Raw genomic sequence first — 61,256 nt, 5'->3', positions numbered from 1 at the left:
ATTCTAACATTTGATTTTTTAGTTTCCAACTGTCTGATGAAATTTTCCATCTGTTTATGCATCTTGTTCACCTTTTCCCCTGAAGTCTTTGACGTATTTATCATAGCTATTTTAAATTCTTTCTCTGACAGTTCTAATATCTGGGTCACATCAGTCTGGTTATCTTGATTACTTTCAATCTTGATAGTTTTATGTTTTTTTTCCCCCTTCTTTTTGTGTCTAATAATTTTGAATTGAAAGCTGGACACCTTGTTTCAAACTGTAGACATGGTATTTATGCCTGGAAATGGTCATACCTCTGTTTTTGCTGGGCCTTTAATGTGCATATTGGATTAATGTAGTAAGGAATTGAGCTGTGTCTGGGTTTTTATCATTGCTATGGCTACCCTCAGTGCTTATCACATTTGAAATTTTTCTAGTGTTACTTTGTGTTTAGGGCAGGTATTGCATCACCGTAGGGGTTTTCTCCATGTTCTGTTCCACCCTCAGCTTTGGCTGTGAACCTGTACATCAGAGAGGCTTTCACCTCTTGCTCTGCCTCTTCCTCAGAAGTAGACTGTTGTTGCTTGATACTTGGCACTTGCTAGCCTGGAGCAGAGGGAGGGCATTCTCCTGTACTAGTTCAGACTCAGTGTTAGGCAAGTGCTGTGTTCCTAAGTTTCAGGAGTGGGAACTTCTTGATGATCCTGCTCCTCCCCAGTGGTAGAAGATCTCTAATAGTCTGGGCCCAGGATAATTTTGGCTCTTCCCCAGGGGTGAAGAAGTTTCTTTTTCCATTCTCTAGAAGCAGTTGATATCAACTGGTGCTCTTAGGATGATAGGGTTTGAGGCGTTTTCCCAAGTGGTTGAAGATTTTATTCAGTAAAGGAAATGGGAGAGAGGATCTAGGTGAGGTTTTGAGTCTTTTCCACAGTGCTGCCCCTTCCCTCCTTGGGCCTCCACCATGAGGGAGGCTTTGTCTGGTCTTGTACCTGCCCTCAGTCCTTCTTGTGTTTGACGAGATATGTGGAGAAGATCCTGCAAGTGAGTATAAATTCTGCTTGTGTGTATGAGTTATAGGAGTTCTATATTCTTGCTAATCCACTAGTCTTTTGGCAGTTGATGACATTTTTAGGTGAACTCTGCCCCTGGTAAACAAGTTGCATCTCATTTTTCTTTGGAGGATCCTATCTTTCCTTATATTGCAGGACAGTTAGTTGTCCTGTCACTTTAGCTCTTTGGTGGGTTCTGGAAAGGTTAAGATTTTGTAAATTATACAGCTTTTCTTTGTTTTTTTTTTTTTAAGTTAGGAGCAACTCTTCAGCTTTCTACATCTGGGAATGCTTTTACTCACAGACTTTTCAAGACCTGAGATTTGAGTTTTGCTGTTTCATTTGGGTGCAGTTAAATATTGACTCTCAAATGAACTAGCATGAAAAGCATGACTTATATCCTTGCAGAAACTTGGGGACTGTGGCAGCCGTGGAGCCGGTGTAGCATCACATGTGGGGATGGTGTCAGAGAGCGTCGCCGAGAGTGTCTCACTTCCTCCCCCTCCAGACCTCGCTGTCCTGGAATGGCCTTGGAGACCTCCCTGTGTTCCCTGGAGGAGTGTGCTGGTAGGTATCCTTGCTTCCTTCAGGAGTCTCTCCTCAGATCCTTCATCAGAAGGTGTATTGAACCCAGATCTGCCAGAGAGTTATGAGTCTGAGATCAAGAGTAGGCTCATGAATGCTCTGTGATTGCTGTTGGTTGTACTAGCCCTGTGTTCATTAGTGTATCTAAGACTGGGAATAGCTGGGAGAGTAGCTTGCCAGTGAGATGATGGGATTTACCACTGTACAAGATAGGGATATGATAAGGAAATATTAAGGATTCAGACATATTAAATCATTTCTAAAAATGCAAAAAATGGAGAAGGGACCATTTCTTCATAAGATTTTTTTTTTTTAATTTCTCCCTCTGTTTTTCCCCACCAAAACTGTGGAAAAACAGTTTTCCTTAAGTTTTCTCCCTATCAACCAAGAAAAGCCAGGGGACCACATAGACCCCTGTATTTGTCAAAATGGGGCAAGATTCCCTGTCTAATTCCCTGTGGCCTAAGTTATTCCTTACTGCCCCTACCCAGAGGGACATTTCTTCTTGCTCTCTTCTGGGGACTGGTGTTTCCTGCATCTTCTAAGCACCTTCAAGGCACACGCTAGTAGCTGGTCAGTGAGTATGTGGTGTAAATGGTCTATAGGTAAGTTGCTCACGTGGTTCAGTTAGGTTTGCCCCAGCCTATGTACTGAATCTTGTTCACTTACCACGAGTCACACACTGAATAGTCACTGCTTTTCCCACACACCATCTCGCCTCCTGACAGACAATCCACATTGACTTGGCCAGCCTCTGCTCTGTTCCTGACTCTTAAAGTTCTGTCAAGTCCCATCTTCTCGTACTCTCCAATGCCAGGTTAAAAGACCATCTTAGTTCCTTGTTTTTTTGAGATCTGGAGGAGTTACGTGCTTTTCTGTGTTTGGATCTCAAAGTACCTTTTAGCCCAAACCACAGGCACCTGGCAGTGTCTCAACCAGTGTCCCCACCTGTGGCCTTAGAAACTCCTTGCTGCTATATTATTTTCCCAGCCAGTATCATATCCCTTCATTCCATCATTTTTAGGATATTATTCTTTGTTCTGTTGTTTTTTTCTTATTGTAGCTTCCAGCCAGGCTCTTCTCCTAGGCCTCCATCTGCCTGCCTTCTTTCATAGGCCTTGCCCTGAATTCTTCATTTCTTCAGTGATATTTCAGTCTGTTTCCTAAAGCTCTATTCTTTGTCTCCTCTTCTCTTTGTAAGTCCTCTCCACTTTCCACAGACCTTCTGTGTCTGTAACTTCCTTCCAATATACCTCATCCTCTCAATTCTGGGATGGGATCATGTATGCAGACATTTCATATCTGAGTTCCATAACACTCAGATGAATTTAAACTCAGTGGCCACTGGTGACTGCTATTCTTTTATATGTGACAAAAATATCTATTTATTGGTATTACCATTATTGATTATCTGCTATGTGGCAACATTTAAAATACATAATCTCACTTTAGGCTGACAGTAATTCCACAAAGTAGGTGTCACTGGGCTGGGCTCAGACTTCTTGAGAGCTTACTGCCTGCCAGGAATTTTTCTAAGAGCCCTGCACACATAAAGTAGGCATATTCTTATTTCTACATTGCAGATGAGGACTGTGGGGGGATAGAGAGGATGAGTGGCCTGTCTAAGATCATGAAGCTAGAAAGTGGGGGCACTAGATGTGACTCCCTGCCAAGCTACCTATCCTGAATACCTTGCTTTTATATACAGGACAATTTGGCTTTCTAGAAGAAGCCTCAACAACCTGGAATTAACAATCATTTTTAAGAAATGTGATATTATGTCCTATTCTGGCATCTTAATTCTTTAATACTGAATAGCAACTGGAAATTGTACATTTTAAGTTAGCAAGAAGAGTAAGTCCAACAGACTCGCCTGCCTCCGCTGTAAGTGCTCACGTGGATAAAAACGATCCTTTCTTCCAAGTGTTCTCTTTCCTAGTCAACCTATTTTCCATTCTTTGGAAATGTAAAGATATATTCACTGGCTGCATAACATCAACAAATCTCATTTAGTTCATGTGAAAGAGGAAAAACTAGAGATAGAGATGGGTGAGGCCAGCAGCTTTTGGGCTTTTCTCCAGCTATGATTTTAAAGGAAGCCAGCCAGAGTAAAAAGATAACAGTTAAATGAAGAGGTTCATGGTGTGTCCTAGCAATGCTGCTACCCCTGTCATGAGGAGCCACTGTAGCTGAAGGAAGTGATCCATCAGGGAACAAGTCTGTCATCATTCAACGTTTTCACTTGTTTGGGAGTTCAGAGGTTGGTTTGGCTTTAAAAGAATGTTCTTATGCCAAGGTCTGATTGTAGTATGCCAAGGTCTGATTGTACATTATTTGGTCTATCTTGTTCAATAAGAGAGTAGTAGTACAATTAAATTGCTGTTTCACCTATGTTCCATCTATTGGAATATTGATCATTTTGCTATTGCCTTTTTAATAATGAAGGAATGAATCACTAGTGTTTATTGAGCACTAACTATGCAAGTTACTGTGACTGTGGTTCGGAATGTATAAATAAGATATGACTATCTAGAAGGGGCTTATAGTAGCTCAGAAGGCACATAAACAGGCTTAATACTAAGTACAATATTATAGGACCTACAATTAAAAATATATCCATAGCTTGCTATAGAAGCTTTCAGGAGTAATAATCCAAGCTCAAAACATTTTCAGTCTTGGAGGAGGTGATAATTGTTATTGTTGTTGTTGTTTTTTTTTTTTTTTTTGAGACAGAGTCTGGCTCTGTTGCCCCGGCTGGAGTGCAGTGACATGATCTCAACTCACTGCAACTTCTGCCTCCCAGGTTCAAGCAATTCTTCTGCCTCAGCCTCCCAAGTAACTGGGACTAAAGGTGCATGCCACCACACCCAGCTAATTTTTTGTATTTTTAGTAGAGATGGAGTTTTTATCATATTAGCCAGGCTGGTCTCAAACTCATGGCCTCGAGTGATCTGCCCACCTCAGCCTCCCAACGTGCTAGGATTACTAAGCCACTACACCTGGCCAAGGAGGTGGTATTCAAGCTGAAATTTGAGAGCTGAGGTGTCCCCCAGGTGAAGTAGGTGAAAATGGGGGTCTTAGCAAAGAGAGCAATGAATGAAGGCATAGAAGATGGCACAGTAAGAGAACTGGAGAACTGGAAGTAGTTTAATGTGGCTGAACGATAGTGTGCCAGGGAGGGGTGGGAGACATGAGGCCAGCCAAGTAAACGGGGGTCCATATCCTGAGGGGCCTTGAAGGTTGGGACCTGTGTTTTTGTGGTATCTCTATCTGGCTGTAGCATGGAGTATAAATCAGAAGGTCAGGCATGGCAGCAGATGTACCTGTTAGTGTTTTTGAGGAACCTATGTGCAAAATGAAGTGCCAGCAATTGTGATGGAGGGAGAGGAGGATTCAGACTCTGTATGTGGCAAGTGATGGAGAAGGAGGCATGAAGGATGAAACCCAGGATTTTAGAACTAGCAACTGTGTGAACTGTGATTCCATTCCTTTGAGATCATATATATCAGAGGAAGCACATGTTCTAGGCAGAGATGGTGAGTCTCGGGCATTTTGAGATGGAGGTGGTGGGATATCCAATGGAGATGGTAGAGGTAATGGATCCAGGAATGGAATCTAGCTCTCCTTGGAGCTAAAATCCATGCTCTTCTCTCTAATTTACATAAGTGAATATTCTCACTGAAACCAGGAAGACAAAGGGCAAGATACGGCTGAGAGTGTGAGAAGGGTCTTTTTAAAGTGAGAAGAGCTGGCTGGGCATGGTGGCTTGCGCCTGTAATCCCAGCACTTTGGGAGGCTAAGGCAGGTGGATCACAAGGTCAGGTAATCGAGACCATCCCTAGCCAACATGGTAAAACCCCTATCTCTACTAAAAATACAAAAATTAGCTGGACATGGTGGCGCACGCCTGTAGGCCCAGCTACTCAGGAGGGTGAGGCAGGAGAATCTCTTGAACTCGGGTGGTGGAAGTTGCAGTGAGCCAAGATTGTGCCACTGGACTCCAGCCTGGTGACAGAGCAAGACTCCATCTCAAAAAAAAAAATAAAATAAAGTTAGAAGAGCTTGAGTATGTTTCTATGCTGAGGAAAAGGAGCTACATAGAGGAGTAGCTAGAGATATTTGCTGCAGAGGGGCCCCTGGACAAGGGAGGCCTAGAGAGTATTTTCTTGTGGCCTCACCTTTTATAGGAGGACAGTTCTCCCACTGATCATGTGGAAAAAAGGTAAATAGAGGTGTGGCTGCTAATAAGTTTATGGGGCAGGAGAATTTGGCAGAAGAAGCCGGGCATTGACTTGCCTGATGGCTTCTGTTTTGTGTGTATGTGTGTGACCTACTAGTGTGCTAAGGAAGTGGACTGATAGGGGCTTAAGGAAGTGGTGAAATTGGGAGCAGGTGTTGTAGGGGACCCACCAAAGGATTTGTGGGCAGCTGAGGTTGGGTGCTGCGACTATGCAGGGGCACTGACCTGCATGGTTGTGTCATTTTCTTCACCAGTGCTCAGGAACTGGGTGCAGCAGCTTGGAATTCACGTGTCTGAGGTGCACATGTCTAGGGTTGGACTTCTGCCGCAGAGCAGGGGAAGGGGTATAGCTCAGTATTAGAGGTTGAGAGAGTTGAGGCCGTTGGAAGGAAAGTGGTTTCAGTAATGAATCATGGTTGTAAATTGGTTAGGGGCAGAAGTAAGGCTAGGAAGTGTCTGGCAGATGCGAGAAAATGGAGGGTTGGAGAATCACAAGTCTCAGTTTAGTAATAGTGAGTGAGTGAGAATAGTGAACAAAGATAGAGAGCAGGTTGAGCAGTTTAACACTTTAGAAGAGGAGGAGACAGTGGGAAGGTACTATATGTTGGATGGACCTGAAGTCACCTGGATGCTCCTAGCTCTGGGATAGTGAGGGAGGCTGGGACCCAGGTGCTAGAGTGACTGATGGCTAGCAGGAGGTTGGGAGATGATGGTGTTGAGGGAGGGGTGGAACGGTGGTTGGCCAGGATGGCATAGGCATCAAAGGAGTGGAAGTTTTCTAGTGAGGTGAAAGGTGCAGGTTGGAAATAGCAATAGGAATGAGCTTGAAGAGCACTCTCTGCTGCTGGCCCTGTCTAATTCTAAAGAAAGTATGTGTGACAGCTTCCACTGAGAGGATTGGAGGAAACCAGGCCCTGCAGGGTAGCCTGGCTTCAGAGGGAAAAGGAGGTGAAGGCAGTGTTCTGTGGATCAGTTAGGAATGTTGGGGAATTTGTAATCAGCTGTCCCCTAGGGGATAGTGGGAGGACGGGTGGAGAAGACAAAGCACAGAGCTGCTGGTGGTGATACAACCATGGGAAAAAAGCCATAGGACAGGTGACCAAAGGGGAAAGAGTTGGGAGCTCAGGGTCTCACGTTTCCAGGTGTTTCAGTGGCAGTACAGGTAGAGGCTCCAGGTGGTGCCTATATTTTGATGAAACATTTTGATGACCATGGGACAAACCAGTTTGAGCAAGCAGGGAAAAAGAAGAAAAATCCCCCTCACACAGAAGGTAGGAAGGGGAGTGGGTGGCTGAAAATAAGAAGAGCGAGAATGCAGAGGTTTTAACACTTAGGAAAGACAGTTTCTGGATATTAGAAGGGCGAAATGAGTTGTTATATTTTGCCACGTCTCATTTTCATCAATTAATTATATTTTGCCACGTCTCATTTTCATTAAGATGTGCAAATTTAGGTACCTAAATTTGGCCTACCTAAATCATTTTGCATTTCACATTTTATACTTGGTATTTTCTGATGTGCCTCTCAGAGGTACATTTAACTATAGGTACCACATTTACATTATCCTAAGTGAACACTTATTTTTACCTTGAAAATTTCTACGTGCTACTTCTGTGTGGAAACTTGGAGGCCAATTCTAGCAGGAGCTGGTGAGCACAGTCACCTTGATTATGGCTTAGCAGGTCACCTTGCTTCTGTAGGTCTCTGTGCAGTGTTTCCCCTTTGGTGATCCTGTTTAGCTTCAGCTGCCAGTAGAAATCCATATGTAAGACCGGAAATCCCAATCCTTGTATATGTTCCTTCATTCCATAACTGCTAGATAATTCAAGCAAGTGACTTAGAGACCTTCAAACTGTGCAGAGCAAACAATACTAGAAAATACGTATTTGGGCCAGCTGCAGTGGCTCACAGCTGTAATCCCAGCACATTGGGAAGCCAAGGTGGGCGGATCACAGGTCAGGAGTTTGAGACCAGCCTGACCAACACGGTGAAACTTCGTTTCTGCTAAAAATACAAAAAACAAAAAACAAAACAAAAAAAAAAGCCAGGCTTGGTGGCACACACCTATAATCTAAGCTACTCGGGAGGCTGAGGCAGGAGAATTGTTTGAACCTGGGAGGCGGAGGTTTCAGTGAGCCCAGATGGCTCCATTGCGCTCTAGCCTGGGCGACAGAGTGAGGTTCTCTCAAAAAAAAAAAAAAAAAAAAAAAAAAAATCTGTTCCTCTGTGTTTTTTTTGTTTGTTTGTTTTTGTTTTTGTTTTTTCAGCTTTCCAGCCATCTAGCCCATCTCCTCTTCAGCCTCAGGGTCCAGCAAAGTCCAACAACATCGTGACTGTCACTGGCATATCCCTGTGTCTGTTCATCATCATTGCCACCGTGCTCATCACGCTGTGGAGGAGGTTCGGCCGCCCCCCCAAGTGCAGCACCCCTGCTCGACACAACTCCCTCCACTCCCCCGGCTTCCGGAAGAACTCGGACGAGGAGAACATCTGCGAGCTGAGCGAGCAGCGCGGGAGCTTCTCGGATGGGGGAGACGGGCCCACGGGGATTCCAGGGGACACGGGCATCCCTCTGACCTACAGGCGGAGCGGGCCGGTGCCTCCCGAGGACGATGCCTCTGGCAGCGAGAGCTTCCAGTCTAATGCCCAGAAAATAATCCCCCCTCTGTTCAGCTACCGCCTCGCCCAGCAGCAGCTAAAGGAGATGAAAAAGAAAGGTCTGACGGAAACCACTAAAGTGTACCACGTGTCTCAAAGTCCCCTGACAGACACCGCCATTGACGCGGCCGCCAGCGCCCCCTTAGACTTGGAAAGCCCGGAAGAAGCTGCGGCAAACAAGTTCCGGATCAAATCCCCATTTCCGGAGCAGCCTGCGGTCGGCGCTGGGGAAAGGCCTCCCTCCAGGCCGGATCTCGGTGTGACGCCAGCCAGCTGTGCCATAAGCCCCAGCCAGACTCTGATCCGCAAGTCACAGGCGAGGCACGTGGGCAGCAGAGGGGGCCCGTCCGAGAGGGGCCATGCCAGGAACGCGCATTTCAGGAGGACAGCGAGTTTCCATGAAGCCAGGCAGGCCCGGCCGTTCCGAGAGAGGAGCATGTCCACTCTGACTCCACGGCAGGCGCCCGCCTACAGCGCTAGGACACGGACCTGGGAGCAGGCAGAGGACAGATCTAGGCCTTCGAGTCGAGGCGCCCACCTGTTTCCTGAGAGGCTGGAGCATTTCCAAGGGGTAGGTGGAACCGGTGGTCCATTAAGCCCTCTCCCTAAATCCTACACTTTGGGGCAGCCCTTAAAGAAACCAGACCTTGGGGATCGCCAGGCAGGATTAGTGGCAGGAACTGAGAGAACAGAGCCTCACAGAGCTCGTCGGGGACCGTCCCCCAGTCACAAGAGTGTCTCAAGGAAACAGTCTTCTCCCATATCCCCCAAAGATAGCTACCAGAGGGTCAGTCCTCTGAGCCCTTCTCAGTGTCGGAAAGACAAGTGTCAAAGCTTCCCCGCTCACCCCGAGTTTGCCTTCTATGACAATACGTCATTTGGCCTCACTGAGGCTGAGCAGAGGATGCTGGACCTCCCAGGATATTTTGGGTCAAATGAAGAGGATGAAACCACAAGCACACTTAGCGTGGAGAAGCTGGTAATCTAGACTGAGAGTCTGCTTGAGCTTTACACAGCTGGGGTCTGCTACTCATGTTCTGTAGACCGTGTAACTATTTGTGCCATAGGACAGAATGTGATGAGGAAGTAGCACACACAGAGGAGGACGTGTGTGTACGCATGTGTTCCAAGTCACAAGGATGAAATTATTTATCTTGAGCTTTTTCCTTTGTTATTCAATTTCTATTGGTTTATTTACTAATAACAATGATAATAAAATCTAAACAGGAGCAAATGGGGCTTGGTCTGTCATATGCGGATATGAAAGATAATATGTGACTTTGGAGTAGGACATGCTCTGAACATTGCATTGGCAGTTTCCAACCTGAAGCAGAAATCTGGAACCTCAACTAAAAAGGGATGCAGCAAAGTGAATTACAGTTTATTAAATTATAAATACATTAAGAAGTTGACTCCTGGCTGGGCGCAATGGCTCACACCTGTAATCCCAGCACTTTGGAACGCTAAGGCAGGTGGATTGCCTGAGCTTCGAGACCAGCCTGGGCAACACGGTGAAACCCCGTCTCTACTAAAATAATACAAAAAATTAGTCAAGCCTGGTGGTGTGCATCTGTAGTCCCAGCTACTCGGGAGGCTGAGGCATGAGAATTGCTTGAACCAAGGAGGCAGAGATTGCAGTGAGCTGAGATTGTGCCACTGCACTCCAGCCTGGGAGACAGAGCAAGACTCTGTCTAAAAAAAAAAAAAAAAAAAAAAATTTGACTCCTACAAAGGCAGTATCAAATAGGTTTCATATTTAGCTGATTAAGTTAATTATGCTTGTTAGACTGCTGAGCTGCTTAGAAATGGTGATACCACAGATATTCCAGAAACTTTCAGATTACAGTTAAGTCCTGGTGATGTCACAAAATTATATGAATTAATTCTGCTTTAAAGTGATAATGTAAGAAGCTGGTGGTTCAGGTATTAAGTCAAGTGAAGATCCATTTGTTCTGAGCAAATAAATAGTAAACATTTTGTAAAGGAAAGTATTGTCTCCTGAGGAAATGGGCAGTAGGTGCTGACCATGCCACTACCTGGGGCCAGAATGCTGACTGTGTGTTCCTGGACCAAACTGGTAGCAGAGACCTCAGCGGGGGAAGTGGTGCATGTATGTTCTTAAACATAACTTTGTTATGTTGTTCAGCAAATGCATTAATTAACTTTAGGTATATGTAAAGCAGGTAGACCAGTTTACAATTTTACAGATTAAGCTTTTTAAATTAGAATGAGTTAAAGGAAGAAACAGGAAATACGCCATTTTAGAAATTCAGAATCCCTTTTGTCTGTGTTTTCAGTCTTCTACACTTTACACACAAAACATCTGAGGTTCAGGGTTCAGGGAGAGTAACAGGATTGGTTAGGATATGCACTGATACATTATTCTAAATGTGCTCTTTCCACCCTGTCATCACAAACTTTACAAAGTCTTTTTTTTTAAAGACAGTCTCCCTCTGTCACTCAGGCTGGAGTGCAATGGTGCAATCTCGGCTCACTGCAACCTCTGCCTTCTGATTTCAAGCAATTCTCGTGCCTCAGCCTCCTGAGTAGCTGCAATTACAGGAACCCACCACCAGTCTGACTAATTTTTGTATTTTTAGTAGAGACGGGGTTTTACCACGTTGGCCAGTCTGGTCTTGAACTCCTGACCTTAAGTCATCTGCCTGCCTTGGCCTCCCAAAGTGCTGGAATTATAGGCGTGAGCCACCACGACCGATATGCAAGTCTTCTCTAATAGCAGAAACATCAGGAGAAAACTGGCCCTTTTTGTTTGTAATAAGAGGGTATTAGCCGGGCGTGGTGGCTCAAGCCTGTAATCCCAGCACTTTGGGAGGCCGAGGCAGGTGGATCACGAGGTCGAGAGATAGAGACCATCTGGTCAACATAGTGAAACCCCGTCTCTACTAAAAATACAAAAAACTAGCTGGGCGTGGTGGCACGTGCCTGTAATCCCAGCTACTTAGGAGGCTGAGGCAGGAGAATTGCCTGAGCCCAGGAGGCGGAGGTTGCGGTGAGCCGAGATCGCGCCATTGCACTCCAGCCTGGGTAACAAGAGCGAAACTCCATCTCAAAAAAAAAAAAAAAAAAAAAAGAGGGTATGAAGAGACACCTCTATTAGCTTTTCTCAATGGAAGGAAGCTTTCTGCTGCTTGATGAAATGTTGACTGGTCTTGCAACTTACTTTGTGTGGCAGTAAGGGCTAAACAAAAGAATCTAAAGGGTTTGTTCCTTTCTTAGAAATCTGTTGGCCCCATGCAGTGGCTAACACCTGTAATTCCAACACTTTGGGAGGCCGAGGCAGGTGGATCACAAGGTCAAGAGATCAAGCCTATCCTGACCAACAGGGTGAAACCCCGTCTCTACTAAAAATAAAAAAATTAGCTGGGCGTGGTGGTGCGTGCTTGTAGTCCCAGTTACTTGGGAGGCTGAGGCAGAAGAATCACTTGAACCGGGAGGCGGAGGTTGCAGTGAGCTGAGATTGCACCCTGCACTCCAGCCTGGTGTCAGAGCGAGACTCCGTCTCAAAAAAAAAAATCTCATTAGTTACCACATGGGCATTCTGCAATTTCATGTACTTCCTTTCAACCCTTGACTTTAATGACTTACCTGTATCCCTTGAGTAGGTGCACTTTCCTCCTTTTTCGTGGTGATCTAACTGCCACACCCTCCCTGCCTTTTAGATTATGTTTTCCTTCTTCCTTTTAGAGTTTATCAGGATATCAGGATGTCAGCCTGCTGGTGATGTTTCAGGGACCATTGGAGAGAGTGGAATTCGATGGGAAAAACACCACAAGTGCAAATACTATAATTTTAAATTTTTCTCTCATATGTGTTGCATTGCCACTTCATTTGTGTCTTTTTAATTGAAAATCAAAATATAACTCCTTTTGGCAGTATTTTAATATTAATTACCTTTAGGAATAGGAGGGGTAGATTATTCAGAGCTCTCGGACAGCTGGTATTTGCTGATGCCAGGAAGAGGAAACCAGACTTTTTAATCTTCATTCTCTTTGTCATACTAGAAAGCTTTGTTCTCTTTCCAGGTTCACAGGCCTGCATCCCAACCTTTGAGGACAAAGGGTACTGCTGGCTTGTTCTTGATATCATTGTGATGTACCCTACAGTGTCACATGGACCAAAACAGATATGGGAAGGGTAGAAAGTAGAGGAGAACACTTTGAACAGACAGAAAGATTTTCTGTTAAATTATGTTCTTCTCCATCATATTCACATCTAACACCAGCGTCTAACATGTTCACTATCTACCTAGCCCAGTTTTCTGGAGCTCTAAGAATAAAATCTCTATTATTTCAAAGTTAAGCTAATTTGGTCTCTGCCTCTGAGAAAAAGGAAGATGCCTCAAGCATTGCCTTTGGTGGGCATGTGGGAAACTTCATTAGAAATAATCTGATCTGCCGGGCGCGGTGGCTCAAGCCTGTAATCCCAGCACTTTGGGAGGCCGAGGCGGGTGGATCACGAGGTCAAGAGATCGAGACCATCCTGGTCAACACGGTGAAACCCCATCTCTACTAAAAATACAAAAAATTAGCTGGGCATGGTGGTGCATGCCTGTAATCCCAGCTACTCAGGAGGCTGAGGCAGGAGAATTGCCTGAACCCAGGAGGCGGAGGTTGCGGTGAGCCGAGATCGCGCCATTGCACTCCAGCCTGGGCAACAAGAGCGAAACTCCGTCTCAAAAAAAAAAAAAAATAATAATAATCTGATCTTCACCACTGTGTCCCTAGGTCCTAGCCCTAGTGGCTGCCGTAGAGTAGGACTACAATAAAACTTGTTAAATAAATCACCAGCTATTGAAAAGCTTTCCAGAAACAGAGGAACACAAACTTCTACAAGAAACGAAAGGCATGCTGGCATTAGATTGATCATCAGCGACAATGGAATAAAAACAGTGGAATAACAGCTTCAAAGTTCGGGAAGGGAAATGATTTTCAACTTGAGACACCTCTACCCAGTCAAATTACATGTGAGAGCAAAATAAAGACATTGTTACACATGCAAAGACTCAGAAAGCTTACCTTTCAGACACCTTTTCTTGAGGAGTTATTAGAGCATATACTCCAGTAAAACAGCAGAGTTCCGTGAAGAAGCCATGGGATTTAGGTTACAGCAGATGTGACCCAAAATATCAGTTTTATGGGTGACTAAGCCACAGTTCATGTCTGAGCAAGGATGGGGGATCCAAGAAACAAAGATATTTCATGGAACACACAATTGGAAGAACTTGAAGATATACTTCAGGCAAAGAAAATAAAAATAAGCAACCTAGAAATTTTATTTTCTGAAAGACTCTACAAGAAAATCATAATACAAACGTGAATTAAGTTAAACTGAGTCATCAATGGGCTTTCAAAAGAAAAATATTCCATGCAATAGAATGGGTAAGGTGGCACAGATTTCTTCTTTCAACAAAATACTGGTCAAAGCCACAACAAAGTAAACCATGATTTTGAGAAACTGAGTGGCACAGGGTTGAAACACTGTGATTACACTGAGAAAAATAAATCACAGCATACTTCTTGGCTTTGCTGTGGACCAACATTTTCATAATGCTAATACTGCTTATAGGTTATTGTCTATTAGAACCAACTTATAGAAGGCTTAGGCAGGGCACGGTGGCTCATGCTGTAATCCCAGCCAAGGAAGGAGGATCACAAGGTCAAGAGATGGAGACCATCCTGGCCAACATGGTGAAATCCTGTCTCTACTAAAAATACAAAAATTAGCTGAGCATGGTGGCATGCACCTGTAGTCCCAGCCAATTGGGAGGCTGAGGCAGGAGAATTGCTTGAACCTGGGAGGCAGATGATGCAGTGAACCGAGTTCACGCTATTGCACTCCAACCTGGTGACAAAGCGAGACTCCATCTCAAAAAAAAGAAAGACAATTATAGTTATGGAAGGCAATATAAATGTTATCTGTCTTGGAAATATGAGAGAGTACAGCTTTGCAAAGTTTGGAGGTAGAGGAGTTTGAGGCTGCAGTGAGCTATGATTGCACCAGATATACTCCAGCCTGGGCAACAGAAGGAGGCCTCATTTCTTTTTTTTTTTTTTTTGAGATGGAGTTTCACTCTTGTTACCCAGGCTGGAGTGCAATGGCGCGGTCTCGGCTCACCGCAACCTCCACCTCCTGGGTTCAGGCAATTCTCCTGCCTCAGCCTCCTGAGTAGCTGGGATTACAGGCACGCACCACCATGCCCAGCTAATGTTTTGTATTTTTAGTAGAGACGGGGTTTCACCATGTTGACTAGGATGGTCTCGATCTCTTGACCTTGTGATCCACCCGCCTCGGCCTCCCAAAGTGCTGGGATTACAGGCTTGAGCCACCGCGCCCGGCCTAGGAGGCCTCATTTCTAAAAAAAGTTTGGAGGTAGAAGCAGAGGTGGGGAATTCAAGAGAAGTAGCAGTTCAAATCCCCTCCTGTCATGAAATGGAGAGCCAAGAGGTGTTATCTGTACTTAATAGAACCAAAAACAAAAGTTTAAGGACATTAAAGTTACTGACCTAAACAATAGGACTAAAAATTGTGATGTAACTACCACATGCACCCTGTGTTTTCGGGGGTGAATTAAACTGACTTTTTATCAGTCCTTGCAAGAGTCAATAATGTCACAAAATAGCAGCTTACTCATATTCATACAGTTGAAGATCATCAGGAGAATTTAAAACCACAGAGGTCAAAGTGATTGCCCTTTGAAAGTGGAACTGAGGCTGGGGAAATAAAAAGCAAGGAACAATCGCAGGTCTTCCTCTACTTTTAACCTTTTTTTTTTTTTTTTCACATTGACAAAACAAAAACCAAACATAACAATCCCGGCGAGGGTCAGAGATCATCTATTTTAATGCCTGAAAATATAATTGGTGAGTCATCTTGTGGCTGTTAGGAGGAGGATTTTCTCCTAGTGTTATTGGATCTCCAGCCTCCCCCACGCCATTTTTTCCCTTCCTTGGGGATCCTAGATGGTTCATACCCACAGCTGCCCTGCCCTGCTGAAGGTTCTCCAGTCATTCCAGCTGCGACTGTCTCTCACGGCCTGCCTCTTCTCAGGATGCCACCTCTGCTGCCAGTGTGGGTGAGTATGGCGCCCCCCTCCATCCTGCTGTCAATGTTGCCAGCTTCTCCCTCAACTCCTTCCAAAACACATCACACAGCATTTTATTATTATAAATTGATTGATTAAAGTTCAAATGTATGAACTTAAAAGTTTACTATTTCGCTCATAATTATATAATTACTTTAATTAAAATTCCACTTTTTCGGCCAGGTGAGGTGGCTCACGCCTGTAATCCCATAACTTTGGGAGGCCGAGGCAGGTGGATCACCAGGTCAGGAGAGTGAGACCATCCTGGCCAACATGGTGAAACCCAGTCTCTACTAAAAATATGAAAATTATCCGGATGTGGTGGCGCATGCTTATAATCCCAGCTACTCAGGAGGCTGAGGCAGAAGAATTGTTTGAACCAGGGAGTCTGAGATTTCAGTAAGCCAAGATTGTGCACCGCACTCCAGCCTGGTGACAGAGGGAGACTGTCTCAAAAAAAAAGTTTTTTGCTTTTTCTGAGTTTTTTTTATGAAAGAACCACTTTAAAAATAATTTTTCCTTAAAAATAAAGTAATATATGCTTATTATAGAACATTTGAAAAAAATTGCTCCATTCCTCTTCATCAGCTTGGTGTACAAAAGGAAATTTCATTTGGTCAATATTAAATTAGTTGGCTCTATAGGCCGGGTGTAGTGGCTTATCCCTGTAATCCCAGTATGTTGGGATGCTGAGGCGGGTGGATCACCTGAGGTCATTAATATTTGCTAACTTGTTTACCAGGTTGAAGTATAAAAAATTGTAATAAAAATTGAATAGAAACAATTTCATGTAGTTCAATTTACGGTGCATGTGTTGTTGAACAATATGAAGATTTCTTTCAGGTACACATGACACTTCCGAGTGTATCTTCTAAGAATAGGTTTGTGCTCCTAAAAAACCCATAATATTATTATTACACCTAAGAAAGCAATTTTCTAAAATAATCTAATATCCAGTCTATGTTCAATTTCCCCAATTGCCCATGAAGTGTCTCATAGCCCTTCTTTTTGTGATTCAGAATCCAATCAAGATTCATGCATTACACATTATTATGCCTTCTTTTATTCTATATTGTCCCTCCCACATACCTTTTTGTTAAAAATGACATTGACTTTTTAAATTGATGGGGCCAGTTGTCTTGTAGAATGGAGACTTGTCTCATTGCTTCCTGGTAGTGTTAACTTATTCCTGTATTTTCTGTATTTCCTGTAACTTAAAAGTTATGTCTAAAGACTTGCTTAGATTCAGTTTGAAGGCTTATAGCAAGAACACTTGTAGGAAGCTGTGTACTTATATTGCATCACTTCAGGAGGCACAGTTGTCACGTTATTAGCAATATTGGCTTTGGACACCTGATGAAGATGGCAGTTGCCAGAGCTCACCACTGTAGTGTATATGCCATGGGAGACAAGTCTCCATTGGTCTCTTGCTTCTCTGTTTAACTTGAGGTCCAAGCATTGTCTTTTATTTTTTCTGGACAATCTTTTCAAGGATGTTTAGATAAAACAGCCTTAGAAGGTGAAGATAGAATCTCCCTCTGCAGCAAAGCAATTTAAAATTTTTTTTTGTAAAAAGCATATAAAAATTACCATTTTTAATTGCAGAGTTCAGTAGTGTTAAGTATATTCACACTGTTGTGCATCCAATCTCCGAAACCTTTTCCTCTTGCAAAACTGGAACTCCATACCCATTAAACAACACCTTCCTATTTCCCTCTTCCTCTAGCTCCTGGCAACCACCATTCTGGCTTTCCGTTTCTATGAATTTGAGCACTCTAGAGAACCTCATATGAGAGAAATCACACAGTATTTGTCTGTTTGTGACTGGTTTATTTCACAGCACGATGTCCTCAAGGTTCATTCATATTGTACCATCTATCGGAATTTCCTTTCTTTTAAGGCTGAATAATATTCCATTGAATATTTACAACATACATATTGTATGTTGCAAATATGCCACATTTTTCTTATCCATTCATTCATCCATAAACGTTGGTATTGCTTCCATCTCTTGGCTATTGTGAATAATGCTGCTATGAACATGGCTGTACAAATATTTATTTGAGATCCTGCTTTCAGTTCTTTTAGCTATATACTCAGAAGTGGAATTGCCAGATCATATGGTTATTTCTATTTTTAGTTTTTTTGAGGCGCCACCAGGCTGTTTTTCATAGCACTACACCGTTGAACATTCCCTACAACAGTGTACAAGGATTTCAATATTCTCCATAATCTCATCAATATTTGTTATTTACTTTTTGTTTTTTAAGAGACAGGATCTCACTAAGTAGCCCAGGTTGGCCTTGAACTCTTGGGGCTCAAACAATCCTCCCTCCTCAGTCTTCAGAGTAACTGGGACGACATATAGGCACTGCACCCATCTCTTTTTTGTTGTTTGTTTTAATAGCAACCTTCCTAATGAATGTGAAGTGATATTTCATTGTTTTTGTTTGTTTGCTTGCTTGTTTTTTGAGACAGAGTCTCTCCCTGTCACTCAGCCTAGAGTGCAATGTTGCAATCTTGGCTCATTGCAACTTCTGCCTCCTGGGTTCAAGCAATTCTCCTGCCTCAGCCTCTCCAGTAGCTGGGATTACAGGCATGCACAACCATGCCTGGCTAAGTTGCATTTTTAGTGGAGACAGGATTTCACCATATTGGCCAGGCTGGTCTTGAACTCCTGACCTCAAGTGATCTGACAGCCTCAGCCTCCCAAACTGCTGGGATTACAGGTGTGAGTCACCATGGCTGGCCTCATTGTGTTTTTGATTTATATTTCCCTAATCATTAGTGAAGTGCTTGTGGCCATGTGTATATATCTTCCTTGGGACAATGTCTTTTCACATCTTTTGCTCATTAAAAAAAATTGAGTTGTTTTTTATTGAGCTGCAGTTCATTATATATTTATATGTTAATCACTTGTCAGATATTTGATTTATAAATTTTTTTTCTCATTCTGTGCATTGTCTTTTAACTTTGTTGATTGTGGCTTTTCATGCACAGATCAATTCAGATTTTAACATTACGTATTAGCTTATTTAATTTGATATTTGAACACTTTTTCTCATACTGATCACCTTGGTTCCTAATAATATTAAAATATTTGCTTTGTCCCAAAATATACACAAAATAGTCACAAAATTAAAGTGCTATATTTACTACTAAAAATAAGATATAATGTGAAGTTTGATATATCTTTGAAATTCTTTTTCTCCTTAGAATATAGTGTTCAAAATTCATTCAAAATTCTTGTCTCTGTGTGGCTATATTACCAGTTTGATACAGAGTTTGAGTAATTCATTTCAGTCTATTTTAAATTTTAGTGTTTGCTTGTTTTTTCTTTTTCTTTCTTTTTTTTTTTTTTTGAGACGAAATCTCCCACCATCTCCCAGGCTGGTATGCTATGGCACTATCTCAGCTCACTGCAACCTCCACCTCCCAGGTTCAAGTGATTCTCCTGCCTCAGCCTGCTGAGTAGCTGGGATTACAGGTGTGCGCCAACACAACTGGCTAATTTTTTGTATTTTTAGTAGAGACAGGGTTTCACTATGTTGGCCAAGCTGGTCTCAAACTTCTTACCTTGTGATCCGCTTGCCTCAGCCTCCCAAAGTGCTGGGATTACAGGCGTGAGCCACTGTGCCCAGCCTTGTTTTTTTCTTTAAATTTGTAAATATTTACATGGTTTACAATGAAAATCTCTATAAAAAGATACATTCAGAAAAGTCTTGCTTCCATTCCTATCTCTTTTACCCTATTCCCCACGCTCCTATCCCAGAGGTTTTTTATTTGACCTTCCAGTATATATTTATGCCAAAATAAGCTATATGTTTATATTTATAATTATATTCTTATTTCCCCACATTCCTTACACAAACTGTAAAAGTACTGGTATCTTGAAGCACTTTACTTTAAATGCATGAGTCTTAAACTCTCTTTTTATTTTAAAAAATCTGCAAATAAGGATCATAATAACCTTATGAACTTAAGATACTGCTTGTTCTAAATGGTAAATAATATGTATTTATAAGTAAAATGGCAATGAAGGATATTCATTGTATCAAGGAAATGTATTACTATCTTGCCTTTGTCATTTTTATTCTCCTTCCCTACCTATGGTAAATATACAGCTGCCTGAGAGAATGAATTTACAAGCCTATATTCCCATAACACTTTACTCATAAACCAGTTTTCCATTCATCTCATTGTTTTACAGTTATTTATATATCTTTTCCCCTCATAGTGTGTAAGCTCTGAGAGCAGGGATCATGTATCCTATTCCTTTTTGCATGTCAAGCAGCATACTACAGGGGAAAGTTCACTGTCTTTGGAATCTTGGCTCTATCACTTCCCAGCTGCATGAGCTTTTACATTTACTTCACCACTGTGGACTTCAGTTTTCTCATTTATAAAAAACAATGTCCTATTGCAGGACTCTTGATAACACTAAATGAGGCAGTGTAAGTGAAGGCCCCATGAATGGCCCACTATCCTCTGAGTATCCCGTGCTATGTGGCCAACATTTTGTTTGTTCCTAGATTCAACTTCCCTTTCCATTGTGACATTCACTCTTTAGATAAATTCTACAAATGTATTTGTTTATTGTCTGTATCCCAACCAGTCAAAACCACATGATATGTCTGTACTTGCTCTATTGAGAGTAGATGTTTGGCCGGGCATGGTGGCTCATGGCTGTAATCCCAGCACTTTGGGAGGCCAAGGCGGGCAGATCACGAGGTCAAGAGATTGAGACCATTCTGGCCAACATGATAAAACCCTGTCTCTACTCAAAATACAAAAATTAGCTGGGTGTGGTGGCACACATCTGTAGTCCCAGCTACTTGGGAGGCTGAGGCAGGGGAATCACTTGAACCGAGGTTGCAGTGAGCTGAGATCACATCATTGCACTCCAGCCTGGCGACAGAGTGAGACTCTGTCTCAAAAAAAAAAAAAAAAAAAAAAAAAGAAGAGAATAAATGTTCTGTTCTTTCTTCCTAATTTATAGCAAAGATGAAGTTAGTGCAGGGGGTGAGTTGATAACACCTGTTTCACAACTCTAGGGAGAAACATTCTCACAGATCAGAGTGAAAGATGGCCTCTGAGACTCTGCAGCTTCACAGCCTGGCTTCCTAGCCTCCAACCTACAAACCTATCTGTTTCTAAGCTTTTTTTTTCCTTTTTTAAATTTTTTTTTGAGGCTGAGTTTTACTCTTGTTTGCTAAGCTGGAGTGCAATGGCACGATCTCAGCTCACTGCAACCTCTGCCACCTGAGTTCAAGTGATTCTCCTGCCTAAGCCTCCTGAGTAGCTGGGATTACAGGCCCACGCTATCAAGTCTGGCTAATTTTTGTATTTTTAGTAGAAATGGGGTTTCATCATGTTAGCCAGGCTGGTCTTGAACTCCTGACCGCAGTTGATCCACCCTCCTTGGCCTCCCAAAGTTCTGGGATTACAGGCGTGAGCCACGGTGCCTGGCCTCTAAACCTTTTTTTGTCTACTTTTTCTTCACCTCTTCTACCCGTGCTTAGGAACTCATCCTTTCTCTTTAGCATCAAGCTTCTTGAAGAAGTTATTTACTCCATTGCTCCTCTTTTATTAGCAATTTTCTTCCTCTTTTCCATTCACTCTTCAATTAATTGCAGTCTAGCTTTTGCTGTCCCTAGATTGAAACACATTGCAAAAAAAATCAGTTTCATTTCAAGGTCTTTGCATTTGCTCACTGAAACCTTTCATCACTCTATTACATTGGCTTCATTCCTCTCCCACCCTGAACTCCATGTCTTCCTTATCTGATTTACTTTTCTTCAGAGCACTTCTTCTATACATTAATTTTTCTTTCTTTTTTTTTTTTTGAGACGGAGTTTCGCTCTTGTTACCCAGGCTGGAGTGCAATGGTGCGATCTCGGCTCACCGCAACCTCCGCCTCCTGGGTTCAGGCAATTCTCCTGCCTCAGCCTCCTGAGTAGCTGAGATTACAGGCACGTGCCACCATGCCCAGCTAATTTTTTGTATTTTTAGTAGAGACGGAGTTTCACCATGTTGACCAGGATGGTCTCGATCTCTCGACCTCGTGATCCACCCGCCTCGGCCTCCCAAAGTGCTGGGATTACAGGCTTGAGCCACCGCACCCGGCCTGCATTAATTTTTCACATATTTATTTGCTTATTGTCTGTGTTCCCCACTAGAATGTAATCCTAGAGGGCAGGATTTTTATTTTCTATTTGGTTCACTGATTTATCCCCAGTGCCTTGAATAGGAGATGCACCTAATGGGTGCTTCATGCATATTCACCGACTTGAACAAATAAATGCATTTTCTTCCCTCCACATTCATTGTGTCCTTTTCCATGTCCTCCTTGACCTCTCGGGGACACTGACAGTTGCTTCTGTGTACTTCCATGACCACACTCTCTCCTGGGTTTTCTCCTATTTTCATACCACTTCTTATTTTCCTTTGCCAGCTTCTTTTCTTCTTCTTACTTTTAAATATTGACCATTCTGGGTACTGTCCTTGTTGTTTTTTTCTTCCTACTCTACACTTTTCCGAACAAGCTTACCTACACTTGGGGATTTGGCTACCATCCACAGGATGAAAATTCTCAAGCATATATTTCCAGCTCTTGATAGTGCTCCTTCCATCTTTGAAATGGTCCTCCCATCTTTTTTTTTTCTTTTCTTTTTTTTTTTTTGAGACGGAGTTTCGCTCTTGTTACCCAGGCTGGAGTGCAATGGCGCGATCTCGGCTCACCGCAACCTCTGCCTCCTGGGTTCAGGCAATTCTCCTGCCTCAGCCTCCTGAGTAGCTGGGATTACAGGCACGTGCCACCATGCCCAGCTAATTTTTAGTATTTTTAGTAGAGACGGGGTTTCACCATGTTGACCAGGATGGTCTCGATCTCTTGACCTCGTGATCCACCCGCCTCGGCCTCCTAAAGTACTGGGATTACAGGCTTGAGCCACCGCGCCCAGCAGTCCTCCCATCTTGAATCCCAACACATTTTTTTTCTCCCCAAACTGCTCTGTATTTAGGTTAAGCACAAGCATACAACTGATTCCCCAAGTTAGAAACTTAAGAGTCACCTCGAACTTCTTCCTTTTCCAGCACTCTGAAGCAGTAGGACACTAAACCGCCCGTGCTATCCCTGCTCACTCTATGCCCATTGCACCGCCGTATTATTTCTTGCTTGTACTGTTTCACTGATTTTCTAAAATTCCTTGCCTCTGTCTTGCCTTCCTGTAATTCATCCCACGGTGGCAGCCAGAACATTCATTTAAAAATGCCAGCCAAGTGCAGTGGCTCATGCCCATCATCCCAGCACTCTGGGAGGCCGAAGCAGGCAGATCATAAGGTCAGGAGTTCGAGACCAGCCTGACCAACGTGGTGAAACTCTGTCTCTACTAAAAGTACAAAAATTAGCCGGGCATGGTGGTGTGCGCCTGTAATCGCATCTACTCAGGAGCCTGAGGCAGGAGAATCACTTGAACCTGGGAGGTGGAGGTTGAAGTAAGCCGAGATCACACCATTGCACTCCAGCTTGGGCAGCAACAGCGAAACTTGGTCTCAAAATAAGTAAATAAATAACATAAAAATGCCCACCTGCTCATGCCTCTCCCCTTAAAGAGTCCTCCTTTTGTGACTTTCAGCTGCCTGCAGAAATCATCCAAACTTTGTGGCATGGTATGGAAGGCCCTTCAAGATATGTCACATTTTTTAATGTGACACAAATATTCTGCATATGGTGAGGACTAATTATAATTCTTTAAAGAAGCCACAGTCTTTCTTATCTCCTTTGTACATGCTGTTCCCAGTGCACAGATGCTCTTCCATGCTTCGTCTATCTGGTGAGCTCCTACTCAGGTCTTCCCTGATATCCCTGGGCTCAAACAGAAGCTTCCTTTGTGTCCTGTCCTACAACTACCTCATTTACAGCACTGATTGCATTTGCAGTAATTGCTTTTCACATGTCTATCTTCCTCAAGAATCTGTGAGCCCCAGGAGGGAATAAACCTCATTCTAACCATCTTTGTTACCAGAGTGTTAGGATAGTGGCTGGCACAGAATCTTACTTCCGTTTATTAAGTTAAGCAATAAAAATACTACTCTTCATCATCTTACATTTAACATGAAATTCTCATTTAACATGTTCTAAGATGCTTCAGTGGTGGCCCAGCATTGGGCGGTTGCTATTCAGTGCAGAAAGGGAGATGCCATCTAAGCGTGGCTTGTCACCCACCAAGAAGCCCAAGTTCTTGTCTCTTAGACTCTATGTGGACTTTGTGAGACATTTAATCCTTCAGGCCTCAGTTTTCTTAACTAAATCGAGGAGAGGAATAACCTGAGTTCTGAGCATAAACAGAAAAGTAGAACTAAAGTATCTGCCATCCTCTGTTTCAACAACCAACTGATAAGCTTTACCATCCTAAAATAAGCTCTGTGTATTTTGTCTCTTCCTATAGTGCAATTATAATTTTGCATATTCATTTAATGTGTACCAGAGTTGTAGGTAGTCATTTTATTATTACTATTTTTTAGAGACAGGGTCTCACTCTGTTATCCATCCTTGAATGTAGCAGCTTGACCATAGCTCACTGCAACCTTGAGCTCCTGGGCTTATGCAGTCCTCCTGCCTCAGCCTCCCAACTACAGACATGCACCACCACATTGGGATAATTTTTAAATTTTTAGTAGGAATGAAATCTCACTATGTTGTCCGGGATGGTGACAAACTCCCGGGCTCAAGTAATTTTCCTGCCTCCACCTCCCAAAGTTCTGGGATTGAAGGCATGAGCCACCACGTTCGGCTGTAGGTGTTCATTTTAGATCATAAACTCCACAAGGGTCAAAGGCCTTTTGACTCTCCACATATGGTTGAGTAGAGTACTTGTACTTCCTATATATCAGCTGAACTGACTTGCATAGTGTTCAGAATGACTTTATAGCAATTTCAGAAATACAAGATTAGAAGCAGATTTGCTGTGATTTTAGTTACAAATAACAAGGAAAAAATGTTTTGCTCCTGGTAAATGAAAGGCACCAGTTTATCCAAAGGACTAAGAAAGGAAACTCATGTTTTGATTTGCTAAATCCAAATGCTTTTAGTAAAATAGGGGCTGAAAAATGGAAAAAACCTGCCCTAGATGCCTTTGTGAGATTTCGTTATGTTCAGAGTAGGTGCTCTGTAAATACCTGTTGGATGGATGCTGCATGACTGCAGTTCCTCTACAGCTTTAATGCGTTCCTAGGAGCAGCTAGCCATATCCCTTGTAGTACCTTTTTCCTGACAGCAGCAGGATGTGTATGGTGTTAGCACGGCTGCTAGATAACGAAGCAAGAGGAAGGTCAATCCTGAATAAACATCTGGGAATTTAGTAAGAGAAGTTGAGCAAAGAGCTGCATAAAACAGCTCTGGATACCAGTTAATGTAAACTTCATTGAGTTAGGTATACCAACTTTTTAAAAAACAAAGGCTGATGTCTGGTTACCTGACCACTGACTCTGGCCCACAAATGAACTTTGGACAAAACGTTTTAATTTGAGTTCTTTTTTGATGGGGCCAACACAATCCAGTTTTCCAGAGTTTTTAACGCTCCCTATTATCTTGCTTCACTTATTTGCATAACTTGTGAATCTCTTGAAACTTTCTCCTGGCTTAGAGGAAGCCTCAAACTAGAAAGAGAAACCTTTGGATGCCAAACTGGCCTAAAGTTAGAATTTAGTCTTCAAAATTGGTTTAACCAAGCTTTCAGAGCATCTCTTTATCTGATTTATCTTAAAGCTTTGTTTACGGCTTCCATCTGTGAAAGACGTAAAAAAGAAGGGCTCGTTTTGAGTAATTGTCCAAGGCCCCTTACAGATATGAATTTTTTCATTAATTAAGAATTGTTGATTGTGTGCATTCTATGTACCAGCCTAGGTTTGTAGGTGTATGGCATTTCACGGAATTTGCACAACTTACTGAGGGGTACACTGAGGCAGAGCAGGGACTCATCCATCTGCTCATCTCAACTCCATGTTCTTTTCACACTGAAAAGAAAGCTGCCAGGTATAGTGGCTTACGCTTGTAATCCTAGCACTTTGGGAGGCCGAGGCAGCATATCACTTGCGACCAGCCTGGACGACATGGCAAGATCCTGTCTCTACAAAAATTAGCTGGGCATGGTGGCATGTGCCTGTAGTCCCAGCTACTCAGGAGGCTGAAGTGGGAGGATCACCTGAGCCCCGGGAAGTTGAAGCTGCTGTGAGCTGTGGGAGGGGAGGGGAGGGATAGGAAAAGGAGGCTAACCAGTTCATAATTTCTTTTCCTTTCCTTTTCCCTTCCCTCCCCTCCCCTCCCCTCCCCTTCCTTTTCTTTCCTTTCCTTTCCTGTCTCTTTCTTTCTTTCTTTGTCTTTTTTTTTTTTTTTTTTTTTTGACAGTCTCACTCTGTTGCCCATAGTTGGAGTGCAGTGGCATGATCTCAGCTCACTATAACCTCTGCCTCCTGGGTTCAAGCAATTCTCATGCCTCAGCCTCCTGAGTAGCTGGGATTACAGGCACCTAACACCAGGCCCAGCTAATTTTTGTGTTTTTAATAGAGACATGGTTTCACTATGTTGACCGGCTGATCTTGAATTCTTGGCCTCAAGTGATCTCCTTGCCTCAGCCTCCCAATGTGCTGAGATTACAGGCATGAGCCATTGCACCCAGCCACAAGTTCATAATTTCTAAATGAGCAGCCTAAAGAAAGGTCTGCTGCAAGATTATAATAAAATAGAATAGCTAACATGTATTGAGTGCCTACTATGTGCTTTCATTGTCTTAAGTGCTTACATATATTAAATTAACTCACTTACGTCTCACATCCACTCTATAAGGTATTATTCTCATTTACAGATAAAGCAAGTGAAGTACAAAGAAGTTAAATAACTTGTTTGCCCAAGTTAGGGAATGGTTGAACCAAGATTTGAATCCAGGCCGTCCAGCTCCAAAGTTTATGTATGCATAAGCTATGTTGTAGCCATTTGCCTTTTACTTCATGGAGGGTGGAGAGAAAGAGAGGTTGGACACAGTAAATTAAATTCTACCCTGCATTTAAAATTCAATGAAATATTTTTCCTTAAAAGTCAATGATGTCATCTTTATTACTATTTTTATTGACATCTTTTTTTTTTTTTTTTTTTTTTTTTGCTATAGCATCCCATTATACAAATGTTCAAGTTTTTGGAGAGTTCTGGAACTATAAATTATTTTTTGAAGCTACTTAGATGGAGACAGGCTTTGTTTAGTAGAAAAACAAGAGAAAAACCATGGAATTATGCAGTTTTCAGCAGAAAAGTCACAGCCCCTCTTCCACAAAGCCACCATCTGTTTCTACTCTACTATCGCGGAATTCAGATGTTCTCATCCTCCCAACGAGTGCTTTCCAATGGGAACTTCTTGTTCAAGCAAATCAAAGCAAAGTTTTATGTAGTTTGGACCTTGGCTTTTTTGAGCCATCCATTACGAAAAAAAGTGCAAGGCAATTCTGTTGCTTTCATGCTGTGTTCTCAGTCAGCAACACAGACCCATCATTTATTATATTGAACTTTGGTTTTTGTATCTCAGGGGAAAAAATTTTATGTACAGGGCAGTATAGAAAAAAATACCTGCTAAAATATTAGAGAATCAGGAACTTGCTATGGGTTCCCTGCTCACAGTTGTAAAAATAACATTACCAGAAGAACGGGTTTTTTTTTTTTCTTTCTTTTACCTAGCTTTTAAAACAATTGATTATGAGGATTCATAAGACGATATTCACAAGTAATGATTTTTGAAAGTTAAATGAATAAAAAGAGGATAGACATTAGTGAGTAATTTTAACTTAGTCTCCATATATTTAAAATGTGATTTAAGAAAAGGAAGCTTTTGAAAAAAAAAAGTTGCTCCGGATTCCTAACACCTTTTTATTTTTGCTGTTCCTTTCCAGCCGGTGACATTGGTGAGTAATTAATGGCTATAAGGCAGGACACATGTATAGTGCTAAAGTCCTATTACTTAGCTTAAGTTTCATGACCTACCTTGTAAGACAACTCATGTGAAGCTGTAGACATCCCCCGACCCAATTTAAAAGGAAATTTCAAGTACAATTCACTTTTGGAAAATTTGGCTGTGTTCTGGAGTTCAAGAGGGTATGGTGACTACTAAACTCAATAGCTGTGTGTTTATTTTATGTAGAATTTATACAGACTTGGTAAAGCATGTATGTCTGACAGTATTAAAAAAGCAAGGCTGGTAAAACCAATGGCAAGGCTAGGGGATGACTACAGATTTTGGATGGGCTAGGAGCCATCCTGCGATGGTTTTGTTACGGTTGGTGGTGGTGTGCCGATGATAGGACGTGCAAACAGAGGACAAGGAGGGTGACAAGATCCAGCTGGAATCAGCTGGGCTTTGAAATCAACCTGTAGAATGGCAAATCTATGCAGAAGTGGCTGCAAGCCCATATACTACTTACACTTAAGGTATTCTAGGATGTTAAAGAAAGAACTTGCTAGTGTTTGTATGAGAACTCAGGACCACTATTTTTATTTCTAAATATTAGAGCTGACTGGTTATCCTGTGGACATTGAAAGGTTGCCTTCAAAGACATTGGTCTGCTTGGCATCTGCATTAAGCCACTGGTATAAATAATCCCAGCTAACAAGTGTTGAGGCATTGCTATGTGTGAGGCACTGATGAAGATATTTGATGTGAATTTAATTATTTAATCTTTTTAAAATTCTGGTAAAAAAAATACATAACATGAAACTTACCGTCTTAACCATCTTTTTCTTTTCTTTCTTTCTTTTTTTTTTTTTTTTGAGACGGAGTTTCGCTCTTGTTACCCAGGCTGGAGTGCAATGTCGCGATCTTGGCTCACCGCAACCTCCACCTCCTGGGTTCAGGCAATTCTCCTGCCTCAGCCTCCTGAGTAGCTGGGATTACAGGCATGCGCCACCATGCCCAGCTAATGTTTTGTATTTTTAGTAGAGACAGGGTTTCACCATGTTGACCAGGATGGTCTCGATCTCTTGACCTCATGATCCACCCGCCTCAGCCTCCCAAAGTGCTGGAATTACAGGCGTGAACCACTGCGTCCGGCCTCTTTTCTTTTCTTTTTTTGAGATGGAGTCTAGCTGTTGTTACCTGGGCTGGAGTGCAATGGTGCCATCTTGGCTCACTGCAACATGTGCCTCCCAGATTTCGGGAATTCTCCTGCTTCAGCCTCCCAAGTAGCTGAGATTACAGGTGCCTGCCGCCACACCTGGCTGATTTTCGTATTTTTAGTAGAGACGAATTTCACCATGTTGGCCAGGCTGGTCTCGACCTCCTGACCTCAGATGATCCACCTGCCTCAGCCTCCCAAAGTGCTGAGATTACAGGCGTGAGCCGCAGCACCTGGCCTATCTTAACCATTTATAAGGGTCAGTTTAGTGGCCTTCAGTACATTCACACTGTTGTGCAACCAGTTTCCAGAAGGTTTTCATCCTCCAAAACTGAAGCTCTATATCAATTAATTCCTCCATTCCTCTTCTTAGCCCCTGGCAACCACCATTCTACTTTATGTCTGTATAAATTTGACTACTCATTATACCTCATATAAGTGGAATCATACAGTATTTGTCCATTTGTGACTGGCTTATTTCATAGATAGATGAACACACACACACACACACACCATTTTGTTTATCCATCAATAGACAATAGGTTGCTTTCAACACGTGGCAATTGTGAATAATGCTGCCATAACATGGGTGTGCAAATACCTCTTCAAGATCCTGTTTTCAATTATTTTGGATATATACCCAGAAGTAGAATTGCTGGATCATATGGTAATTCTGTTTAATTTTTGAGGACCTGCTATACTGTTTTTATGTCTGCACCATTGTACATTTCTACCAGCAATGTAGAAGGCTTCCAATTTCTCTGCATCCTCACCAACACTTGTTATTTTCTGTTTTTGTTTAATAGTAGCTGAGAGGTTTTTTCTGACACTAAATACACAAAGTTTTTTCCATACCAACAACCAATTCAACCAATTATCTGGCACCAACTGGGCGTCCAGCAATTCAGTTCAGTTCTGATACTAACTTCTAAGGTTAGCACAGACCTCATAGGTTAAGGACTCATTCCTATAAGACTGTCCCCTCTTTGGTTGAAAGTCCCAGGGGTCACCAATATTTATGACAAGCTATAAATTTGGGGTTCCCACAACTTCTCCTCAGGCTTGATAATTCACTGGAATGGCTCACAAAAAGAACTTAGGAAAACACTTTATGTAACATTTAGTTTATTATAAAGGATTCATACAACCCAGGAACAGCCAAATGGAAAAGATATATAAGGCGAGGTACTGGGTGGGGGTTAGGGGGTGGTGGGACAGAGTCCATGTCCCCTCTGGGCACCCCACTCTCCCAGCACCTTGATGTGTTCACCAACTCAGAAGCTCTCTGGACCTCATTCTTACAGGGTTTGATTGGTTTCATTATGTAGGAGTGATTGATTAAATCATTGGCCATTGGTAATTAAGTTTAATCTCAAGTCCCTCTCCCTACTCCAGAGACTGGGGAGGGAAAGGGGGTGCAGGTAATGGGGGCGGCTGAAGTTTTAATGATGTAATCACCTGATTGGTTTTCCTAGTGGCTAACCCCCAACCTGAAGGTGTCTAGGAGGCCCCTGCTTTGAGTCATGTCATTAGCATACAAGACAGTAAATTCCAAGAGTTTTAGGAACTTTGTGCCGGGAACCAGCAGCAAAGACCAAATATTTATTTTTTATTATACCACAGTAGCCATCCTAATGGGTGTGAAGTGATATCTTATTATAGTTTTGGTTTGCATTTCCCTAATGATTAGCGATATCGAGCATTTTTTCATGTGCTTGTGGGCATTTATGTTTGTCTTCTTTGGAGGAATGTCTGTTCAAGCCCTTTGCCCATTTTTAATTTGAATTATATAGTTTTTATTGTTGAGTTGTAATTATATATTCTAGATATAAGCTTTTATTAAATATATGATTTGCAAATACTTTCTCCAATTATGTAAGCTCCTTACAAGTCTGTTGATCAGGTCCTTGAATGCACAGAATTTTAATTTTACATAGTTCAATTTATCTATTTTTACTTTCCTTGCCTGTGCTTTTGGTATCACATCCACAAATCACTGCCAAATCCAGGGTCATACAGCTTTTCCCCTGTGTTTTCTTCATATTGTCTTAATAGGTTTAGGTCTTATGTTTAGGTCTCTGATTAGTTTTCAGTTAATTTTTGTATGTGATATAAGGTAAGGGTCCAACTTCATTCTTTTGCCTTTGGATATTCAGTTTTCCCAACATCACTTGTTGAAGAGATTGTCCTTTCGCCATTGAATGGTCTTGGCACCCTTATCAATAATTATTTAATCTTTATGTTAACTTTGTGAGACAGATGTCCTCAGATGAGGACACTGACACCCAGAGAGGTTAAAAAGCTAGTCCAAAGTCACACTGAGTAAATTCTGGAGTCAAGATTATAACCTAGACTAAACTAAAAACTTTTGTGCATCACAGGACACTATCAAGAGAGTAAAAGACAACCCACAGAGTGGGAGAAAATATTTGCAGATCACACATCTGTTAAGGGATTATTATCCGGAATATATAAAGAACTCTGAGAATTCAATAACAAAAAGCCAAACAATCCAATTCAAAAATGGGCAAGGAAATTGAATATATATTTCTCCAAAGAAGATATATAAATGGCCAATAAAAACACCTGAAAGAATACTCAACATCCTTCACCATTAGGGAAATACAAATCAAAACTACAGTGAGCCACCTCTTCACACCAGTTAGGATGGCTGGTATCAAAAAAACAGAAAACAACAGTGTTGGTAAGGATACGTAGAAGCTGGAACACTGTGTATTGCTGATGGGAATGTAAAATGGTGCAGCCCGTGGAAAACAGTATGGCAGTCCCTCAAAAAGTAAACATAAAATTACTGTATGATTTACTTCTAGGTGTATATATAAAAGCATTGAAAGCAGAACTCAGATATTTGTTTACCAATGTTTTTAGCAGTGTTATTCACTGTAGCCAAAAGGTGGAAACAACCTTAATGTCTACTGACAAACGAATGGATAAACAAAATGTGAGATATACATATAATGAATATTATTAAGCCTTAGAAAGGAAGGAAATTCTGACTCATGCTACAACATGGGTGAGCTGTAAGAACATGTGCTCAGTGAAATAAGCCAGACGTAAAAGGACATATATGCTTCCACTCATATGCGGTACCTGGAAAAGCCAAATTTATAGAAACAAGAAGTAGACAGGTCATTGTCAGGGGTTTAGGGAGGGAAGAATTGGGAGTTCATGTTTAATGATTACAGAGTTTCATTCGGGAAGATGAAAATGTTTTAGAGATAGGTGGTGGTGATGGTGGCAGGACGATGTGAATGTACTTAATGCCACTGAACTGCACATTTAAAAATGGTTAAATTGCAACACAGGCAGTTTCCTCCTGGGACTCACGAAGACCTACCTAACTCACCTAACAGCAAAAATGATTCAACTCAGTAAACAATGGTGGTGGTTACTGTTTTGGAGAGGCATATGTTAATTAGAGCAATGCTTCTCAAAATATCTGAATCATAAGCTCCTGCAGGGACTAGTTTGAAATGCAAATCCCAATCTCTGGCCTTCTTGAAGTTGTGATTCAGTAGGTCTAGGGTGGAACCCAGGGATCCACATTTTTAACAGTCACTTCTAAGTGCTTTTGATTAGTACTCACCTTTCCACTCTGATACGACCTCATTGATTATAAGCACTGTCTGTTCTGGGCTCCTGCCCTCCTTGTAGTTAAATATTTTCATGGTCATCCCGAACAGAGGAATGGCGGTTGATTTAGCAAGTTGAACCTAAACCTAAGAAAGTTAAACCTAACTGCCTGAGGAAAGGGATGCCAAGGAGAGGGAACCAATTTGTTCCAGAGAACACCGGGAAAGTTTAGCACCAAACATCATGCAGAGCTGGGATGAGAAGAAAAGACTCAAAACAGGGAGACTGGTTAAAGAAACCTGTGTTGGGGGCCGGGCACGGTGGCTCAAGCCTGTAATCCCAGCACTTTGGGAGGCCGAGGCGGGTGGATCACGAGGTCAAGAGATCGAGACCATCCTGGTCAACATGGTGAAACCCCGTCTCTACTAAAAATACAAAAAATTAGCTGGGCATGGTGGCACGTGCCTGTAATCCCAGCTACTCAGGAGGCTGAGGCAGGAGAATTGCCTGAACCCAGGAGGCAGAGGTTGCGGTGAGCCGAGATCGCGCCATTGCACTCCAGCCTGGGTAACAAGAGCGAAACTCCGTCTCAAAAAAAAAAAAAAAAGAAACGTGTTGGGTAGATTTAGACTCAGAATCAGAATTCTTATCTGCAACTCCGAAGTCAATAAGACAATGAAATAACTCTCAAAATTGTAGGAGAGAATGTTTTCCAATGAAGTATTCAGTAACAAACTATTAATCATGATATTTTTAGATATGAAAGGTCTCACTATTTTACCTTCTATGTTCTCTTTCTCAATAAGTTACCAGATAATGTGTCCTATGAAAATTGGAGAGAGAGTGAGAGAGGAAAAAACAAAACAAAACAAATTTCTGTTGTTTTAAACAATCCAGTCTGTGGTACTTTCTGTTATGGCAACTCTAGCAAACTAAGACAACAGGGTTAGCAAACAAGCCTCAAAGCTTCATTTGCAGAGCACATATCTTGTTCTTCAGACTGTATATTTAGTTGGGAGCCTTTATAGGAGGACTGATGAAGATTTGAGGGATGATTTAAGTCTCCCAAAACTACCACTTGGTATTGCCACTGACTAGATGCCAAACTGGATGAGTCCAGTGAAATGAATGTGTTTTAAAGTTATTTCACAGCCAGGCATGGTGACTCATGCCTGTAATCCTAGCACTTTGGGAGGCCAAGGCAGGCAGTGGATCACCCGAGGTTGGGAGTTCAAGACCAGCCTGACCAATAATGGAGAATCCCTGTCTCTACTAAAAATACAAAATTAGTCGGGCACTGTGGTGTATGCCTGTAATCCCAGTTACTCCGGAGGCTGAGGCAGGAGAATCGCTTGAACCCACGAGGTGGAGGTTGCAGTGAGCCAAGATTGCGCCATTGCACTCCAGCCTGGGCGACAAGAGCAAAACTCTGTCTTAAAAAAAAAAAAAAAAAAAAAGTTATTTTACATGCATAAGCTTGTTATGCAATATATTTTAAGGACAGTAACATCTCTACACCACTGTGTAGTAAAAGCCTTGAATGTTTCTATTTCATAAAAGAATCAGATATGAAGCCAAGAGAAGTAGGTCTCCAAGCCTATCCTTCTAATAAAGCTTCATAAGACTGGCTACAGTAAGACATCACTCACTGACATCTCATGTCTCTGTTTTGTGTCTGACTTTTTGATACTCAAGATCAAAAAGATTAATTTCTTCTTCTTTTTTTTTTTTTTTTTTTTTTTGAGATGGAGTTTGCTCTTGTCCCCCAGGCTGGATTGTTGCCCAGGCTGGCATGCAGTGCAGCTCACTGCAACCTCCACCTGCAGATTTCAAGTGATTCTCTTGCCTCAGCCTCCTGAGTAGCTGGGACTACAGGTACACACCACCATGCCCGGCTAATTTTTTGTATTTTTAGTAGAAATGGGATTTCGCCAGGTTGGGCAGGCTGGTCTCAAACTCTTGACCTCAAGTGATCTGCCTGCCTCAGCCTCCCAGAGTGCTGGGTTTACAGGCGTGAGCCACCATTCTTAGCCATTTTAATCTCTTCTACCTCATTATTTGCTTTTGAAATTTACCAGTTCTCCTTAGTCTCATTTCTTCTAGCTGTCCTGGAAAGACCTTTCAATAACTCACAGAGCCGGGCGCGGTGGCTCAAGCCTGTAATCCCAGCACTTAGGGAGGCTGAGGCAGGTGGATCACGAGGTCGAGAGATCGAGACCATCCCGGTCAACACGGTGAAACCCCGTCTCTACTAAAAATACAAAAAATTAGCTGGGCATGGTGGTGCATGCCTGTAATCCCAGCTACTCAGGAGGCTGAGGCAGGAGAATTGCCTGAACCCAGGAGGCGGAGGTTGCGGTGAGCCGAGATCACACCATTGCACTCCAGCCTGGGTAACGAGTGAAACTCCGTCTCAAAAAAAAAAAAAAAAAAAACTCACAGAAAACCATCAGGCCCATATCCTCCCCCGACAAATAACAAATTAAGATTTCAGAATTAGCACTTGGCAATTTACTTGAATTTTTGGTCACTTTTTAAACTTTATTTATTTATTCATTTATTCATTCAAGATGGAATCTCTTTGTCACCCAGGCTGGAGTGCATTGGCATGATCTCAGCTCACTGCAAACTTCATCTCTGGTTCAAGCAATTTTCCTGCCTCAGTCTCTTGAGTAGCTGGAACTACAGGCACCCAGCATCACACCTGGCTAAGTTTTGTATTTTTAGTAGAGATGAGATTTGGTCATGTTGGCCAGGTTTTCTCGAACTCCTGGGCTCAGGTAATCCACCCATCTCAACTTCCTAAAGTGGTCCTTTTTTTTTTTTTTTTTCCTAAGATGGAAATTCATTTGTTTAGGTAGATGCCATAAATTCAAATTCTACTTCCAAAATCTGTTTCACATCTGCCCAGTTCTTTTCATCTCTAGCCTAATGGCACACTGGCTCACTGTGCTGTAATCCCAAAGTGCTGAGATTACAGGTGTGAGCCAGTGTGCCTAATGGCATGTTCATATCTCTGAAGATTTACTACAGTAACTTCTTGTGTTCCCCTCCTGCCCTTTTTTTTCTTTTCTTTTCTTCTTCTTCTTTTTTTTTTTTTTTTTTTTTTTTGATAGAGTCTCGCTCTGTCACCCAGGTTGGAGTGCAGTGGTGCAATCTCTGCTCACTACAACCTCTGCCTCCCAGGTTCAAGTGATTCTCCTGCCTTAGCCTCCCAAGTAGCTGGAATTATACACACCTGCCACCACACCTAGCTAATTTTTGTATTTCTAGTAGAGACAGTGTTTTACAATGTTGGTCAGGTGATCCACTGATTTTAGGTGATTCACTCCCCTCGGCCTCCCAAAGTGCTGGGATTACAGGTGTGAGCCAGTGTGCCTTGCCTGTTCCCCTTTTATATTTGCATTCCCTTCACAGAAAATAATGAACCATATGACTCTACTTCCTGAAACTATTCATCAGATTCACTTACGATAAAATGTAGCATGCTTAATGTGGCCTACTAGGCTGTTCTTTTTTTTTTTTTTTCTTTTTTTGAGATGGAGTTTCGCTCTTGTTACCCAGGCTGGAGTGCAATGGCATGATCTCGGCTCACTGCAACCTCCGCCTCCTGGGTTCAGGCAATTCTCCTGCCTCAGCCTCCTGAGTAGCTGGGATTACAGGCACGTGCCACCATGCCCAGCCAATTTTTGTATTTTTAGTAGAGACGGGGTTTCACCATGTTGACCAGGATGGTCTCAATCTCTTGACCTCGTGATCCACCCGCCTCAGCCTCCCAAAGTGCTGGGATTACAGGCGTGAGCCACCGCGCTCAGCCCTAGGCTGTTCTTAATTGGACTCCATTCATCCTCATCTCCTGCCACTATTCTTTTCAAACACTGTACTCTAGTCACATGGTCTCAGGTTCTTCAATACATCAAGCTGTTTCCTCCTCAGGGCCTTTGCACATCCTGTTCCTCTTACCTACCATGCTCTTTTCTCTACTGTTTAGTCTCTTCTGTAATTACAGTTACATTTCACTTGTTTTGTCTATAGGTTAGAAAAATTAAAAGCTAATAAATAGCATTTAAGAACTGATTTTGTGCATATGAGTAATTATAAAAACAAGTAGTAAGAAATGAAAACATAAGTGTACAAAAAGACTTGCACTTAAATATTCATAGGGCTTTATTCTGAATATCCCCAAGTTGTAAACAACCCAAATTCCATCAGCAGAAGAATAACAAAATGGGCTATATTTGTACAATGCACTATTAATTAACAACAAAAAAGAGAACCTCGAATACATGCAACCTCATGAGCCTCCAATGTAATATATTGAACCAAAGAAGCCAGATACATTAATAGAAGAGTGCTTACAGTATGATTCTTTTTTTATGATTATTATATATATTTTTTGAGATCCGTCTCCCAAGTTCAAATGATTCTCCGGCCTCAGCCTCCCGAGTCACTGGGATTACAGGCGCCCACCACCAAGCCCAGCTAATTTTTGCATTTTTAGTAGAAATGGGGTTTCACCATGTTGGCCAGGATGGTCTTGAACTCTTGACTTCGTGATCTGTCCACCTTGGCCTACCAAAATGCTGGGATTACAGGTGTGATGACTGCGCCCGGCCATAATATGATTCCATCTATGTGAAGTTAGAAGGCAAGCAAACCAATCTATAGCTATGGCAATCAGAACAACATTGCCTGTGGGTGTGTGTGTAGGGCATGGGCATTGGCCTGAAACAGCACAAGGGACCTTCCAGGGGTGGTGCAAATGCTCTGTATCCTGCTTTGGGTAATAGTTACAAAGGTGTTTGCATTTGCCAAATCTCATTAAGCTGTACACTGAGCTGTGCTTTCTATTATCTATGAAATATATCTCAAAGAATAATACAATCTTATGTTTTTATAACTTGGCTGCTCAAAAGAGACAGTTTCAAGAATCAAATCCAATGAATCATTTTATTTTCTTTCTAGTTTCCTTCTTCTGGATCATACTCAAAGCTCAAGTATGTTGTTATTGTGAGAGGTTATCACACATGCTTCCCTATAGGACTCTTATTTTACATGTTATTTTATGATCTCACCTATTTCATTTTCAAGCCTACATCAAATTAGAAGTAGCTGAAAAATACAGTGAGGCACATTGGTAATAGCAGGGTGATACCTTGACAACAAAAGTAAAAACAAACAAACAAAACCCTAAAAGTATGACCTAAGAATTAAAAAAGAGTGTGGGCCTAGAATATGCTCTATTTTAAATGTGAGGAAGGATAAATACATGAAAATTCCATAGAGAACAGTTTAGAAAATATTTTTTGTTTTGGTGCTCAAAGGGCTAAAACATCAGATATCTGGATTAATCCAGGCAACAATTAAAGCCACTCCACGGTAGAGCCTGGGACTTGTGATAAAAGAGCAATCTTCAAGAAAATAACTGACATTAAACAACTAAGTGGAGCTTCAGGCAACTACAACGAGTCACGTAATACCAACAAGTAATGACTTAGCACCAATACTGCCCACGTGTCATTCTCGTATTGCTGTAATGATGCTGAGTAATTCAGAGAGCATGTACTTTCCTTGAGTCACGTGGGTGGAAGCACTTCATAGGGTGAGGCCATAAAAAGGTCTTGCTAGGCCAGGTGCAGTGGCTAATGCCTGTAATCCCAGCACTTTGGGAGGCCGAGGTGGGCGGATAACAAGGTCAAGAGATTGAAACCATCCTGGCCAACATGGCGATACCCCGTCTCTACTAAAAATACAAAAATTAGCTGGGCATGGTGGTGTGCACCTGTAGTCCCAGCTATTCAGGAAGCTGAGGCAGGAGAATTGCTTGAACCCGGGAGGCAGAGGTTGCAGTGAGCTGAGATAGCACCACTGCACTCCAGCCTGGCACCTGGCGACAGAATGAGACTGTCTCAAAAAAAAAAAAAAAAAAAAAAAAAGAAGGTCTAGCTCGTTCTTCTGAAAGCAAACCATTCTAAATGGGCTCTCAGAGAGTTTTCTGCATTATTTCTACTCTATATTTATTTTTGTTTTTATTTTTTATATTTTGTAGAGACAGGGTCTTGCTATGTTGGCCAGGCTGGACATGAACTCCTAGCCTTACGTGATCCTCCCACCTTGGCCTCCTAAAGTACCAGGATTACAGGAATAAGCCACCATGGTGGGCAATTTTTATTTTTTATTTTTTGAGACCGAGTTTCACTCTTGTTACCCAGGCTGGAGTGCAATGGTGCGATCTCGGCTCACTGCAACCTCCGCCTCCTGGGTTCAAGCAATTCTCCTGCCTCAGCCTCCTGAGGAGCTGGGATTACAGGCACGTGCCACCATGCCCAGCTAATTTTTTGTATTTTTAGTAGAGACGGGGTTTCACCATGTTGACCAGGATGGTCTTGATCTCTTGACCTCGTGATCCACCCGCCTCGGCCTCCCAAAGTGCTGGGATTACAGGCTTGAGCCACCGCGCCCGGCCTGGCAATTTTTTTTTATTTCAAGAGATGAGGTCTCACTTTGTCACCCAGGCTGGAGTGCAGTGGTAGATCAGAGCTCCCTGCAGCCTTGAATTCCTGGGTTTAATCAATCCTCTTGCCTCAGCCTCCCAATTAGCTAGGACTACAGGCACAAGCCACGATGCCCAGCTCAGCTCTCTGAAGATTTGATCAGAGAAATTTTCTAGTAAACTTGAAAAAAGGAGAAAAAAACCCACCAAATTTCCTATAACAAATACTGTACAAGGAGAGGTAAAGTGTTAAAGATATTTTGTTGTGTTGAAGAAGAAGATGAGTAGAATTTTGAAATAAGAGAAAAAGGTGGAATGGTCAAGAGGAAGAGACTAAAGAAAATCTTGCCAAAATTAGATAGAATAATGAAAAGGGGAACCCTCCTAGTTTGAGATATTGCATCCCTGAACTCAGATTTCTATTTTTATTAGATGCTGTGTTTCTGCAGGAATGAAGGCCCCATGGAAGAGTTCTCACAGGGAGGCAGATGCTGTTGGAAGGAGAGAGCTTGGAATGTCCGTGTTGGTCAAGAAATGTGTATGTGGGCGTGTGGGAGGGTGTCAAGGGAAGTGATCGCTGCCAAGCTGTTTTGTTATCTAACTGCCAAAGCATTCCCAGGATATTCTTCCTAGTTGCTAGGATTAAAGAGCTGGTAAGTTTCAACAATACCTCTATCTATTCCAAGTACAAGCACTTTTTTGGTAAACATAATTTTAATTCTAAAAAGATGATAAGATTAAGGAAACTTTGAAACAAAATGACCACTCATAATTCCATTACTCTTAAGTAGGCGATACTGTATTTCTGTGTTTTTTTCTAGTCCAAATACTCTCTTTAACAAGACTTTTGGGTAAGTTTCCTCTTGGCATAATATCTGCTAAAGCAGCTTCTAACAGCCAACAAGCTGGGAACAATTCTACATCATTCTGCCTCTAGGTGGAAAGTTGAACGTCAGAGATAAATTATTAATACCTACAAATATAATTTCATGACTATTTGCAAGAGTCTGCATTTCCACAACTGCTGATGAGTGACTGTGTAGATTACGGAAGTAAAGGAAGGCAAACATTGTGGGTGAGAACCTCTCCATAGTTCTCCAGAACGGACGAGGGGTCATCCATCATAATTCACTGTTTAGTAAGAAAACTGAGGCCCAGAAAGGTCACAGAGCTAATAAGTGCTAGAGCTCAGACTCGAACCAAGGCCTTAAAAAATAAGACTTATGGAAAAGTTACAAAAATAGTGCAGAGAGTTTATGTATAACCTTCACCCAGCTTTCCCTAATGTTAATAATTACACATAAAGATCAAAACCAGGAAATTAACGTCATTAACATTGGTACAATACTATTAAATTACAGACCTAATTTGAATTTTATGAGTTTTCTCCCCAGTGGTTTTTTTTTTTTTTTTTCTGTGTTGTCGGCTCTAATTCAGAATCCCACAGTGCATTTAGGTACCACTTGTCAGTCTTCTGCAGTCTGGGAGAGTGTCTCAGGCTCTGCCTTCTATGACCTTGACCCTTTTGAAAAGTACTGGTCAGGTATTTTGTAGAATGTCCCTCAGCTGGGGTTGTCTGGTGTTCTCATGATTAGGTTGAGGTTATAAATGTCTGGTGAGAATATTACAGAGGGGAGGTGCCCTTCTCAGTGCATCATATCAGGAAGTGCACGATGTCGATGTCTATCAACCTCAGTCACTTGGTTAAGATGGCATCTGTCAGGTTTCTCCATTGTAAACCTACTATGTTTTCCTTCGTGAATGATAGTTACCTTAGATGAGACACATTGAGACTATGCTAATAACCTGTTTTACCTCAAACTTTCACCCATGGATTTGAGACTACCAGTAGATCTTGCCTGCAACAATTATCATTGTGTTGTCTACCCAACAGTAACTTTGTATTTTCCTCATTTCTCCTGTGTTCATTAATTACAATTCTCCTGTAAGGCAGAGGTACCACTTCTCCCTCATTTATTTATTTACTCATTCACTTATTTATTTATATTGATATGTATGGACTGATGGATATTTATTCAACGAGATTAGGATAAAATACTATCATTATTTTCTTGCTCAAATTGTTCCAGCTTTGGCTATTGGGAACTCCTTTGGGTGGGCTCTTGTATTCATGTGACCCTATCATTGAGGGGTAGCTGTTGTTGTTTTGAGTCCTTCCTTGTTTTCTGACATCACAAGATTTTCATGCTCAATTAGATTTTCCCTCACCCAGTCCTAGAATCAACCACTTTTCCAAAGAACTCTATGAACCAAGACCTTTTGATGTAAACTTCCTACACATTGGCTCATGTTACATCTGAAACAATTTAGACTTGAACGCTTTACAAAGTTTTTCAAAAATGGGCTGCCCAGACAGATGGAGTTTGTACTTGCTGAGTTTGTTCTAGTCGACAAACATGATTTATGTTACTCCCAGTGCTCTTCCATCCACTCTGTTTGTACCACCAGGATGATCCAGACCTGAGAAGATGAGAGGATACAGAAGTGGATTAAAGTGTAGACAAGGGTTTGGCTGTAAATAGAGGTGCTGTGGATACAGATAATAACGTGGATAGGAGGCCGGGAGAATCCCTAGACGGAACTCAAATATACACACCTAATTTCTTTTTGCTTCATCACTATGCAAATAAAAAACACAAAGGTTTTTAAAGCAAGTCCAGAATTTTTGAAGTTTAATTTTTTCTGGCCCTTCTTGATTCTGCCTGTAGGGAAAGTGCCCTCTCTGACTTCACCGTCTCTTCTCTCTCTCTCCCCATCTCAAATTGCCTCTGTCAGCTGTCTGGGCTGGTTAGGGGGTCATGGCAAGCCTGTTTCTCGATGAATCTCACACTCACCGAGTGTGTATTATTATATGGCCTGTGTTAGGGATGAATACAATTAAATACATGCATGTTAGATGAGAACAGTTAAATTCATGGGTATTAAGAGAAAGACCGGAAACAAACAAAAAAACTTTAGTTTTCCAATCTTTTGCATAAGTAATAGGATTTTAGCAAAACAAACAAACAAACCTTAGAAGAACTATTCCAAATAGATGAGCATGAAATATCTGCAGTAAGTCCCATCTTTGATTTCAGAATCTAAGAACACCTGAGAGTAACAACCACATGGTTTCCTGGGGTACATTATGAGCGCAAGATTGTTTTTGTGCTCTATGCATAGTAATTCCATATATTTTCTACAAAGGTGACACTATACTTTTTCTATATACTGGTCTGTGTGTGTGCATGGATGTGCATAGTGTCTCTGTGTGTGTGTGTGTGTGAGAGAGAGAGAGAGAGAGGAAAGGGGAGAAAGAGAGATGACATACTAGTTTCTTATTTTTACAGGAAATTTAGTACATGTCAGCACAAATCTAGACTGAGACTGACTCATTTGGCAGGAAGAATACGTTTACATGCCAGAGTAAACAGAGAATGGGGTGAGATCTCAAGAAAAGGGAGAGTGGGAAGGCAGTTTACAATTTAAGATATGAATAGAGGTGCCTTATTAAAATTGTCCAATTTATCCTAGTCATGTTGAATTTTTATCCTGACCTCCACAGTGCTTGTTTCCAATATCTAGAAAATTTCCTTCTCCCCTCCGATCCCAACAACCATTGAGCCATCAAGTGTAACTTCTACCTCCTCTACATCTTATGCACTTATCTCCTCCTTTCTATCCCCACAGGTACCCACCTGGTTCAGGCCCTCACCAAGTTTTGTCTGGACTATTGCTGTAGTCTTATTTTCATTCTTGACTGCCTCTGAATTATTCATCCCTTGAAACTCATCCCAAGCATCTTCTCTTACTCAATAAGAGCCAGTCATTTCTCTCTTGGTGCAACCAGCAAATCTGGTGTTAACCCATTCTGTAATTCTGCCCTGAATGTATTTTAATTAATAGTTTACATACTTTTCTCTCCTACTTGACAGAGGCTGTGAGCTTCTTGAGGAGTCGGGATTGTGTCCGCTTTATTTTTGTATACCAATGCCTAACTAACAGTATTGGACAAACTGTTTGGTCAATGAATTAAAAGATGAATATATAAGCGGGTAAATGAATGAAAAAATCCACTCAGTTCACTGACGAAATATTAGCTAGTAAACTACTCACTATCAATCCAGCAAATGTTTCTCCCTGGGGCCAAAAATTTATTACATGGAAAATCATCTCCCTTAAGATGACATCTCACAAGCTGTAGTTTCTCTTCTGTAAATAGTGTTTTTCAAAATATCAAGAGTTATATTTCCTTTTTGAGGGCATTTGTAGTTCGTGGGCCTCATATCTCCGTCTAGTGAAACAAATTGGTAATACAGCAATTAAGATACCTGGGTATGAATATAAGAAACACAGCTGTGAAAAAATTATTCATAGAAAATTATCCTTCCTTTTCCAAGGTTCAGAAACCTAGAATTGTATCTACTTTATATGCTTCAGAGTTCAGTAAGCTCTTTCTTTCCCAAATAGCCTATTTCTAAATATCTGGACAGTGGACAGTGTCATGCTATTGGAAAATATATGGGTATATAAAAAAACATGATTACTGATATTTCTTAACACAGATATTTAGATTTGTTACAGAATAACAAGAATAAAATTTTTGTAAATTATGCCAACAATCCTATCCATTTAACAAATACTTAAAAAGGGTTTTTTATTTTTGTTTTTGTTTCCTTCAACTTTTATTTTAAGTTCCGGGGTACATGTACAGGATGTGCAGGTTTGTTGCATAGGTAGACGCGCGCCATGGTGGTTTGCTGCACAGATCAACCCATCACCTTAGTATTAAGCCCAGCATCCAGTAGCTATTCTTCCTGATGCTCTCCCTCCCCCATCAGGCCCTCCCTGCAAAAGGCCTCAGTGAGTGTTGTTCCCGGCCACGAGTCCATGTTCAGCCCTCACTTGTAAGTGAGAACATGCAGTGTTTGGTTTTCTGTTCCTCTGTTTCTGAAGATAACAGCTTTGCAAGGGTTTTGCGTGTGCGTGTGTGTGTGTGGGGGGAATCTTTCTTGTTGATGCTGTTGTTGTTGTTTTCTGTTTGCTTTTCTTTTAACAGGCTACTTTTTCGCTGCCATGGTTTGCTGGAGGGTTGCTGCAGACCCTAGTTGCCCAGGTTTTCCCCTTTCCTGGAGGTATCATCAGTGAAGGCTGCAAAACAGCCAAGATGGCAGCCTGCTACTTCCTCTTGGAGCTCCACCTTAGGGTGGATACTGATCTGCTGCAGGCCCAGATGCTCTTGTAGGAGGTGTCTGGAAAACCCTGTTGGGAGGTCTCACCCAGTCAGGACGGACAGGATCAAGGGCCTGCTTAAACAAGCAATCTGGCTGCTTTTTGGTAGAGCAGTGTGCTCCATTGCGGGAACCCTTTCTGGACTCTCCAGAGCCAGCAGACTGGAAAGGCTAAGTTGACTGAACCACAGAGACTTCCGCTGGCCCCCGTCCCCCCACTCCCACCGCCCCTGACCTGGGGATCCAACCCAGGGAGAGATCAGAGTTCTGCCCATATAATCCTGTCCGGAGTTGCTGAAATTCCCACAGGGAAGCCCCGCCTAGTGAGGAGGGATGGGTCAGGGTCCCACTTAAAGAGGCAGTCTGGCCACAATTCGGCACAGCAGCTGTGCTGTGTTGGGGATTCTCCCTCGCCAGGACCACCTGGAATCCCAGGAGCCAGCAGGCTACAACAGCTGAGTCAACCTAATGGCAGAAATGGCAGCCGTCCCGCTCCACGCCCCCCCCCCCCCCCCCCCCGCTTAATTATATAGGCTCCATGCTGCTCACAGGTGGCCCATTGCCCTACCCGGCGTTTCTTTGTTCTCTGTGGGTCAAGCCGTCTGCCTAGTCAGTCCCAATGTGAGAACCTGGATATTTCAGTTGGTGCTGAATTCACTCACTGTTTCACTCTTTTCCATGAGAGCCATGGACCACAGTGCTTCTAATTAGCCATCTTCATCTCTCCCCCGCCACCCCCCCACTTCCGCTTTTTTTTTTTTTTTTTTTTTTTTTAATTGAGTCAGAGTCTCGCTCTGTTACCAGGCTGTATGCGGTGGTGTGATCTTGGCTCACTGCAACCTCTGCCTACCGGGTTCAAGCGATTCCCCTGTCTCAGCCTCCTGAGCAGCTGGGACTAGGTGTGCACCACTACTCCCAGCTAATTTTTTATTTTTAGTAGATACAGGGTTTCACTTATTGTCCAGGATGGTCTCCATCTCTTCGCCTTGTGATCCACCCGCCTCGGCCTCCCAAAGTGTTGGAATTACGGCGTGAGCCACCGCGCCCAGCCGAGGGACACCTCTTTCAAAATAAAAGAAAGGGGCCGAGTGCGGTGGCTCACGCCTGTAATCCCAACACTTCAGGAGGTGGTGGCGGGTGGATCACTTGAGGTCAAGAGTTCAAGACAAGCCTGGGCGTGGTGGCGCCCGCCTGTAATCCCAGCTACTCGGGAGGCTGAAGCAGGAGAATCGCTTGAACCCGGGAGGCAGAGGTTGCAGTGAGCCGAGATCGTGCCACTGCAACCTGCCTGCCAACAGAGCGAGACTGTCTCAAAAAAATATCTAAATATCCCTCTAGGAGACTTTGTCTTGGCCTTTTCTTCATTCCAGCAGTGTTCACATTGTGTACTGACTTTCGCTTGCTCATCTGTCTTCTCGGAGGTCGGGGACCCTGTGTGTCTGCTCACCGTCTAACCCCAGGTTAGCCTGTGGCTGATGCTCACTAATCATTTGGCAGAAGGAAGGAACGAGGCGAGGGAGCTGTGGGAGGAGGCGCTGCCCAGCGAGCCGAGCGCCGAGGGCGGGGCGCACGGGGAGGGCGGGGCCCACGCCGAGGGCGGGAGCTCTGCTCAGGCTTCGGTAAGGTCGTGTCAGCTGACTTGGCTTATGGTAACCGAATTTTTCACCTCCATGGTTTCCCCAGGATATGAATTGGGGGCTTAACCTCACCGACAAGGGTCAGGTGAGCTTTCTGGATGCCGAGGCACCTTTCAGCCTGCGCCGCCTGAGGAGCTCGTCCCACTGCCCTGCCATTTCTGTGAGGACCCACAAAGCCCGGGAGGAGCCTCGGAGCCCCCGCGGGTCCTCCCGCCACTGCCTAGAGAGGGTGCTCGGAGCACTGCTCAGGAACTGGTCCCCAGCGAGGTGTCGAACCCCTCCTTGCTGGAACTCCACGGAGAGAGTGGTAATAAGATAGTAATAATACAGACTACTGTAGATTGAACCTCCTTAGGCATTGGCTCGGACCTTGGGCGGGGTGGGAGTGGGGGGTGGGATCTAAGGCCCAGATTTCCTCTATTACAGCCATGTTAAGCCATTAATACCTGCCTAATAGAGTTGTGGTGAGACATGAAAAGGGCAAGAAAGACACTTTTTTTTTTTTTTTTTAACTCTTACTATTTTTGAGATGGAGTCTTGCTCTGTCGCTCAGGCTGGAGTGCAGTGGTGCGACCTGGGCTCACTGCAACTTCCACCTCCCAGGTTCAAGCAATTCTCCTGCGTCAACTCCCAAATAGCTGGGATTACTGGCACGAGCCACCACGCCCAGGTAATTTTTGCATTTTGGTAGAGACGGGGTTTCCCGCCCCCCCGCCCCGTCTAGGCCTCCCAAAGTGTTGGAATTACAGGCGTGAGTCACTGCACCCGGCCAAGAAAGGCACTTTAGACAGTGCCAGAGTTGATTTGTCCTGTGACTTGCTGCAGTTGCCACACTGTGACCTTAGAACGGTCTTATCCAGTCTTGAAAACCCCAGTGCCTTGGAAATAGCAGGACTGGTCAGAAGGACAGTAACTCCTTAAGGCGCCAGCCTCTGCTTCTTCCCCCAGATTAAGAGGTAACTATTCCAGATTCTCTGCAGGACCCATATCCTGGATGTGGACACCCACAGTCCTGCTAGGACGTGCTTCCAGAAGAATTGATCCCAGCCATGAAACTGCCGGATGCCTTCAGTGAAGCAAGCAGGAAAGGCTCAAGTGATCCTCCTGTATCACTCTTGTGAGTAGCCAGTAGCTGGGACCACAGATACACACCACCACACCTGCCTAATTTTTTTTTTTTTTTTTTGTAGAGACGGGTTTCGTCATGTTGCCCAGGCTGGTCTGGAACTCCCGACCAATGCACCTGCCTCAGTCTCCCAAAGTGCTAGGATTACAGGTGTGAGCCAATTTGTGATCTTTTATGCATTCTTTAATGTAGTATGTTTTCAAGCTTCATCCAACTTGGAGAGTATTAATGCTGAATAATATCCCATTGTGTAGCTTTTTTTTTTTTTTTTTTTTTTTTTTTTTGAGAGAAGACTCGCACTGTCGCCCAGGCTGTAGTACAGTGGTGCGATCTTGGCTCACTGCAGCGTCTGCCTCCTGAGTTCAAGCAATTCTCCTGCCTCCGCCTCCCGAGTACTGGGACTACAGGCGTGCGCCACCACGCCCAGCTAATTTTTTAATATTTTTAGTAAAGACGGGGTTTCACCATGTTGGCCAGGATGATCTCCATCTCCTGACCTCGTGATCTACCCGCCTCAGCCTCCCAAAGTGTTGGGATTACAGGCATGAGCCCCTGCCCCCGGCCTATATATTGTATTTTTAAAATTTTTGTTTATTTTTAATTGGTACACGACAAACATTTGTACATGTTTATGGGGTACACTGATATATTGTTACGTGCATAAAATGTGTAATGATCAATCGGTATTTAAGGTATCTGTCATTCTGAGTATTTGTCATTTCTATATGTTGGGAACATTTCAAGTCTTCTCATAGCTATTTTGAAATACACAATACATTGTTGTTAACTGTAGTCACCCTACTCTGCTGTAGAACATTAGAACTTGTTCCTTCTATCTAACAGTTACTAACCAACCACTCTTCCCTCCCAATCCACACACCCTTCCCAGTCTCTGGTATCTATCTATCTACCATCAACTTTTTTTAGCTCCTACATACCGTACATGATAACATGCAATATTTGTCTCTCGGTTCCTGGCTTCATGTAACAATAACAATAGGCTCCTTCAATGCCTAGTTTGTAGCAAGAAAATTGAGCAGTCTATTTGAACTGTTGATTCTTCCAAGAAGACCTCAGAGAGCCAAGACAGTATAAAGGAAAATATGAAAAAAAGACTTATTAGACATTATTAAGGGCACAAAAGTTGAATTAAGCACAGTTAATGTACAAACAACAAGGCCACCCAACAGCAGACCACTTAAAACTACAAACTACAACTGGCAGGCTTCAAAGATCTACAGAACATCCTCCAAAGAAGAGAGAAATTTAATTGTAATTTGAATGTTGTTTGAAACTAATTTTTGAAACTCCAGTAAGTTTTTTCTTTCGGCAAAAACTATTTTTAAATATGAGTACTTGAGAGATGTTGAATTAATGAAGCCTAAGTTGAATTAGTGAACAATAAATATCAGCTTGTAAACACAGGGACCCTAATAATTACTTGCTGTAATGTATTTTAGAAAACAAACCAAAAAAACTCTTATATCAGGGGCATTTTAATATAGAAATGTGAAAAATGGAAAGTCAGTCTGAAAGGGGAAGACTTGAATGTAGTGTAATGAAATGCTGTTATTGTGTTATATTTAAATAACAAGACGATATTTGTATACAATCCAGTGAAAGGAAAAGAGAAGTGGTGTCATCAAGATTTCCACACACTTACATATTTATTAGTGTTATTAACTGCCACTTAATTGCCTCTTTAAGCTGTTAATTAACAATATAACAATACCATTTACATCCTCATTTGAAGGTAGCTTCATGTCTGTAAAGGACTTGCTTATTCGAAATTTTCCATTTTAAAGATTTTTTTTGGAATAAAGTTTTAGCATGTTGTTACAACTGCTTTATAGGACTTCCTTTGACCCATAACTATCAGTGCTTTCAGCTTTCTTGGTTACCTCAGAGCATTATTGTTACTTGTGCTTGTCAAAAGAGTATTATATTTAATTATAAATGCAACCAGTGATATCTTGGCATTGTACTGTAGGTTAAATGGCAGTATTTTTTTTTTAGTGATACATAATGATGTATTTCATGATGTCATTAATTCAAGCAGTAAGGTATGTGGCTTTAGGATACCCATCACTGACTTCTCTTATCAGAACAAACTGATAATATAGGATTCTGTTTTCCAGAATGATTTAACATCTTAATGGAACTTCTTAGTTTCTACATTGTATCAAAAATACCTTTAGAAAGTATAACTGGGTGGTACAGTAAGCTAATTCAGACAATCATTACCCGTAATAGGTACTTCCTCCTATACCTCCTTCTCCTTTAGAAACAAAAGTTATATATAAGGGTATGGAAATAAATAATGTACACATAAGCATATATAAATATTTATCAAGAATGACATTTTTAAAGCTCCCAGACCTGTTTATGTCCCCTTATACTCCTTACTATAATTTAATTAAATATTAGAGAAATGGTAAAATGAGTTGAATGCTTTGGAAAGAGTCAGTAAAAGTCACTTAAAAATTTTCTTTCCAATTAAGTATGAGTGAGACAAATGTTCATATGTGGGAGGATAGTACACTTAGATTGCTTCGTAAGCTTTCTTACATTCTTGCTCCACTTTTCCACTTAAACTGAAAATACTGGAGGATGGGTGTGATATATATAAAAGATGTGTCTTAGAACCGTCTATCAGTGGTCCTTTGTTTAAATGAGGCTTTGATCCTACATCAAAAGACTGGCGAATGAGGTACATTTGTTTTGAGTTTTTAAAAGGTTTCTTTTAATGATTTTTGCCTCCCCTCCCCACTTTTCAATGACTCCAAGGTGCATGGGATTAGGTTAGTCATGATCTTTGCTTCATGAGGTACTGTCATCATAGCTTTGTGCATAGTGTGTGTATCCCCCCATATAGGTACCAAGGAAGGAGAGCTAAGCAGAATCCTGGCACAATTAGTGCCTGAAGCATATTGCAGTTTATAGTGTTACTACTCAGTCATTTCCTTTTATATAATCCTTCATATATAATCATATATTAGTTTATAGAATTAGGGCTTGAAGAATATTTCAGTTTATAGTATTACTACCCAGTTATTTCCTTTTATATAATTCTCTATATACAATCATATATTAGTTCATAGAATGAATGCCTAAAGAATATCTTACCACTCAGTTATTTCCATATATATATATATATATATATATATATAAAACTGTATCTTAATTCATAATCAGAGGAATGCCTAGAGTAGACACATTACAGAGCATGAATTAAGGAATAAGCAGCTTATAGTCAGAGGAATGTCTGGAGCAGACAGTGCAGAGCATGATTTGGGAAAAACTGCTATACTTGGGCAAGAATCCATGGCCCAGGCAGCAGCATTCAGTATTGTAAAGATACCTGCTGCATGGCAGGCTTGGGGCAGGAGCCACTCCTCCTGATAAAGGAGCTGTAGGACCTGGCTCCAGTTCTTGTAAAAGGCTGCCCTCAGACCGGCAATTGCTCGAGCATTGAGGGCTCAAAACCCCTCCAGATAATCACACCTTGGTGACTGAATTTTATCATCTCTTGTTACTGTGTTGCTTAAAAAGCATCTTCCTATAGAACTCATTGGAAGCTGCCAGCAGGTGGCGATAGACCCTGACAGCTGTGTCACTGCCGTGGACTTAAGCATCCTCCTATAAATCTTCTTAGGAGTAGCACGCCCATTGATAGAGGTATTGCACACTTCACCCTCTTCACTGCGCACGACCCAGCTCCATGCCTCAGTAACCTAATGGGAATAGACCCCTTGCTGCGCACTGTCCACCTCCTAGCCTAGGTGACCTAATGGGGGTAGACCCCTTATTTTATCGCTCACGACCCTATCACTATCCTTAAAGATGACTTCACTCACTACCCTGCCCCCAACCTATACACAATAAATACAGACGCTTCTGGACATTCGGGGCCTCGCCTGTCTCCGCCTATATGTGGTGTGGCCTCCCTGAGCCCGGCTGCGTTTTTCTTGTACTTCTGTGTCCTTTCTCTTTATTTGTCAGATCCTGTACTCCAGCACAGCATAAGGGACACCCCACAACCCTGTGGGGCCCTTAGCCCTACACATAGGCTGCTTTTCTTTCTTTGTATTACATACTAAGTCCCCACTGATATTGTTCCCTGGCTATACTACCTCCCAAACTTAGTGGCATAAAACATTTCCTCAGATGCTCACAGATTCTGTGGGTTAGCAATTTGGCTAGAACAGTGGGGAAGGCCAGTCTGTACTCTGTGATGTCTGGGGCTTCAGTTGGAGGACTTGGGAGTCTGAGGCTGGAATCATCTGAAGTTTGCTCACTCATAAGTCTGGCAGTTGATGCTGGCTGTCAGCTGAGACCTTGGCTGAGGGTGTTAGCAGAAACACCAACATGTGGCTTTCTTTGTGGCCTGTGCTTTCTCACTGCATGGTGGCTGGGTTCCAGGGGGGGTGTCTCAAGAGAAAGTGAGCCAAATTGTATTTTCTTTTTAATGACCTAGCCTTGTAATAAGATTGCACATTACCATGTTCACCCCTGTTCTACAATGATTTTCCTCAGATATTTGTTTTTACCACAACCACTTCTGAGAAACCATCTTGACAAGGATATAATACCATTGATAGGAATGGAGCAGTATACAGCCGGCCCTCTGTATGCCCAGGTTCTGCAGCCACAGATAACCTCTGATAATACTTTTTTTTAAATACACAGAAAAAAATACCAATTAAAAAATACAGTATAAGAACCATTTATGTAGCATTTATGCTATATTAGGTATTATAAGTAATCCACAGATGATTTAAAAGTATTTGGGAGGGGCTGAGAGTGGTAGCTCATGCCTGTAATTCCAGCACTTTGGAGGCCAAGGTGGGCAGATCACTTGAGGTTAGGAGTTTGAGACCAGCCTGGCCAACATGGTGAAACCCTGTCTCTACCAAAAAAACAAACAAACAAACAAACAAAACAAAACAAAAACCCCAAAATTAGCCGGGTGTTGTGACATGGGACTATATCCCAGTTACTCAGGAGGCTGAGGTGGCACAATCGCTTGAACCTGGGAGGTGGACATTGTAGTGAGCCAAGATTGTGCCATTGTACTCTAGCCTGGGCAATAGAGTAATACCCTATCTCAAAAAAAATAAATAAATAAAGTTATGAAGGGGAAAAGTATGTATTCATGAAATAGTCTTAATTACAGCATAGAATAGATTGTTAAAAGAGACTTTTTTATTTTTTGAGAAGGACTTTCACTCTTTCTGGCCCCGGCTGGAGTGCAGTGGCATGATCCCAGCTCACTGCATCCTCTGCCTCCTGGGTTCAAGCGATTCTCCTGCTTCAGCCTCCTGAGTAGCTGGGATTACAGATGCCCTCCACAATGCCCAGCTAATTTTTTGTATTTTTGGTAGAGGCGGGGTTTAATCATGTTGGTCAGGCTGGTCTTGAACTCCTCACCTCCGGTGATTCACCTGCTTCGGCCTCCCAAAGTGCTGGGATTACAGGTGTGAGCCACTGCACAGCCCGAAAAGATACTTTAACAAGTTCTCATTACATTGTTAAAATATATGAAGATCCCTGTATGTGAAAATTATCTTATTCAGTAACACAGGCTCCCTACAATTTATAATGGGGATTATAAATTATAAAGCCAAAGACTATAACTATGAAGGAAACCATTGTTGTGAAATGCAAGATTCTAGAAAATGAATATTCATCTATGTTCTTTGCATACTCTGATCAAATACATATATTAAAATTTGAAAATAAAGTTTATAAGTAGTTTATGAAAGAAATAACAATGACTTGGAATAAGGTTAAAGCTTTATTCACCGATAACAGTTCTGAAAGCACATTTCATTTTAACTGTTAGATTTCCTTTTTTCTTTTTCTTTTTCTTTTTTTTTTTTTTTTTTGAGACAGGGTCTTGCTCTGTGGCGCAGGCTGTGTGTGGTGGAACAATCGTCACTCACTGCAGCCAACCTCCCAGGTTCAACCAATCCTCCCACTCAGCTTCTCAAGTAGCTGGGACTATAGGCGCATGCCACCACTCATGGCAATTTTTTTTTTCTTTTTGTGGAGATGGTGTGTCACCATGTTGCCCAGGGAGGTCTTAAACTTTTGGCCTCAAGTGATCCTCCCTTCTCCACCTCCCAGTGTGCTGAAATTACAGGCATGAGCCATTACACTCAACCTCTTTTTTCATTCTTCCACTTTTCTTCCATTTCTATCAGATTTTAGATCTTTCATATCCTAGTTAAGTCCTTAAAATTTTTCTCCAAGAACTTTAGGAATTTGGGAACATTTATTTGCATATTAGGTAATAGATTGTAATATAGAAAGCCAGTCATAATAAAATATTAATTTGGATCCCACTTATTGAGATGGCAGTTCTCAGTGAGTTTAAAAATGTTGCAAATAGCCAGGCATGGTGGCAGATGCCTGTAGTCCCAGCTACTCAGGAAGATGATGTGGGAGGATTGCTTAAGCCCAGGACTTCAAGGTCAGACTCTTTGATATATTGAAATCTCATCTCTTAAAAATAAAAAAAAAAAAAAGAGGAAAAAAATGTTGTATATAATTTACTTTCTTTTTATAATAGAATGTTTTTTTAATTAACTTGCTCTAATTTATTTAGAAAGCTTTTAAAAGCTTTTTCTTATGAAAAATTTAAATGTATGCGAAGAACACAAAATGGTATGATGAACCCCTTTGTACCGTCGCCCAGCTTCAACAGTGATCAACATTTTGCCATTCTTGTATTATCTATCTTTTACCCCTTTCCATCTTCTACTTGATAATGATTTGTGGCCCCCCCTTTTTTTCAGGTAAAATTTTCATACATTAATGTGTACAAATCTTAGCTGGAGGGTTTTGACAAATGGATAAACCCATATGACCTACACACTTAACAAGACACTGTGTTTCCCATTTTCACCTTCCCAGTCGGTAGCCTTCTGTCCTGACGCAATTGCTGTTTTGATTGTTTTTTTTTCATCTCAGATTAGTTTTGCCTGTTCTGGAACTTGATAGAAATGGAATCATAGAGAATATATTCTGTTTCCAACTCTTTCACTTGATCTAATGTCTATGAAAGTCATTCCTGTTGGCATAAGCTGAGTATTCTTCCATTGTTTGGCTATCTCACAATTTGTTTTTTTTTCATTCTGATAATAGACCTTTAGGTTGGTTCCAGTTTGGGGTTATTATGAGTAAAGCTTCTGTGAACAGGTCAAGCTGCCTTTATATTTGCTTGCAATTTATATTGTTTTTGAAATACAATAGCATCTAATTGAAAATTCCACTAATTTATAATACTTGAGGCTGATCCCTTGTCCCTCCACCTTAATATATTGTTCTGAGTTAGTGTTGTGCTTCAGCAAGTATCTGTTAATTTTAAAGTTTAACATTTCAAAGTTTATATAAAACTGATACCTAATAGTTGAGAATTCTTGCTTTTGTCAGAAATTGAATTGAATGATACTTTTTGGTACAACAGAAAGTTTTCCCCCCAAAAAATCATCTTACTTTTCACTAAACTAATGGCATAATAAGCAATCTCTTTTTTCTTTCTCATTTTTTTAAATTTTGTTTTTCAGAAGCAAGCCCCCGAGTCCCAAGTTGGTGCCAGCTGCATCTGCTGCTCCCTTTTGACAAGCAAACAAGCCAGAGCTGCTCAGGCAGCTCAGTAGCATGAGGAAGAGTCAGGGGCACAGAGAGATGGATGGAGACCTAAAATTAGGTCAGTAATGTTTATATCTCAAAATAGGCCATTTTCATATGGCTAGTAAGTAATATATATAATATATACCAAATAAGTGGAAATTACGTATGGAATATACCATATAAGTGGAATTTTAGTAATTCAAGTTTTTATAAATCTTATGTCTTAAGTTAGATTATAGTTTTAATAGACCAATTGAACAGTTAAACTTTCCTTTTAGGAAGTTACAGTTTCTTGTCCATGAAAAAATAAATGATAAATTCAGTAATGTTATTAAAAATAAATAACAGAATAAGATAGCTTTTCTCAGAAAGGTAATTTTTTTTTTTTTTTCAATTTAATAGCTTGCTGGTTTTATGCACCATATGGCAATCTTCAGGTCTGTTTTCTTCTTTTTTTCTCTTATTCTTATGTTTAAGCTGACATCTTTCCACTTATTCTCTTCATCTCTCATTATTTAATACTACGTTACACTACTTGCTGTTTACATTGTAGTAAGTTGTAATACTGCTTCATTTTGGAGAGCGATCTAAATCGGTTGTTCCCAATGAGCATGTGTACTAGATTTATTTCAGGAAGTTAAAAGAAATGGCCATGGGTGGTGGCTCATGCCTGTAATCCTAGCACTTTGGGAGGCTGAATCAAGAGGATCACTTGAGGCCAGGAATTTCAGACCAGTCTGGGCAACAAAACAAGACACAATCTCTACAAACCATAAAAAAATTAGCTGGGTGTGGTGGCCTGTGCTTGTAGTTCTAGCTACTTTGGGGACTGAGGCGGGAGGATGGCTTAAGTCCAGAGTTTGAGGCCGCATTGAGTTATGATCGCACCACTGCATTCCAGCCTGGGTGACAGAGTGAGAACCTATCTCTGAAAGAAATTGTAATTTAAAAAAAAGAAAAATGGATATCTGGACTGTCAGTTCAGTGACTCATTTAAATAAATATGGCTACCTCTTGGTTTTAATTTAGTTATTGAATGTAGGTGATAGGCATGCAGATACAGATTATACTTCCCTTTCATTTTCTCAGAATAATTTTCGTGTGACACTTTTCTGTTTCAAATGAAGATTTCTGAAGAACGTCTTTAAAAGGTGGAAGTAAACATAAATTGTAATGTTCTGTGTTATGTGAATGTTAATAGATGACTTTTTAATTTAAATGTAACTTTTTATGTTATATAATTAGTGCATAAAAATGAAATAAGAATTATCAGTCTCCTGTTTAAGAGAGTTTATTTCTTTTCTGTAGCTAAGATTTCTAATACACTTCACCTTTTTATTATTTTAGTTTCAGTAACATAGTATCAGATATGAAAGTTGCCAGATGTGCTACACCTAGAGTTAGTATAAGAACAGAGCATCAGATTCAGTTTGACCAACGCTTTGACAATTATCCTGGCCAGGAAAAGACTGTTGATCCTAGAAAAAGGTAACAGGCTTTGTGGTCGGTTGGGTTTTGTTTTTATAGTTAGGTTTTACTTTAACTGTAGAGTTACCTTATTACTTGTGTATATTATTGCTGTTGGAAATGTGAGCATTATGAATGCATTTATATCTGTGTTCTTACACTCTATATACCACTTCCTATAGAGGGAACCATGTGCTGGATTTAGCCAGTCCTGCATTTTTCTATACATTGAATCAAAATGGGCCATGCTTCACATCTACCCATGATGAATAGGGGTCCTTTGATTTAGAATAAATAGAGCTGACTGAATTCTGAAAAAATGAGTATTTTATGAGAAACATTATTTTTCGTTTTAAATATAAATGCCTAATACTGTGTATTCATTTACCCTTTATATCTTTATATATGCTTATCTTCTGTTATATCTTAGAGAAATGACCCACCATCAGTGAAAAGAAAGGTGAAAGGAAAAAAAGTTTATATAATTCCTTAAAATGGTAGATTATTTGTGGCCATTTGAATTTACTGATTTGAAGTTCTTAAAGATGCTGAGCCATGTCTTACATAGTTATTTTAGAATCTAAAGTTGGTCTGTATTTACATAAAGTTTCTATTCTTTCTCTCCTTTAAACCCTGAAAGTGGTATTGGGAAGGAGAAGCCCAATGTTTGGCATGGTATAACAAAAATTAACTTGTCTTTTTGTTTTGCGATGGACTCTTGCTCTGCTGCCCAGGCTGGAGTGCAATGGCACCATCTTGGTTCACTACAGCCTCTGCCTCTTGGGTTCTAGTGATTCTCTTGACAGCCTCCCGAGTAGCTGGGATTACAGGCATGTGCCACCATGCCCAGCTAATTTTTGTATTTTTAATGGAGACAGGGTTTCACCATGTTGGCCAGGCTGATGACTCCTGACCTCAAGTGATCTGCCCACCTCGGCCTCCTAAAGTGCTGGGATTACAGGTCTGAGCCACCGCACCTGGCCTAACCTGTCTTTATCGCAGGATATGCTCACAATTAGAGTGTTTTCAATACATTGTATATTCCATGGATTTAAGTAAAATCAGGCACTTGAGTTAACTCCTTCGTAGTGTTAAATTACTGATTTATAAAGGAAAGTTGGAAAAGGTGGTCAGCAGTTAACACAGAAAGTTCAAGAGTTTATGGTAACTTTGGAATATTATTTGAATTACTAATTTAAAGTGGTTTAGTATCTGTTACATATTCATATTATTGAATAAAGTAGAAAGTGTACAGGTACTTGGAGTTTTACTTAAGAATATTTCACTGGGAGGCTGAGGCTGGTGGATCATGAGTTCAGGAGATGGACACCATCCTGGCTAATACAGTAAAACCCCATCTTTACTAAAAATACAAAGAAATTAGCCAGGCATTGTGGCATGTGCCTGTAGTCCCAGCTACTTGGGAGGCTGAGCAGGAGAATCACTTGAACCCAGGAGGTAGAGGTTGCCGTGAGCCAAGATTGCATCACTGCACTCTAGCCTGGGCGACAGAGCCAGACTCGTCTCAGACAAAAAAAAAAAAGAATATTTAACGGAATCAGTTAGTACTTGAGAATATATTTAGCTGAATCATTCATCTTGCATATAATACTATACAACTACATTGAGATGGCGTATTTGATTTTTAACACTAGATTTGATTTTTTTTTTTTTTTTTGAGATGGAGTTTCGCTCTTGTTACCCAGGCTGGAGTGCAATGGCACGATCTCGGCTCACTGCAACCTCCGCCTCCTGGGTTCAGGCAATTCTTCTTCTTCAGCCTCCTGAGTAGCTGAGATTACAGGCATGCGCCACCATGCCCAGCTAATTCTTTGTATTTTTAGTAGAGACGGGGTTTCACCATGTTGGCCAGGATGGTCTCGATCTCTTGACCTCATGATCCACCTGCCTTGGCCTCCCAAAGTGCTGGGATTACAGGCGTGAGCCACCGCGCCCAGCCCCTAGATTTGGTATTTAATATTTCAAAAATTACATGGCAAAGGAGAAGCTAAACAAGTAGGAAAGGGGTTTCTGTGCCGTCAGTGCGTTAGAAAGTCAGCTAAAGGGGAAAAAATGATGAGATGCCAAGTTGTTCACCCTGGTATGACTCGGGCAGTGTCTGGGGTATCAACCCTAGACAACCCAGGCCTGGACTGATTCCTTCTGTTGGAGATTGGCAGTTCACACTAGCCTGCCTCAGAATGTTGGCACTGCCACTGACTAATTCTGTGACTCGGTACCTTTTATAGCCTTCATCAGCCTGTTTGCCTAGCTATAAAATGCTGAAAGTGAAACCTAGCTTAAATGGGGGCTTTCTTGGGGAACAGAAAAGAAACACTTATAAACTATCAGACATAGCAGGTGCTCAGCAAACGTCCATTCCATTTCTTTGTTGTACATTCCTCTTTTGAAGTTCAGTACTTTACCAAGGCATTCCCTCTGCTGTGAGGTGCTTTAATCCACCATCCTGTTCACCAGACGTGCAGTTGAGGGAGAAGAATGCAAGGCACTGAAGAAAGTTCTGGAAAATGAAAGTCTTTGTTTACAAATGACCTGGGAACCTGCTAGAGGAAAGCTTGTATGAGTTGAGATCACATTATTTAACCTTCACATGGTATTTGCATTTTTTTGATTTGGTTCTGTTTAATAGAGAAAAATAATTTAGTCCATAAAAAAATTCAAAATTATTTTTAAAACCCTCCAGTTTATAAACTGGATTTTAATCTGTTAGTAAGTTTATTCAAGTAAATATGTAAATTGATGCATAAGGCAGCTGATTATCAAATATGCAAGAAATTGTTACCTATTAACTCTGATATTAATGAATTTCAATAGTTAATTTAAAATGTCATGTAGAGAAAGTTAATTATTTTAAAATTATAGAATGATTGCTTTATGAGAGGGAATGTTGTGATTTACCTATGCAATCTTTTATAATTATAATTTGTAATTAATCATGGCAGTATTTTCTGCCCTTAAAAGCAAATGTTGACTTTAACAGCTTCTATTTTAGCATAGTTTTATAGTTTTTTACAACATGGAGTTTTTAAAACCTTAATATAAAAGGGAACAAATAAAAATTATGGCAAATTAAGCTAGTCTTTTCAATTAGATATTTTGGAAATTAAATTGCTTTAACTGATTTGTTGTATTATGAATTAAAAGGTCAAGTGCACGTTTCTGTTTTAGTTTATCAGCCCTAAAAATGTGGCAGTTTAGCTCAGATGTTTGATGTGGGTCAGTGGAATTATTTTCAGTTTTTACATAGAATTATTTCACTTAAAATATTTTCTCAAAATTTTTGTTGATAGTTTAAAATATATTCATTAAAATGGTTTTTTTCCTTAGGAAAAATATTCATAGGGAAGAGACTTAATATTTTTGACATCTTGGCAGTTACTAAAGAAGCACCTGAACAGGTTTGTTAAGAATAACTATTTTGGCTGGGTGCCGTGGCTCATGCCTGTAATCCCAGCACTTTAGGAGGATGAGGAGGGCAGATTGCCTGAGCTCAGGAGTTCCCAACCAGCCTGGGCAACATGGTGAAACTCCATCTCTACTAAAATACAAAAAATTAGCCAGGTGTGGCAGCATGCGCCTGTAGTCCCAGCTACTTGGGAGGCTAAGGCAGGAGAATTGCTTGAACCTGGGAGGTGGAGGTTGTAGTGAGACAAGATTGCACCACTGCACCCCAGCCTGGGCGACAGAGCAAGACTCCATCTCAAAAAGGAAAAAAAAAAAAAGGACAACTGTTTCTCAGGTGGAGAAATAGTCCATGTTTTCAAGATGTCCTTAGTGTTTGTTCTGATGATGTAATAGTTGGATATTGTAACATTTCATCCTGCCATTGGCCTGGATCCTAATTATGAATGTGGCAGTCGTTACAAAGTAAACTTGGAACTATAATGTCTCCCGAAATTGGGAAGGCATTTAGAGACCAAAGAATAATTTAGGCAAGTACAGCTTGATGAATAGATGAGTTAGTTTACTAGGACTTACACAGTAGACATTTCTGGGCAGCTCTAGAGTCACCCTGCCTGTTATCTCTAAGCTGCTTTTTTTTTTTTTTTTTTTTTGAGATGGAGTTTTGCTCTTGTTACCCAGGCTGGAGTGCAATGGCATGACCTCGGCTCACTGCAACCTCTGCCTTCTGGGTTCAGGCAATTCTCCTGCCTCAGCCTCCCAAGTAGCTGGGATTACAGGCACGCACCACCATGCCCAGCTAATTTTTGTATTTTTAGTAGAGACGGGGTTTCACCATGTTGACCAGGATGGTCTTGATCTCTTGACCTCGTGATCCACCCGCCTCGGCCTCCCAAAGTGCTGGGATTACAGGCTTGAGCCACCGCGCCCGGCCCTAAATCCAGGTTTTGTAGGGCCAAAATTTACACAATTTGGTGGGGTTGTGGAAGTTGGGAGGGGATTTATTTAGGAAAAATACATAAAAATTTATAATAAATTAGAGGATTTGAAGGGGTTTTGCAGATGAACATCCCTGAAGTTCTACTTCCCAAATCACTGCACTAGCTCTGCTTTCCAGCCACTCTGCTCAGCAGTTTATCTCATGCTAGTTAACTCGTACATGTTCTTCAGGCTTCAGCTGGGACATTGCTTCCTCTGAGAGCTTTCTCTGAGCTTTCAAAATCTTCTGACTGCTCTCACAGAACCCTTTAATCTCTCCCATTTAGACATATATGACACTATAATAGTTGCCTGTTGATATGCATGATTCCAACACAAGATTATTAAGTACCAAGATTGCAGTCATTTTAGTATCCCCTGTCACTAGCATAATATCTATACATAGTAGGGACTCAATATTTATTAAATGAGAAAACTACATATTGTCCTTGCCACCCCCCGCCCTTTTTTTTTTTTTTTTTTTTTTAAGGTAAATCTTGCTCTGTTGCCCAGGTTGGAGTGCAGTAGCATGATAATAGCTCACTGCAGCCTTGACCTCCTGGGCTCAAGCAATCCTCCTACCTCAGCTTCAGGAGTAGTTGGGACTACAGGTATGCACCACCGCATCTGTCTAATTTATTTTGTGGAGACAGAGTTCTACCATGTTGCCCAGGCTGGTCTCGAACTCCTGGGCTCAAGGGATGCTCCTGCCTTGGCCTCCCAAAGTGATGGGATTACAGGTGTGAGACAGCCACCGTGCCTAGCCTCCTTGTCTGTTTTCATGATTGTGTTCTCCTGTTGCTTACCACCATCTATATGTTGATGACTATCAGTTCTTATCTATAGCTCTTAATGTGTTTTTAAAAATGGCTTTATAGGGCTATAATTGACATAAAGC

The 61,256-nt window shown here is 41.6% G+C and overlaps 1 protein-coding gene and 1 long non-coding RNA gene across 5 annotated transcripts in view; both read left to right on the top strand.

The window, feature by feature from the left end:
* Positions 1-11,610, top strand: part of THSD1 (thrombospondin type 1 domain containing 1) — a 33,375-nt gene extending 21,765 nt beyond the window's left edge. For both annotated transcript variants that reach the window (XM_003927184.4, XM_010337920.2), the window contains exons 4-5: positions 1,440-1,598; positions 8,124-11,610. In XM_003927184.4, coding sequence (XP_003927233.1) covers positions 1,440-1,598; positions 8,124-9,502 — 1,538 coding nt within the window. In that variant the 3' untranslated portion in view covers positions 9,503-11,610. The remainder of the gene's footprint in view (positions 1-1,439; positions 1,599-8,123) is intronic.
* A 33,773-nt stretch (positions 11,611-45,383) lies between these two features.
* Positions 45,384-60,835, top strand: LOC104649878 (uncharacterized). Of its 3 annotated transcripts, XR_012514356.1 has the most exons (6): positions 45,384-45,549; positions 45,773-46,033; positions 46,696-46,843; positions 46,917-47,002; positions 54,424-54,566; positions 54,893-55,467. It is a non-coding gene; the product is annotated as an uncharacterized LOC104649878 (long non-coding RNA). The 3 variants fall into 3 exon arrangements; XR_744737.2 differs by lacking the exon at positions 45,384-45,549 and having other exon boundaries at positions 45,680-46,033; positions 46,707-46,843; positions 54,893-60,835; XR_744736.2 differs by lacking the exon at positions 45,384-45,549 and having other exon boundaries at positions 45,680-46,033; positions 54,893-60,835.
* Positions 60,836-61,256: the final 421 nt, after the last annotated feature.

The sequence above is a fragment of the Saimiri boliviensis genome, chromosome 16, assembly GCF_048565385.1.
Source record: "Saimiri boliviensis isolate mSaiBol1 chromosome 16, mSaiBol1.pri, whole genome shotgun sequence".
In the NCBI taxonomy this organism is placed as follows: domain Eukaryota; kingdom Metazoa; phylum Chordata; class Mammalia; order Primates; family Cebidae; genus Saimiri; species Saimiri boliviensis.
Note: the sequence above shows the minus strand (reverse complement) of the source record. Positions and strands in the feature narration are given on the sequence as shown.